General features: G+C 45.5%; 1 protein-coding gene across 2 annotated transcripts; it reads left to right on the forward strand.

Annotated features, from left to right (window-relative positions):
- Nucleotides 1-12,917: 12,917 nt before the first annotated feature.
- On the forward strand, nt 12,918-58,985 carry LOC126528446 (uncharacterized). 2 transcript variants are annotated; one of them, XM_050176330.3, is made up of 5 exons: nt 12,918-14,032; nt 32,030-32,164; nt 37,426-37,611; nt 39,411-39,872; nt 58,557-58,985. In XM_050176330.3, the coding sequence occupies exons 1-5, from the start codon at nt 13,906-13,908 to the stop codon at nt 58,838-58,840; spliced, it is 1,194 nt and encodes a 397-aa protein (XP_050032287.2). In that variant the 5' UTR covers nt 12,918-13,905; the 3' UTR covers nt 58,841-58,985. The 2 variants fall into 2 exon arrangements, with proteins under 2 accessions (XP_050032287.2, XP_054925310.2); XM_055069335.2 differs by having other exon boundaries at nt 39,411-39,868.
- The last annotated feature ends 13,104 nt before the right edge of the window (nt 58,986-72,089 follow it).

Consider the following 72,089-nt stretch of genomic DNA (forward strand, 5'->3'; position numbering starts at 1 on the left):
AAAAGTTCCTCCTTCACACCACGCATGAGTAGGCGAACTTTCTTTTCCTCGGCCATATCCGGGTCGGCGTGGCGGAACAGACGGGTCATTTCTTCCGTAAAGATGGCAACGTTCTCGTTTGGTAGCTGCACTCGGGCGTCCAGCATAGCTTCGGCCCTTTCCTTGCGCACGACACTTGTAAAGGTGCACAGGAAGCCGCTACGGAACAGGTCCCACGTAGTCAAGGTCGACTCCCTGTTCTCAAACCACGTTCTGGCGGCGTCTTCTAAGGCGAAGTAGACATGCCGCAGCTTGTCGTCGGAGTCCCAGTTGTTGAATGTCGCGATTCGCTCGTAGGTCTCCAGCCAAGATTCCGGGTCTTCAGTCGCTGCTCCATGGAAGGTCGGTGGGTCCCGGGGTTGTTGTAGGATAACGGGGGACGCTGGGGCAGCCATTGACGTTGTCTTGACCACAATCTTCTTTGTCGCCTCAGGTAGAAGTCCGTGCTCTGGGGGCAGGCCTTGCAGTCTGCGGCTAGCACGCTGGTCTTGGGCGGTGTCGGTTTTGTCCTCGGGCTTCGGGCTTGGATCGCGGCTTTGCGGGGGCGTTCGGTACATGAACGCACAAGCACCTCCACCAGATGTCACGTGGTGGTGACGTTGAAGAAAGAACACAGTAGCAATACTGTGAACAAGAAAACTAACTTTTATTGGGCGAACCTGTGCCCACAAAACAGGCTACACTTATAGCGCAACGATAGCGGCGAACACGCTCGGCGATCGTCGAAAATCTGCTCAGCGGGTCAAGCGCGTCGGCTTTTATAGAGCAGTCGTCGAATGTTCCAGACTAATCGTTCGGACCCGCGTGCTTTCCACAAAGTTCTACACCATTCGCGCTACGCGATGAAATCAGATAACACAAGGTTCGGCGACAACAGACAGCCGGGTAGAAGCATCGATAACTTTCCAGAAACGTCGGATACATGCAGGCGCGTCCCGCGCTGTGCGATTGCATTTGTTAAGCGGCGAAACGTGGTCGCCCGATAAAGATAAGTACACGTATCACTATTAAGAACACTTAAAGAAAACGAATATCTACCACAGGCTCCTAGGTGGCAGATTGACACAGCCGACTGGGAGAAATTCCGAACCATAACTAGCATATCATGGGATGACATGTCCTCGTTACAAATTGATGCTGCTGTGGATTACCTTACAGCTTTTATTATAGATGCTGCATCTAAATGCATACGTGAAGTAAGTGGCTCGGCATGCAAACGGCATGTCCCGTGGTAGAATGATGAATGTAGAGTCGCACGTAGGAATCAAAACAAAGCGTGGGGGTTGCTACGCGCTTCGCCCACTGCAGAGAATCTTGTTAACTTTAAGAAAGTTAAGTCTCAAGGCAGGAGAACCCGCCGACAGGCCAGAAGAGAGAGTTGGCAAAAGTTTGTATCGAACATCAACTCGTTTACAGATGAGGCGAAGGTCTGGAACCGCGTGTATAGAATTAGAGGGAGACAAACATATTCACTCCCTCTGGTAAACACACAGGGTGATACGCTGCAACATCAGGCAGACTCACTTGGGGAGCACTTTGAGAGTGTGTCAAGTTCAAAACATTATTCGAAATCCTTTCTGAAATATAAGCAAATAGAAGAATGTAAGCCACTCAAAAGAAAATGTCCACAGAATGAATCCTACAACTGCCCTTTCAGTATTGCTGAGTTGAGAGCTGCCTTGAGCTCATGCAAGAGCTCTGCACCCGGATCTGGCAGAATCATGTATGAAATGCTCAAAAACTTACACGATGACACGCAAGTTACACTACTCACACTTTTCAACACCATCTGGGATGCAGGGTACCTTCCAACCGCATGGAAGGAAGCTATTGTGGTCCCTGTTTTGAAACAAGGCAAAGACCCTTCCTCAGTGGCAAGTTACTGCCCAATAGCCCTCACAAGTTGCCTTTGTAAGGTATTTGAAAAAATGATTAATCGGCGACTCATCCATTTCCTTGAAATGAGCAAAATGCTTGATCCTTATCAGTGCGGCTTTCGAGAAGGGCGGTCCACAACCGATCATCTCGTACGTGTTGAAGCAAATATTCGGGAGGCATTCATACATAAACAGTTCTTCCTATCGATATTTCTCGATATGGAAAAGGCGTATGACACAACGTGGCGTTACGGAATCTTAAGAGACCTGTCAGAAATGGGCATCCACGGTAATATGCTTAACATAATGGAAAGCTATCTGTCAAATCGTACGTTCCGGGTAAAAGTTGGCAATGCACTCTCACGTCCTTTTAAGCAAGAAACGGGTGTACCCCAAGGAGGCGTGCTCAGCTGCACGCTCTTCATCGTGAAGATGAACACGCTTCGCGCTTCATTACCTCAGGCCATCTTTTACTCTGTCTACGTGGAGGACATTCAGATAGCTTTCAAATCCTGTAACTTCGCAGTGTGCTAGAGACAGGTACAGCATGGCCTGAACAAAGTCTCAATGTGGGCAGACAGGAATGGATTTAAGATCAATCCTAACAAAAGCTCTTGCGTTCTTTTTACAAGAAAGAGAGGAATCATCCCAGACCCTTGCTTAGAACTGGGTGGACAACAAATACCTGTAAACAAAGAACACAAATTTCTAGGTGTCATACTTGACTACAGACTCACTTTCATCCCCCACATTAAACATCTTAAAGAAAAATGTCTAAATACGATGAACATAATGAAACTTCTATCCCAGAGTACATGGGGTAGTGACAGGAAGTCTTTATTGAAACTCTATAAAAGCCTCATTCGTTCACGCCTAGACTATGGTGCCGTGATTTATCACTCTGCCGCCCCGAGTGCGCTAAAAATGCTAGACCCTATTCACCATCTAGGTATCCGTTTAGCCACGGGCGCTTTCAGGACAAGTCCCGTTGAAAGTTTATACGCCGAATCGAACGAGTGGTCACTTCATCTCCAGAGAACATACATCAGCCAAACATATTTTCTGAAAGTCCACTCTAATCCTCAACATCAGTGTTATACTACCGTTAACGATTTGACATATGCTACACTCTTTCATAATCGTCCCTCCGTAAGACAGCCTTTCTCGCTGGGTGTGAGGGAGCTTAGTCATGAAATGCATGTCCCACTCCTCGAGCTTCGCCTAATGCATCCAGCCAAGCTGCTACCTCCTTGGGAGTGGCAGCTGATACAATGCGATATATCTTTCATGCAAGTTACAAAACACGCTCCAGAGGCTGAAATTCAAATGCATTTCCGGGAACTCCAGCACAAATACTCCTGCACGGAGTTCTACACAGACGCATCGAAGTCATACGATGGGGTGTCCTATGCAGCCGTCGGTCCATCCTTCTCGGAATTTGACGTACTGCATCCGGAAACTAGTATCTTTACGGCTGAGGCCTACGCACTGCTGTCGGCCGTAAAGCATATAAATAAATCACAACTCTAGAAATCAGTTATATATACGAACTCCCTCAGTGTTGTGAAGGCCTTGATGTCTTTCTGTAATCACAAAAATCCAGTATTTAATGAACTCTACTCCGCACTGTGTAAAGCATATATATCTAACCAACATGTGATTATATGCTGGGTGCCTGGACATAGGGGCGTCGAGGGAAACATTCTTGCCGCCAAGATGGCCACATCAACTTCATTTCATGCAGTTAATCCTACTGCTTCGGTCCCTGTCACAGACCTGAAGCCTTTCTTAAGAAGGAAACTACGAAACCACTGGCAACGCATGTGGGACGAAGAAAAAAATAATAAACTGCATGTAATAAAGCCACAATTAGGTTTCTGGCCTCCTGTAACAAAATCCCGCCGGACAGATGTCCTATTCTGTCGCCTCAGAATAGGACACACGTTTGGCACGCATAACTTTCTTCTCACGGGAAACAAGCCTCCAACCTGTGGTAGATGCGGGGAGAGGCTGACCGTCCTCCACGTCCTGGAGTGTCGGGCAGCCGAATCTGAGAGAAGGAAACATTTTTCTCTAGCATACCGGCAGCAGATCCCCCTACATCCCGTAATGCTACTCGGCCCAGAACCTTTATTTGACGCCAACGCAGTTCTAGGTTTTCTGAAAGATGTTGTCTTGCATGTTGTTAGCCCCACATGTTCGTAGCGGGTCCTCTCTTTAGAGGATACCGCTGTGATAGCTCTTTCGTATAGCACGCGCCTCTAGGCCCTTGTGTTTCAAGGGCTCTGGCGAGGCAGCAGTGCTCCAAGTAATTTTACTATGTTATACATTTTCCATTTTGCATCATTCTCCTACGATGGATTTTAGTGGTCATAGTATTCGTCATTATTCATTGCCATAATTTTATAGCACGTACATTTTACGCACTTTACAACGACTATTTTTAGGCCACTTTACAGCCAAATCACATCTTCCATAATACATCTTCAACATTAACACTTGTCATGGCACTCTTTGGCCAAACCTGGCCCTTGCGCCACTAAACACAACACATCATCATCATCATCGTGCCTACAAAATTTGTCTGAACCGTTTCAGAGGCCCTTTAAGTGTGAAAAGGGGCAATTGTGATGAGACACAGTATGTATTCCTTAATTATACACACATGCTCCCGCCATCTCCTGTCACAGCATAAGCACCGATATGCCTAATAAGTGTACTGGCAGTCCTTCAGAGCTTTTTCGGACGTGTCTGGCGATTTGAACCCTTAAGGGCAGTAAAAGACATGCATTCATTTTTTCGGGTGTTTTCGCGGCCCCTAGGGAGTCCAAAAAATCGGATGTTGACTACAACTGACCAAGAGGATGCTACATAAATAAGGTCCATGGGGTGAATGTGCAGTGGAAGGAGGATGAGAACAGAAAGGACCGACACTGTCAGGAATAAACGGGAGAGGGAGTGTGCCTCCCCTTCTTTGAAGGAGCTTGAGATCGAAAAATGGAAGTGTTGGCTGATGCCGAGATGCAAGTGTCCCTTATCCAAACCAAAATAAACTCCTTAAAACAGTGAAATGCAACACTGAGGCGTTGTGCGCAGGCTGAGTATGTCAGGACAGTTAAGGTTGACTTTCCAGCAGCTTATAAAGAATCTTACTTGTAACAAAGTTCGGGCTTCATACCGGTGAGCTTGCTATCACTTGATAAAAAAAGCTTACATTCGAAAACATTTGCTTCAGTCTGCATCTCTTTTTATTCATATTTGAAAAATTTAGACTAGATTTGCAATGGGCCTTACCATTTTTTTAAGGTATTCACTGTGCATTTTATTAACCCCTCCCTTCTGTTTTCTTTTTCAATAAAATAAACACTACTGCTTACTCTTCAAACTGGATTGTTGTTTTCTTATATTTTAACATGCTTACTAGAGAGTGACAACATTGGGTGACATGGTGTTAGCTTGTCTTGACATAAAGCAAAGTTCTGTGTCACTCAAGGTATTTTGCAAATGCACTTGGGGAAAACCTGGAAAACTCGATGAATTCGGAAATGTCACCTTGGTAGACACCCTAGACTGCCTCCTTGCACATGTGCATATGTTTCAGATTCTACCTGACCTGCCTCTAAACCAACAGCAGAACCCCTACATGCTGCCTTTCTCTAACAACTAGACATGCACCCTTTTTTATTTTGACCTCCCTTCCCCTTTTTTTGGACATTTTGACTTCCCTTATGGCAGTCTCTGCACTGAGTTATTTTTCTCTTTCTCCATAGAAGCAATGGGGGAGGGGAGGAGAGTGAGCTATGCATACATAGATAAAAAATGTGCTAAGGAAAGCAGTTGCTGCCCTGACGAAGGCAAGTCTCCTTGCTAAACATTGTCTTCAGCAACATTGCTTGTTCACCACTGTTGACTCTTCAACCCGCCATCGTCTTGTGAACACCTCTCTTGTTTTGGATGCAGTATTTGCAGCGTGATGTGTGGAAAATATGTGGATGCTCATATGTGTGCGGGCCGCTAAAGAAATTGCTGTGAGTTAACTTCCATGAGTGGTGACGCTTTTGCATTTTTTGTGCAGTAGCTTTGCTTGTCATGCAGTTGGAATATTACAGGAGCTTTGGAAACTTTACATACCTTTACTGACATTGTTTGTATATGTGTGACTTTGTACTTGTCTTGTTGGAGCAGCCCTTGTCAACTATTTGAAAAGATTGAATAAGCATAATAGTGTGCTTAACTTCAGTACAGTGACAATGCTTGCTATGGGTGCCAAATTTAAGGCACTTCTAAAAACTTTAAAAGAAAATAAAGAAAATAAAGCTGGACATTGAAGCGTCACTTTTGTGGCTTGCTTCTGACAGGGCGTACATTCTTTTTTAGGAGCTTCATTGGGATGAGTTCCTACATTAAAATGAATATTTGTTTCTTTTACCAGTGAAGGCAGAAGAACACTAAAGACTCTTTGCAATGGCATCTTTGCATTTGTACACTGCTTTCTGTTCTTTTTTTATTGTATTGTGCTGAAAAATATTGGATGCTTCTGTTAATCATCGCTGCAGTAGCTGTCCTTGTATCTGCCTTTGATATTTAAAAGCACTCAAGCCGCAATGTTTGTTGCAGAAAAGTATAAAAGTGAGGCACTTAAAGGCCAACTGCAACCAAATTTTACTATGCTAAATTGGTTATATGCAGTATGGGGTCATTCCATGCTAAACAAGCTTGTTTTTCTTGCTTCAATTTCAGCTGAAAACACTCTCATGCATTTATGGCACTGTGAAACACCATATAACTGTTTATTTTCGTTAAAAAATTATCTTATTTTGGTGTACTTTTAGAAATGTATTTAATGTTATTTATTTTTAAGGGGGAAATGTCAGTTATATTACTAATACGAATCATTTAGTTCTATTTTATAAGTGTTTCTAGCATCTGGCTCATTCGACACGAGACGTCCCAGACCTCAAAAGTGACCATTGCGAATTATTTTGGGAAACATCAGGCTAGTCTGTGACTGTGAATGAGGATTCACTGAAGTAATTTACACACACAAAAAAAAAATTTGGGGGGTGACCTTTTTGGGGACACATTTACCAGCTATACTGCTCATGAGCATTATTTTTGGGTGTATGCCAGAAAATAAATATTCCAACAGTTTTTACTAGAGGCGTGACGTGCTGCCAGCTGAGTTGAAGAGCTAATGACAAGGGCAGTAGCAAAGGGTGCTTATGTCTGCAAAAACATTTAATGAAGAATACTTTGGTGAAACCTCTTTCACACGATAGCCAAGTAGCCCAATTTTTTCCAAAAGAATAGGTGATGGTCACTTTTAGAATCTGGGATGTTTCACGTGAAATGACCCATCTTGGAGTCAATCTGGTCACCTAGGTAAGTTGTGTTTGAAGATTGAAATACATTCGAGCCCTGCAATAACGAAAGCTTGAGACAAAGAAATTCTTGCAACGACGATCCCCATAGGATTCATTGCATTTCGTGTATACCACAAAAAAAGCCACTAATCTGTAAAACTATGCTTCTCTCTAAACTGGAACCTCTTATTTAATGCAGCCAGAAAAAATGTGCACAGCAACCTTGTTGAGTTGTTTTATTTTATCAATCACCCCCAACGTACCAGCCTTATCACTGCAGTGTCATAAAATTTTGCTGCCTTGTGGTGTCTCGATAATGTCGATTACACTAAGTCTGGCATTTTGACACCAACCTTATGACGGAACTAAATAAAATGACTTACGTTTCGCAAACCTCATACTTAGCGTCATACTATTTATGCGCAAGAAGCATTTGGCAGAGTTTCTACAAATTTTATTTCTGTCAGTACTTCTCCCGAAGCAGTGTGCTTTTTGTTGTTTCTTTAATAACTGCATGGCCGATGAATGTGAGTTATTGAGTGTAGTGGTTGAACAAGGTATGTCTCAGCGTGTAGACAATGTTTCAGCAAGGAGGCTTGTAATTGTTAGATGGGTTCCTTTGTTCAAAACATGGCTGCAGCTCGAGACACTTCTGGTTCAACCACTGGTCATTATTTCAAGTTTTCATTTCCTTGTAAGCCTCTCCCTTTCAGCAATCGCAAACTGAGCCAAGAAGCAGTTCTTATGAACTTGTGTCTTGTTTGGAATTTCAATGAACCTTGTAATTGGCTGTTCTTTCAGTTGTAAGGCTAACTGCAAATGTTTGCTGTTGATATCTGAATTGGAAACAACCGCTGCTTCTTCCTGTGGACATTCAATACTGGCATGCACCAGAGGGCCACCGTGAGAAGTGAAACTGTGTTGCTTTTATTCGTAGGTGCTCCTCATCGGTTGTGTTGTACTGTTGCTCTTCAAGAAGCACTTTTTCCAAGCTCAATTATATGCTTGTTAGAAAGTATATGATTGAGAAGTGCCCACAATCCTTACTGCCAGTTACGTGAGATGTAGGGTTTGAGGGTGTTGCTAAATTTTGTTGACATCTATGCACTGGTGGACCCAAATCCTTGGCTGAGAATACTCAGCATGCAGCGAGCCCCCCCCCCCCCCCCTCCCCTGGCCTTGATTTTGTATGTTTCGATTAGGGCTCTCCCTTGGAGGTTATGTGGATAATCTCCTGCATTCATGCTGTTTTGCAGTGCAAAGCCAAGAACTACTAAGAGCGCTTATCAGCAGTGTTGCCATGCTTTTTTGACCTCATGTAGGACAAAAAGATTAAATGTTTAAACAAGAGACTGCAGAAACATGGCAACTACTATGTGTTTAATTGCTTCTCACTGTTAGCACCTTTCCACTGCAAACAACCCTAATGTAAACTGCTAGTGGAAGCAACAACTATCACTGACAGGTGCCCAGGGGAGATGTGAAAAACTGATCAAGGCAGGAGAAATAGTGAGACTATGTGACCTTGTCTGAGAATGAGCTCTGCTATCTTTCATGTGTGCGATACGTTGCAGTCACTGGGCATCCTGCATTGATCTGGTTGCTTACATTGCTGATTTTTTAGTTTCTTTTGTTTTGTCTCGATTCGTTTTATTGTGCGTGACATAAGATACTGCATACATGTATTGTGCTCAGTTATTAATAAAATTTAGCCGTTGTTCACCACAGGTCTGAGTGCACCTGTGGTTTTTCCATATTATTGCACATCTATTTACCTTAACCCGGAATTCAGGACCTTATTGATTAAAATCATTATTTTGTTAGTCTTGGCTGTTCAACCACTAAACTGTTAATTCCAGGTACTCGTAAAGGTAATCACAAAACTGTTCAATCTTTAATGGGCAAAGAATCAAGCTGATTAGCTCATTTCAAGATGTGCAGCTTACTTTAGGACTAATGAGTTGTTTTGTGGTTCTCATTGTCATTAGTATTGTTTGTTATATGATCAGATTGAGAACTATTTCTCTAAAAAAAATTCAAGAGGGTAAAAGCTAATGTTTCTAAATAGTGACACGGTGTAAAAATCTGGGGCACCAAATAACAGCTTTTCCATAAAGGAAAAGCTGACACTAACCTGCATACTAGCATAAAGCTGTAAAAGCAGCTTGTACAGGTTCCTAAAAAAAATTTACAACTGAAAAATGTACCTTTTTCCATTGATTGAACATAGTTCTGCTATATGATTCGTCTCCATCAGTAAGCTAATGAGACGTGGAAGGGGCTTCAAATGCAATGGTAAATTGATTGAAAAAATGTGCAGGAATAAATATTGATTAGGTTGTTGAGTTATGCAGTGTATCCAGGTGGGTGGCACTCTTACCTTTTGCGATTCCTGTGTAGTCTTTTAAAACCCATTTGGCAGTGAAAAAAATGTTCAGCATTTTTTATAGAAATCGCTTTGAAATCATTGTCAAAGAAAGTGTGCAGTTCACTTTCACTTATTCGGCACTGGTGGGACTGTGGAACTATAATTTTCTGTGAGTTCAAACGAAAGTTAATCAGTTTTAGAGCCCCTTTTGAGACTTTTGAATACAGTTGAATGAAATGGTGAGAGTCGTATTATCTGGCATCAAGTTAATGGAAGTCTACTGCATTTTTTTTCTTGCTTGTAGTGCATTTATTTTCTATTGAACGAAATTTTCATTTTTTGTTAATCAGGCTTTCCTTTAACTTATTTGCATTTTTTTTATTGCAGGAGCCCAAGGCATGTTTGTTGCTGAATGTGCGGTTGCCTTGTCGAATCTTGGACACGGTGCTGCATTGTGACAGGAGCCAAATGCCGAATGATTTACTTTGATTTAGATGCATGATAAAGGGCTTGAGGAGGCCAGAACTAGATTGGAACCTGCCACCCAAAGCATTCCTTTTAGCCCATTATGCAACTTTTGGATGTCAAACCTCACCTGTAATATACTCATAGTATGCTGGTGTAGGAAGCAAGCACCATCAAGGTATTACGGCCTGGCCTGCAAAGTGTAGAAGAAAATCTAAAGCATTGAAATTGCTCTTAGTTTGGTGTTCATCAGCTCTTTCTTACTAATGTATGCCATTTGATTTGTTGCTTACTTAACAGTATTGAGAAAACTTAGGACAAAAGGTGCTTGCTTTAGTTCCTCAGGGACATCTGTGGTGAAGAGGTTCTTTGGCGTCTCTTTTATGTGCTGTTTTTGAGGGATCGGGTCATACACCATATCACTGTTTTAGTGTGTTCACGTTTTCAGACTTTCTGAAGGTTGCCCAGTGCACGAACTCTTGGCATTCGTGTCGTGCACGGGCAACAAGTGTACGAGGCGTGTTCAATAAAGACAGAGACTGAATTATTGAAATTTATTTACCAGCACTTCTATCCATTTCTACATGCTCCCCAGAAAGCTAAATGCATGTGTCCCGCCATTTCTACCAAGCCTAGATAACATGAGTGAAGCCATCTTTTGACACCTTCAAAATTGCCTCCATTGTTTTAACTACACCTTGTTCCATGTCAAAGCCATTTATTTATTTATTTATTTACTTATTTATTTATTTATACATACTGCAGCCTGTTAGGGCTATGGCAGAAGTGGGTTTACATGCGAGGAAAACTGATTATGATATGCAGAAACAAGAACATAGAAATATAAAAATGTGAAGGAACTATACATCAGCAATAGCATTTAAAAATTGAGAAATAGGTAACAAACGAACTTCGGCAGGTAACAAATTCCACTGTTCAATCATGCGGGGGAAAAAACTGTATTTGAAAGTGTTAGTGCGTGGATGGAGTGGTCTGATATTAGAGGCATGATAAGCTCTAGGTGAAGTCCGGCAAACGGGCGTTAAAAGGGAGGGATCTGATAGGTGACAAAGAGAGTTCTTAAATGAATAGGAAATCTTCTATTCTATGTGCCGTCGTCCAGAAAGAAACTGGAGGTTTAATTCTGCAAGAGCAGCTGATGGTGAAAAGTCTCGATCGAAGCGACGGTAAACAAAACGAATAGCCTTCCTCAGCACCGATTCAATACAAATAATTTCACATTGTTTATATGGGTTCCATACGGAGGAAGCATATTTGAAAATTGGGCGAATCAGTGTTTTGTATGCTACTAATTTAGTGTCCCTCGGGGCAGCAGACAACGTCCGGTGGATGTAACCGAGTTTCTTTAACGCTTTACTACAAATGTAATCTACTATATGTTTAGACCAAGACAAGGTGGGTGTAAAAATGACGCCTAAATATTTGTATTGAAAAACTCGTGTTAGTAGTACACCGTTGCATATATAATCATTACATACGGGCATGTGTCTGTTAGCAAAAGACATTATAACAGTTCTATCAAAATTTATGCTCATTTTCCAAGTAGCACACCAGTCACAAAATGAAACAAAGACATCTTTAAGGCGTTGATGATCAGCGAGTGAGTCAACTGGGCCATACATAACACAATCATCTGCATAGAGGTGTATTTTTCAAGTAACATGGTCTGGAAGGCCGTTAATAAACAATAAGAATAGTAGAGGGCCAAGTACGAATCCCTGTGGGACTCCTGAGGTGACGTCGACTACAGACGAATCCGCAGAATCATAGCATACTAATTGGGAACGCAAAGAAAGGAAACTGGAAATCCGAGACACTAACTGAGGGTTATTTAGAATATTATGGAGTTTCAAAATCAATTTAGAGTAGTACTGTGTCGAAAGCTTTGCTAAAGTTAATGAAAATGGTGTCAGTCTGATTACCTAAGTCGATGTAATGGGAAAGGTCATGAGTGAACTCTGTAATTGGGAACGCAAAGAAAGGAAACTGGAAATCCGAGACACTAACTGAGGGTTATTTAGAATATTATGGAGTTTCAAAATCAATTTAGAGTAGTACTGTGTCGAAAGCTTTCCTAAGGTCAATGAAAATGGTGTCAGTCTGATTACCTAAGTCGATGTAATGGGAAAGGTCATGAGTGAACTCTGTAAGTTGGGTTACAGTACTAAAACCGCGCCTGAAGCCGTGCTGAAAGCTGTTCAATAGGTTATTATTTTCAAGGAACAGTATTATATGTTTATAGATTATGTGTTCTAGTATTTTACATGAGGTTGCAGTTAAAGAAATAGGCCTATAGTTAGTTAAAAGCTGTCTGTCACCAGATATATATAAAAGTAGTACTTTAGCTCTTTTCCAGGAAGAATGCACAACGCCATTATTAAGGGACTTCTGACATATAATGAACAGATATTTAGATGTCCATAGCGAGAATCGTACTAAAAAGGAATTTGGAATTCCATCAGGGCCAGCTGGTTTTTTAGTATCTGTTTTAGTAGTAGCCATGCCCCTTCTTACCCTGAGGTACATAAAGAAGCTGGAGTGTGCCGCTATAAACTGTAAAATGGGTAGCAGTATTGTTGCAATGCTTTGAAAAACAGTGAAAAAGAAAAGGGATATTGCTTTGACATGGAACAAGACATGGAAGCAGGGGTAGTTCACATATTGGAGGGGATGTTCAGAAGGTGTCAAAAGGTGTCTTCACTCATATTGTCTAGGCTTTGTTGAAATGGTGGGACATGTGCATTTAGCTTTCTGGGAAACACATAGAAATGTATAAAAGTGCCTATGTACAAATTTCAGTAATTAAGATTTCAGAGCACTAGTCTCAGTCTTGACTGAACAACCCTCATATTGTTTCTTTTCATGGCTTTGACGGGCATTTTTAAAGAAACCTCTGAATTGTTCTACACGGATTCTGGTTACACAAGCCTGAGAGCCGCCATTGTTTCTGTAAATATAGGGGATAAAGCAGTCTTACAATCACAGGCTCAGAAACATGTGCAAATGCCTTTTTTTATGAATGCACGTTTGCTCTTTGAATTTCTTTGAATTACATTCTCAATGGGCTGTTTTATCACTGAATATTCACATTGTGTTGTCGATGTCCTGCATATTCATTGTAATAAGTTGTGATATTTTTATAAATGCCAAGGTTTTTGCAAGAACATTGCAAAATTGGCATAGATATCAGTAAAATATTTCCAGTGTAAGTGAACTATCTAGCTTTAGTATGGCAAGTGTTTTTGAGTTACAGTGAATATAAATATTATTGTGAGCTACTTGATGCTTACTCCTTGTTGCTTCCTGCTTTGCTTTTTGCATGTCATTTCTCTCTCTTTATCATACCTGTGCTTTTTGGAAATGATGCAGTGAATGTTTTGGAATCAACGGGCCACCAGGTTTTAAAGCGAAGTGATCACTTTATGCACATGTGATTTTCTGTGACCCATTGAAGCAGTTGCTGCCACAAGGTGCCTAGGAAAGATGGTGCTCTGACGTTTGCTTTCTTGCTTTTAGGTGATCTATGCACTGAGTGCAGCAAGTGTTCCCTTCTCATGCCTGAAAGAATACCGTTCCAATACCAATAGGATTCCTATGGGCATAGGAATCCTGGTTTTTGTACCCTCTCCCTCAGCATTATGTTATTGCTAGAGCACTGCCATGTTTCACTGTGTGTGGATTGTGGCACTTTCAAATCTCCAGCTTGTGAATCGTTTGTGTAAAGAGTTCTGATATTGTAGTGGTTGCAAACCAGATCTTCAAGGTGATATTTATGGTTTGTTGTATGGTTGATGCAGTCAAGGCTGAATGTGAACTCACTGTGGACGTGAACGACGAATATCATGGCCTGTGCGAGATTGACTGCATGGAAGTTGAGCTTTCTGACTGCTCCGGGAATGGTATGCAATAATTTGTCTTTCTCTCTTTGTACAGTTAATCTGTTCAATTTTACCTGTGCCAGCAGTGTATCTGCACACCTTGCCTAATATGAATCGCGCCTGTGTAGGGAGCACTGCATCAATTGAACTTGTTCATCACAGGTAGCAGCAGTGTGCCATTGGTAGAATAATTCCGGAGAAAATATTGGCAGTACACTGCTGTTTCATGTTGTAGAACACTGGTGCAACATTGCAAACCATTGTGATCGATCTATTTAACATGCAGTAAAGAAGCTGTGCTTATGTGCATTGCTGCTCTAATAATAAATTGAAATTTAGCACTTGCCAGTCAAAAACCAAGCAACACTGTAGCAAAGAACAGTTCTTCTTTAATTATTTTATTCCTAAAACACTATTGTGTTTCATCACCTGTGGCTTGTAACCAGTGTTGGCTTAACTTGTTGCTAGTAATGGTATTACTCGTAATGTGTTACTTTTTTTTGGTAACTTAGTAACATATTTGTTACCTTTTCTGAACTGTAATAGGTAGCATATATTACCATTTGTTAGGGTGTTTCTTGGCCAGAACTGGCCCTCGTGCCATTAAAATCTAATAATCAATCAAGCAACCTTTTTAGTAATGTGAAGGGTCATATTACTGGCTACATGTTATTCCACTACTTTCCCCCACTCCTAACAAAGTACAGAAACGCTTAGAATTGTCTGCTAATGGGTAGGCATTCATTCGCTCGACTGTTACTTTGATTTCGCTTACTTGCTTTTTCTAGCTTATGCATGCCTACCCATCGCTTTTCCGGTGCCAAAGAAATGAAATCCGTGTACTGAAAAGTGTGGATATCAGTTGCCAGGAAGCTGCATGGCCCCTTGAGAGCACTTGTATCAAATGAGTCGGAACGCAGTCACAGCCGGTTTCACCACAGTGGTTTTCCCCCCTATATTAATTTTATTTTTTTTACCTTTTTTATTTGACCTTGACATGCCAATGTAACCAAAATTTAATTTTTTCTTTTTTGACGTTACTAATAATTTATTATTATTATTATCATCATCATCATCATCACATGTACCAATCGGTTATTTTTATACTCGGCAGCCCCACAGCAGGCTTTTCTGCACACACACCTATAATGCAGAAAGTAAGGCGGCCTGGCGGGAATGGTATTCTCTCTGATCAATATTTTTTGTTTCAATTGTTCCTTATTGCTTATAAAGCTACCAATCATCTACATTTACACTATCATATTGAATAAATGTCCTAACTTTGCAGATTATGCATCTTTGTGCAGATACAAGGTATAACACTTTTTGCTTGACAGGCAGGTTTTGCTGGGTTACTCGCCAAAGAATGCTTATGCATTAAAAAGTAGAACACATGGGAGTCATGTGGCATGAATGAAAAATGCATGAATCCTCTCGATAGCCTTTCTCTGGGCTCAGATGCGTTTCTCAAGACGTTTCCTTCACAATGCAAGCAGCAGTCCTTTAATTAAAGAAAACGTACAGAGTATCCATCAAACTTTAAGACATGCATGCCACTCCCGTACATTCACTCCCGCTTTATTTCTGTCTCACATGCACATGTGCAGGCACATCTATGAACCAAATACTGAATCAGCTCCAAAATTGGTGTGTGAATGTGTGAGAGGATCAGAAAGGTTGATAAGATTTGTGAGTGTCACTTCAGTACCAACTTCCAGCAACAAAGAAGATCTTTGAGTACCTAGACATATTAAGTAACCTCTTTAGGACAACTTTTTGAACTGTCACTTGTTGCCAACTCAGCTTTCTAGGTGCCTTTTGGTGCTATGTAACGTTGCTCTGAGTGAGCTCAAAGAAAATTGTTTACCAGTTCACCAGCTCTTTCTGGAACTGAACACAGCTGTTATATGCTGTCCATCTGCTGAGTGCTTATTTATTCAGTCTAGGCACAGACATACCATATTTGCACAATTCTACTGTGCCACCGATTGTAACGAGCAGGTGTATTACCACCCAAATATCCAACAAAATAACTTGGTGCCAATCAAATAGCAAAACCTGAGTCAGTGTATACCATGTTGAACCGATATTATAAAACATACAAAGGCACACAGACATGCACACAGCTGAATCTTAGCGGCTAGTGGGTGTCAGAGTCTGGCGACACCTCCTTTTTGCTGTCTACTGACCATAGAAAGTCATCTTCAGTTCCATTTAATGCATTGTCTGCAACCGCTGTCTGCGGGAGGGCATCCAATTCACCATGGACCCACCTCACGATGTCTTCGAGTGCCGCTTTCTTCAGACAATTCGTTCTATGGCACTGTGGCTAGCTACCTTGCATTGAGAATAAGTTACGATTGTAAGGCGCATGCAAATTTGGACACGCCTTTTATTAAAAAAAAGTGTGCATTATAATCGTCCAAATACAGTATTCACTAAAAAACAGGAAAGCTGTCTGATGCAAATATTGAAATGCAGCTATTGCTCGAGTTCAACAGCAGGTTGTATTTGTTGGAATGCTGTTCATTTAATACTTTAGGTACTTTTAATAAATGTTTATTCTGTCTACAACTGTGAGATGGCATTCCTAGTTAATCCTGAGTGAGGCAAGGCTGACTGTGAAGCACGTTAGAATAAGAATGAAATTCTATTATTATCACATGTGGTCATTACATGTGAAATACCAGAAGAGGCTTCAGAGTCAGACTGAATTGGGACCTCCTGTGGAAAGTCAACATTAAATTATGCATGCCTAGAAACACAAAACTATACAATGTACAGAAATACAAAGATGCATCTAATAATAAATTTTAATGCACAATAAAAAATAACATGTTTATAAATTATACACATGCAGGATCCTAAATAAATGAAAAATTCGCATTAGTTGAAGTTGAAGTTTATTTTCACCACCAACAGTACAGTGTGTTTTACAAAGAACAGTTGTGGTGTGGAAAGTGGGAAAAAAGCTGCGCTGATGCAGCTTGACTAGCCCCACCTCCAGAGTGCAGAGTTTAAGTGCATATTTGCATTGGTTGTACACCCCGCAGGGGCGTCTGCGTCAGCAGGCGTTTGGTGTGTTGCGATACCACGGACCCGAGCACACGAGGGTTGGACCCTCCCGCGTGTAGCTGTGCGCGGCTTAGCCGTGTCTGGGGAAAAGGGGATCCTGGGGGTTGAGCCGATGCTGGGTGTTTTGGACCTTTAAGGCCCCCCGGAGGAGGCAACGCACCTCTTCGGCCTCGGCTTCACATAGACGGCACCTCCAGGCTGACCCACCTGGAGGAAATCGGCAGTCGCCTTTTCCTGTCCTCCTCTCCATTCTTTGTCTTTCTCTCCCACTTTTCCATCTTTCCTGTCTTCTCTTCACTTCTAATTACTTCCGTATTTCCGGGCGGCAAGGGTTAACCTTGTGTAATATATCCAGTCTTGGGTATATATATATTAGGTTATAGTGCGAACGTACCGCTGGCGTACGCAGAATAGAATTTTTCTAATCCTGTGACGTCCCCAGGTTGGGCTCCGAGGTGGGCGGCGGGCATTCCTTCCGAATACAGTAATCCTATATATGGCTTCAAATTTCCCCACACTCCCTGATCGCTCCCTGAAGAGGGGGCGCACCGATGAAACCTTCAACTTTCTCTTCAAACCAAAAGAAATATTTCCCAAGTACCACGTAATACATAGTCAACACGAAACCAAGACAGTCCGCACAATATCCCCGTTTGTGGTCGCAAAATGCCTGACAGAAGCAATCGGTTCTGGTTACAAAGTAACGAAGATGGGAAGCGGCGACCTTCTTCTGGAAGTGCGTGACAAGCTCCAATACAGCAAACTGACGAAACTTGTTGCGTTTGGTGACATTCCTGTATCTGTGGGCCCCCACCGGTCTATGAACACTGTGCGTGGTGTCATTTCTGATGACGACCTCCTTGATCTTAGTGAGAGCGAGCTGTTGGAGGGATGGCAAGACCAAAACGTGGTAAAGGTGCAACGAATTAAGTTAAGGCGTGACGACAAGGAAATTCCAACAAAGCATCTAATAATAACATTTGGAACAAGCGAACTACCTGATTCATTAGAGACAGGATATTGTAAACTACGCGTACGACCGTACATTCCCAATCTGCGCCGATGCTTCAAGTGTCAGCGTTTTGGGCATGGGTCTCAGAGCTGCCGAGGGTGTGCCACTTGTGCAAGATGTGCATCTAAAGACCACTCTTCAGACAACTGTTCTTCTACAACCCACTGCGCTAACTGTGACGGAGACCACCCCGCCTATTCGCGATCGTGCCCGTCATGGAAGAAAGAAAAACAAATAATCGAACTGAAGGTAAAACTAAACATCTCTTTTCCAGAAGCGCGCAAGCGTTTTAGTGTCAACAACCAATCGAATCCGTCCTACAGTGATGTGACGCGCCGGGGGGCAGCGCCACATCTTCTGGCGGCCGCGCAAGTCACACGGAGTGTGACGGCGGTTACGCCATCAGCCCCCCTGGCGGGAGCAGTCACTGCTCTTCCGCCCCCTACCACGAAGGGCCAGCAGACCTCCAAGCCTGCTGGTCCCAGGGCCACTGCTCGTGCAGACAGGCCCGAAAAACCCCCGCGTGTGCCCGCTGAGCGGGCGTCATCCAGCGCCTCTGACGAGGCGATGGATGTCACAAAAACTTCTCCGGCGTCTCAGACGCCGAAGGAACGGCGTGGCTCCCTGGAGCGCGCCAAGAAAAAAGAAATACCCCGCATCAAGGGGCCTGAAAAGGTCCCTTGAGCCAACCTAATTGATCTCTTGACACACACCATAAAACACTTCCAATATGGACACACAGATAATGCATTGGAATGTGAGAGGTTTATTACATAATCTTGATGATATTAAGGAACTCCTGCGCAGGTTTAATCCAAGGGTGCTGTGTGTGCAAGAGACATACCTCAATCCTTCACATACTAACTTTCTCAAACAATATGCCGTTTACCGCAAAGATCGCAGTGACGCTCTCGCCTCGTCAGGCGGTGTTGCTATTATAGTTGCTATTATCGCCTGCCAACATTTACATCTGCAAACGTCCCTTGAGGCAGTGGCGATCAGAGCCGTGCTATTTGATAAGTTAGTAACAGTTAGCTCTCTGTACATCCCTCCATGCCATAAACTTTCCACAATAGAATTCCAGAGCTTTATCGCAGAACTCCCCGAACCTTACATTGTAGTAGGTGATTTAAACGCACATAACACCCTCTGGGGAGATTCTCGTTGTGATACGAGAGGGCGCTTATTAGAAAAGTTCCTTTTATCCTCCAATGCGTGCTTACTAAACAAAAAAGAACCCACATTCTACAGCGTGGCTAACAAAACGTTCTCATCCATTGACTTAAGTATAACATCAAGTACACTAGTTCCATACCTGGAGTGGGACGTGATTAAAAATCCATATGGGAGTGACCATTTCCCAATTATCCTAAGATTAACAAAAGGCGATAAGTGTTCCCCACATCTGCCACGTTGGAAGGTCGACTGTTCTGACTGGAAACGATACAGAGAGCTCACACATTTGACCTGGGATGAGATCTGTACTCTCTCAATCGATGATATAGTATCTTATTTGACGGCATTTATAACTGATGCTGCATCAATATGTATCCCTCAAACGAATCGATCACCCTCTAAACGGCGTATTCCTTGGTGGAATGAGCAGTGTAAGGAAGCCCGCAAAAATCAAAATAAGGCTTGGAGTCGCCTTCGCGACTGCCCAACTACGGAGAACTTGATTAGCTTCAAGAAAATAAAATCAGAAGGTAGAAGGACGCGCCGCCTTGCCAAAAGGGAAAGCTGGCAAAAATACATCTCTAGTATTAATTCTTATACAGACGAGGGAAAAGCCTGGGACAGGGTAAACAAAATAAAAGGCCGCGAAACTCATCCTCTACCATTGGTAAATACACAAGGAGACACACTCATTGACCAAGCCGACTCTCTAGGGGTACATTTTTAAAGGATTTCTAGCTCATCCCACTATTCAGACACATTTCTGAGATACCGGCAACAAGCGGAACGACTGCCTCTGAGTCGGAAAGGAAATAGCAACGAACCTTACAACCGCCCATTTAACATGGCGGAATTTCAGGCTGCGCTGAATGGCTGTAACAAGTCCGCTCCAGGAAGTGACAGAATATTGTATATAATGATCAAACACCTACACCCTGAGACCCACAAAACACTACTGACACTCTTCAACTCTGTGTTCTCTGCCGGGTACATTCCATCCGCCTGGAAGGAAGCATTAATTGTTCCAATACTAAAAGACGGCAAGGACCCAACTTCAGTCAACAGCTATAGGCCTATAGCGTTGACAAGTTGCCTATGTAAACTCTTTGAAAAAATGGTTAACCGGCGTCTCCTTCATTTTCTTGAAAGTAACAAACTATTAGATCCCCTACAGTGTGGTTTCAGAGAAGGTAGATCCACAACTGATCACCTTGTCCGCATCGAGACGAATATTCGCGATGCTTTTGTACATAAGCAGTTCTTTTTGTCAGTATTTATTGACATGGAGAAGGCTTACGACACCACGTGGCGGTTCGGAATTCTCCGTGATCTGGCCGAAATGGTAGTCCGAGGTAATTTGCTGAATGTCATCCAAAGTTACCTGTCTAACCGCACGTTCCGCGTCAGAGTTGGTAATGTGCTATCTTGTCTATTTACACAGGAAACAGGCGTACCACAAGGTGGCGTGCTTAGCTGCACTCTATTCGTTATAAAAATGAACTCACTTTATACTATCATGCCACGTACAATGTTTTATTCTGTGTATGTAGATGACGTACAAATAGGTTTTAAATCATGTAGTCTTTCCATCTGTGAGCGACATGTGCAGCTTGGGCTAAACAAATTGTCAATGTGGGCTGACGAGAATGGGTTTAAATTAAACCCGCAAAAAAGCACGTGTGTTCTCTTCTCGAACAAAGGAGGTATATTACCTGAACCCGCTATTTATCTTAATCGACAACAGCTCCCAGTGAGCCATGCACATAAATTTTTGCGCCTCATATTAGACACTAAATTAACATTTATCCCCCACTTGAAATATCTTAAGGCGAAGTGCATGAAGACAATGAATCTTCTGAAGCTCTTGTCCCGTACATCCTGGGGAAGTGACAGAAGATGCCTTTTGAGCCTGTATAAAAGTCTGATAAGGTCACGCCTTGACTATGGTGCTATAGTGTATAGTTCTGCTACGCCTAGTGCCTTAAAGATGTTAGATTCAATTCACCACTTGGGTATCCGTCTGGCTACAGGTGCCTTCAGGACTAGTCCTGTAGAGAGCCTGTACGTTGAATCCAACGAATGGTCTCTTCATCTACAAAGAGCATATTTATCTTTTTCTTACGCCTTGAAAGTTAAATCAGATATTCAGCATCCATGTCATTTTGCAATAAGCGACTTGTCCACTGCCAGGCTATTCCGTAACCGCCCAGCCATCAGGCCTCCTCTGTCCCTCCGAGTGGAAGCACTGTCAGAAGAAACAGGCGTCCATTTTGTAGAAAATATCCTAATGGCTCCTATTCGGTTCCCACCGCCTTGGGACTGGCAAACTATCCAATGTGACATATCTTTCCTAGAAATATCGAAACGCGCGCCTGAGGCTCACATAAAATCACATTTTCTTGAACTAAAAGAGAAGTATTCCTGTGCTGAATTCTACACGGATGCTTCAAAGTCTGCTGATGGTGTTGCTTACGCAGCTCTTGGACCATCATTTTCAATATCTGGGACACTAAACCCACACACAAGCATCTTTACAGTGGAAGCATACGCGATACTCACGGCTATTAAACACATCAGGCTCACAAACATCGCTAAGGCTGTTCTCTTCACAGACTCGTTAAGTGTCGTGAGAGCACTAATTAGTTTACAAAAACATAAGAATTCCGTTTTGAATGAGCTGTATAACTTATTGTGCGCCCTATATATGTGCAATCAAGTGACTGTCATATGCTGGGTACCCGGTCACAAAGGTATAAAAGGGAACGAAGCAGCTGACGAAAGCGCTACATCCGTAACTTTTAGCGACAGAGATGGAAATATTCCCATCCCTGCGACAGACCTAAAGCCTTTTCTACGCCGTAAATTAAGGAATCATTGGCAAGGCAAGTGGGATACACAAGTAATGAATAAGCTTCACATAATAAAACCAAAACTGGGGAACTGGATCAGTGGGAAAACAGCACGTTACAAGGAAGTAATTCTTTGCCGACTAAGGATAGGCCACACATACGGTACTCACTCTTATCTCTTGACTGGAGGCGATCCCCCGACTTGTGGTAAGTGCGGCAAGAGTCTCACAGTACTCCATGTTCTTATTCAATGCCCTGCAATAGAAACAGAGAGGAAAAAGTATTTTCCTTCTGCATATCGTGAAAATACACCTCTTCACCCTGCATTTTTTCTTAGTGATGAACCGCTTTTTAACATGAAATTAGTCTTACAGTTTTTATTGGAAACAGATACTCTCAAAATCATTTGGACAGGAAATGTTTAGCAGACGACTAACAGCCCTTCTAATAAAAGGGCTCTCTTGAGGTTCTACTATCACTGTTATGTGTTGCCTTGTTCCATCATGTTTTTTAACGAAACCCAATTGCCATCGTCCATGCCCTAATCAGTGTCATCATTTTAGTACCTATTTATTTTACGCCATTTACAGCGACAGTTTTTAGGCCTTTTTACAGCCATGTCACATTTACCATGATAATTCCACTATCCACTGCATTCACAATACATTGTTAAAATTACCTTTTGGCATGGCGCTCTTTGGTCATACTTGGCCCTTGCGCCATTAAACACCACATATCATCATCATGCATTGGTTGTACATATGTAAAAAAGAAAAGCTGCATGATGGAACAGAATAATAATTTGATTTAGGCACATAAAAGATGTTTTAGTTCTTGAATAAATCTGTGTGCTTATTGAAGCTTAACATGTTCACTGCGGCACAATTTACATGCGGTGTGACCCACCAGTGGGTCGCACTGCTGTGTGTCTTTCTCAGGCTCTAAAGAGATGGCGCTACCACCTTTGCTGCTTACATTTGGCGTCTCCACATGAAAGATGTGAAGTTATTTTTGGCCTTTATCCTGTGCTCCTGTGGTGAACCACAAAGTGTTAGCCATCAGAAAACAGAGGAAGTCAGCTTTCCTTTTATAAAAAGTTTCATTTGTTAAATAAGTAGATGAAGTAAAGGTAAGCAAAGCTTGGCAGCTTTATACGATGTCTGGAAGTTTATCTTAAGATGCTACTCAGGTTATTGTTGAAGTTTGCTCACTTCATGTTTCACTTTTGTGCAAAATTGACACACGACAAATGCATGAACATCTTGCCAGGGCATTCTCCACAGAAGTTGATCACTTTCCTCAATTTTACTCTTGCGTGATTTGGGCTAGTGCTGGTTCCGATGAACGCTAACAGCCAGTCTTGCGTGATGACCTATCATTTTTCTCCTGTGTGTGGGTACATTAATTGAGGTCATAGCACTGGATTCACATAGACAAAAAAGACGACAGAATGTGCGCTGTCCTTGTGAATCCAGCACTATGACCTCAATTAATGCAACGAACCAACTAGCCCAAAAATCCTACACGTGTGGGTACACTTTTTTCTATGAGTGCTGAATAGTGATTGAGCCACTTCCTCTCGAAATTTTTTAATTGGCTTCCTTTTGCATCCATAAACGCCGTAAAACCCAGATGCTTTAGTATGCCTTATCGCAACACAAGAACAGCATATACTAAGCCACCAGGTATTTTGAGACCTGCAGCAAAATTTGGAGCTCAACACACCTTCAAATACTGATGACACTCTGCCCCTTTGTTTCAACAATGCCACCCCCCCCCAATTAATGCAAAAAGATGGTTGCAATAGCAGCAGTTTCGAATCACAAGTGATAGCCCAGCGTACAAGAGCTTTTAGTGTGTGGGTCACCGATGGGTCATGCCACACACAAAACAAACATTTTCATTGAGTGCATTGTGGGTCACCTGCGGGTAACAGCATTTCAGCTCAGCCATATGTTCTCCTCGCTGTTTGTAACCTCATGCAACAAAAATTAACATTTGCATTCTACCTTTGTACACGTTTGTATGCTACCTCACCGCCTCGAACCGGCGTTCGCACACGCAGATCCGCTGGCAGTTGTAGACAACACTGCGGCAGCGCTAGGCCTAGCTATTTCGACGTTCGCTCTTAAGCTTCTTGCCATTTGGTGCCTTGTTTTTCATTGAAAGAATTCGCCGCTGTCAGCAATAGCACCAACACCGTCTTTATGGTCTTCACGATTGGCTTCGAAGCTCGGAAAGTGTGGCACGTTGTACAGTGCTGGCCCCTAAAAGTCTGCTTCGCCTCATTACAGAAATTGTCCTCGGTGAAGCATACGGGGAAGTACTGCAGTGAAGCATAACAAGTATGGGAAGGGGCAATTGTCACGGCACACAGTATGTATTCCTTAATTATACACGCGTGCGCCCGCATCTCCTGTCACAGCACGAGCACCGATTGCCCAAGTGTACTGGACGGCCTTCAGAGCTTTTCCGCATGCGCCTCTGGTGATTTGAGCCCTTAAGAACCGTAAAAGACACTCATTAATTTTTTTACAGAGATGCTGTTCAGGATTAGTTTCCCCGCGATCATGTCCATGTGTAGACACAAGATCCCGAAGATAGAGCAATGCTGGACCGACCCGCGGCAAAAGTGAAGGAAGCGTTAAGCACTCCCCATACATTCGCCGATCTCGAAGATAGTGCAATACCGGGCTGACTTGCTGCGGAGGTGAAGCAGGCATTAAGCACTCCCCATACGTGCGCCGATCTCGAAGATAGTGCAACAACGGGCCGACCTGCGGCGGAGGTGCAGTTCACCAAGGCCCACATATACAGCTTCGCTGGTCATCCTTCTTCACAGAGTAGAAGGGCACTGATTTTGCGAGCTGCCCAATTTTCTAACATTCTCGCGGCCCCTAGGGAGTCCGGAAAATCGGACGTTGATTGTACAACTGACCAAGAAGATGCTTCAAATGGTCCATGGGGCAAACACGTAGCAGAAGGACGACAAAAACAGAAAGGACCTACACATTGAGGAATGAATTGGAAAGGAGGTATGGCACCACTTCTTTGAAGAAGCTTGAGCTCAAAAAACTGTTGACTGATGCCAAGATGCAGGTGTCCCTCATCGAAACCAAAAACAACTCTTTCAAGCAGTGATGCAACGCAGGGGTTGTGCGGGGGCTGAGAGTACGTCAGGACAGTTGAGGTTGACTTTGCAGCTGCTGAGAAACAATCTCACTTTTGACAAAGTTCGGGCCTCATAATACCAGTGAGCTTGCTATACCTTCATAGAATGCTCATATTCGAAAATATTTGCTTCTCTATGCATCTCTTTCTGTCCATATTTGAAAATGTCCAACTTGATTTGCAATGGGCTTTACCATTTGTGTTGAAGTTATTTTATTCGCTGTGCATTTTACTAACCTCTCCCTTCCTTTTTCTTTTTTGAATAAAATAAACGCTATGTACTATTAAAACTGGATTAAGTCAGTTTTTATTTTTTAACTTACTAGAGAGTGACAACATCGGTCGATGTGTCAGCTCATCTTGACCTAAAGCAAAGTCCGGGTTCACTCAGGGAAAACCTGAAAAACTCGGGGAATTTGAAAATGTCAACTTGATAGACCTGCAGAGATGGTGCTGTATACCAGAGAAGGTTCTGTAAAAATTTGTGAAATTGGGACAAACTAGTACCGGAACTTATGGATGGAGTCACCAGCTGCCTTTTATTTTTGTAGCCTTTCTGGCTTTTTAAACCTCCTCTCATGGAGTGATTGGCTGCTTTGCTGTTGCAGAACTACTTTGTAGCATAACTCTAAATTGATGTGCCTAGTTAATGTTTCTTTATAGATTCTGAAGCACACAATTATTGAACACTCTAAGGAAACATTCTCGATCTGTAAGCAATGGTGAAGTACGCTTGCGAGCCAATTATTGTTTTGCTACATGCAAGTGATCTTGCATGCAAGCAACATCTCTTGCTCTTTTCAGTGGCTTTTGAGGCCCCAGCTTTTTTTTCACCCTATATAATATCAACGATCACGTTACAATGAGAGTGCTACAGTGACTTCATGGCACGAAAACAGCCAAATTTGAATCCTTTGCTACGCAATTAGACTAGCTTTGCAATTATATAACTTAGACACCACAGAAAAGAAGGGACAAGCACAGTGCTGATTTTCAGCTGGTTTATTCTTTTCAAAGTAAATGCTTTTATATGATTCATGGAAAAAGTACAAAAATATGTGTAACAACTGAAAAAAGAGAAAATGTAAATAAAGAAATGAAAAAATGACAAAGTCGCATTTTTCCCGGAAGGCTAAGCATCGATTGTGATAGCAAAGTAATAGACAGCCATACAAAGTAAAAATAGTAGTTTTATCCGCCGTGTAAACTTGCAAACATTCGCTTAATAAGTAAATTAACAAATATGGATTCAGCACGCACAGGCAAACATGAACACATCACACTCAATAAGCACAGACACTTGCTGTCTAAACGGTGGTGCGAGGAAGCGTGGCAGCAGCAGTGAGCAAAGTGACCTTTATGCTCTCTACCACTTCAGTATAAACTGAGTGGCAAGAACGCAGCACGAACAAGCGAGCGAGCGAAGTGGCTACACTCTGCCGTCAACACAAATTACTTTCTAGATAGGGTGCGTGCTGCCGCAGAATATACAGTGCAAAGCTGCTCCCCCTGCCTCCCCTCCCCCCAGAACCTAGCATGCCGCCTTCCGTTGCGTACTTCCTTCCCGCTTTCTGCCCTTGCACGTGTGAGATTGAGCCGCTATCATTGGCTCCTCCCGCATGCCTTCACTCGCATATAGAGCATACAGCGCGCGGCGATGGTATTATTGCCTGTGAACTTATTGGACTGTGGCCTCTATGTGTTATATGGCTGAATAGACCACTTAGTTCAATGATCCTAGATCCATTTATCAGTTATGAGAGTTAAGTCTGGCTGCTGGGTGCATGTGCTGAAAAAGTAATAATTGAAAAAAAAAATGCTCAAGCTGCCACGCCCACCTGCACATCTTTGCCAACCCCACTTCTATCCCGTGCATCCTGCACGACGTGCCTTTGTAATATTGCCCTACACACCACCTCACATCACGTGCCTCTTTCCTGTCTCCCCTACACCCCTCCAACATCATCAGCACAGTCAACTGGTGTATTGGAGGGGTGGTAGAAAGACAGGAAAGTGGGCACTGGAAGCCAGGGATGCATAGGGCGATACAACAATGGTGTATCATGCAGTATGTACAGCACACACATGGTTCAGTGGCTCGAATATTTTTTTCCTTGATATCGTCTTCCTTTTGTTTGAACCAGACACCCTTTATACACGGATTTGTTATAGCCAATAATGCAGCTTGAGAAAATTGTACTAAGTAATTTTACCATCGAACACAATAAAATTCACCGTGCCACATCTGCTAATTATTACATCCAAGTAATGTCAACACTGGTAATGCTATAAGTGGGTTCGACTGTACTTTTTTCTGTCTAAATAAATTCTTCGAATGTTTGTCTCTTCTGTTCTTTCATCCAACCCAGTTATAATAATTATCACATATAATGGGATTTTCTTAGCACTTGAACATTGTTATCAGTAAGTTTGACTGTATGAGGTGGTCACGATTATAATGTAAAGGTGCATTTGGGGAACCTGAGAAAAAGAACTTCAGTATGCACACTAATTAAGCTGATAAGAATAGTCAACAGATTATTCATGCTTGGTCATGATTGTTTAAAATATGTAATAATTGCAGCTCTTGTGAAAAATTTTTGCATTTTATAGTATGCGAATTTCATCTCGAGGCGTGACTTCATGATAGCTCAAAGTTCACCTTGAAGTGTGATCTTATGTAGGCGTGGTGGGCGCTGCCGTAAAGCACGCATAAGGCAAAATTCGCACTTCTGTGAAGTCGCACCTCAAGATGATATTCACATATAACTTGCGACATGCCTTAAATTTTTAAGTTCACTCCTAAATTTTTCAATTCTCGGTGCAGGTTATATGCACAAAAGTATGGTACTGCCTCATTTGCCAAAGCTTATTATAAGTTGCAAAAGGTTGTGCTACCATATAAAGTCTTGACAGCTGGAAACCTGGCACTGCTGCCATTATATTGAAATAGTAACTGGATCTATTAGCCTCCCATATAAGGCAGCGGTTGACCTTGAGACCAGCAGTGCAGCGGTGGCATAGAGGTAGAGTATCTGCCTCGTGTGCAAGAGGACCGTGGTTTGAATCCCGGTGCCACGCAATTTCCCACTGGATTAAAAAAAAATCCGCATGTTGATTAAATTGCATACACAGGCATGGAATGTGGCCTGATCCCAGTGACCAGAACCGGTAATGCACTGCCTCACCAGAGCAGGATTGGCCACCCTGGTGCAGTACTTGCCCACAACCTCCTATATGAATACAACATTCAAACCCCGTCCCTCGGTCCCCAACAGCTGCGAAACAACTGACCACGGCGGTGGTCAGACTTGTGACGCAGCAGAGGGTGCTAAGAATCCCTGGATCCGGACAGGCCGCCATTGGAATCTGAATGTTACGTTTAACACTAGAACGTTATCTAGTGAGGCGAGTCTAGCAGTGCTGTTGGCAGAATTAGAGAGCAGTAAATAAGATACAACAGGGCTCAGTGAAGTTGGGAGAACAAAAGAAGCATATATATATATTATACAGTGCTAAAAAGCGGGCACGTCCTGTGCTACCAGGGCTTAGCAGAGAGATGAGAACTAGGAGTCGGATTCCTGATTAATAAGGATATAGCTGGTAACATACAGGAATTCTATAGCATTAACGAGAGGGTGGCAGGTCTAATTGGAAAACTTAATAAAAGGTACAAATTGAAGGTCGTACAGGTCTACGCCCCTATATCCAGTTATGGTGACCAGGAAGTCGGAAGCTTCTATGAAGACGTGGAATCGGCGATGGGTAAAGTCAAAACAAAATACACCATACTGATGGGTGACTTCAATGCCAAGGTAGGCAAAAAGCAGGCTGGAGACAAGGCAGTGGGGGAATATGGCATAGGCACTAGGAATAGTGGGGGAGAGTTATTATAGAGTTTGCAGAACAGAATAATATGCGGATAATGAATACCTTCTTCCGCAAGTGGGATAGCCGAAAGTGGACATGGAGGAGCCCGAATGGCGAGACTAGAAATGAAATAGACTTCATACTCTGCGCTAACCCTGGCATCATACAAGATGTGGACGTGCTCAGCAAGGTGCGCTGCAGTGACCATAGGATGGTAAGAACTCGAATTAGCCTAGACCTGAGGAGGGCACGGAAGAAACTCAGTTTCTTCCGTGCTCAATGATCAATGAGTTAGCGGTAAGAGCGAAAATGGAGGAATTCCAGATCAAGCTACAGAACAGGTATTCGGCTTTAACTCAGGAAGAGGACCTTAGTGTTGAAGCAATGAACACCAATCTTGTGGGCATCATTAAGGAGTGTGCAATAGAAGTCGATGGTAACTCCGCTAGACAGGATACCAGTAAGCTATCGCAGGAGAAGAATGACCTGATCAAGAAACGCCAATGTATGAAAGCCTCTAACCCTACAGCTAGAATAGAACTGGCAGAACTTTCGAAGTTAATCAACAAGCGTGAGACAGCTGACATAAGGAAGTATAATATGGATAGAATTGAACATGCTCTCAGGAACGGAGGAAGCCTAAAAGCAGTGAAGAAGTAACTAGGAATGGGCAAGAATCAGATGTATGTGTTAAGAGACAAAGACAGCAATATCATTACTAATATAGATGAGATAGTTCAAGTGGCTGAGGAGTTCTATAGAGATTTATGCAGTACCAGTGGCACCCACGACGATAATGGAAGAGAAAATAATCTAGAGGAATTCGAAATCCCAAAGGTAACGCCGGAAGAAGTAAAGAAAGCCTTGGGAGATATTCAAAGGGGGAAGGCAGCTGGGGAGGATCAGGTAACAGCAGATTTGTTGAAGGCTGGTGGACAGATTGTTCTAGAGAAACTGGCCACCCTGTATACGCAATGCCTCATGACCTCGAGCGTACCGGAATCTTGGAAGAATGCTAACATAATCCTAATCCATAAGAAAGGGGACGCCAAAGACTTGAAAAATTATAGACCGATCAGCTTACTGTCCGTTGCCTATAAAGTGTTTACTAAGGTAATCGCAAATGGAATCAGGAACACCTTAGACTTCTGTCAACCAAAAGACCAGGCAGGATTCCGTAAAGGCTACTCAACAATAGACCATATTCACACGATCAATCAGGTAATAGAGAAATGCACGGAATATAACCAACCTTTATATATAGCTTTCATTGATTACGAGAAAGTGTTTAATTCAGTCGAAACCACAGCACTCATGGAGGCATTACGGAATCAGGATGTAGACGAGGTGTAAGTAAAAATAAGACTGCGGCGGCTCCACAGCCACCGTAGTCTTCCATAAAAAAAGCAACAAAATCCCATTAAAGAAAGGTATCAGGCAGGGAGATATGATCTCTCCAATGCTATTCACAGCGTGTTTACAGGAGGTATTCAGAGACCTGGATTGGGAAGAATTGGGGATAAGAGTTAATGGAGAATGCTTTTGGGAACTTGCGATTCGGTGATGATATTGCCTTGCTTAGTAACTCAGGGGACCGATTGCAATGCATGCTCACTAACCTGGAGAGGCAAAGTGGAAGGGTGGGTCTAAAAATTAATCTGCAGAAAACTAAAGTAATGTTTAACAGTCTCGGAAGAGAAGAGCAGTTTACAATAGGTAGCGAGGCACTGGAAGTGGTAAAGGAATACATCTACTTAGGGCAGGTAGTGACCGCGGATCCGAATCGTGAGATTGAAATAATCAGAAGAATAAGAATGGGCTGGGGTGCGTTTGGCAGGCATTCTCAGATAATGAACAGCAGGTTGCCATTATCCCTCAAAAGAGAAGTGTATAACAGCTGTCTTACCACTACTCGCGTACGGGTACAAACCTGGAGGCTTACAAAAAGGATCCTACTTAAATTGAGGACGATGCAACGAGCTATGGAAAGAAGAATGGTTGGTGTAACGTTAAGGGATAAGAAGAGAACAGATTGGGTGAGGGAACAAACGTGAGTTAATGCCATCTTAGTTGAAATCAAGAAAAGGAAATGGGCATGGGCAGGACATGTAATGAGGAGGGAAGATAACCGTTGGTCATTAAGGGTTACGGACTGTATTCCAAGGGAAGGGTAGCGTAGCAGGGGGCGGCAGAAAGTTAGGTGGGCGGATGAGATTAAGAAGTTTGCAGGAACAACATGGCCAGAATTAGTACATGACCGCGGTAGTTGGAGAAGCATGGGAGAGGCCTTTCCCCTGCAGTGGGCATAACCAGGCTGATGATGATGACCTTGAGGCTAAGGATTCTGAGAAAAAAGCCTTGCTTTTTATTTGAATAAATTTGGTACATGGTTGAGCCACTAGTGCAGACAATGCATGCATGAAAAGCTCCAGAGAATGTGGCAAACCTTAATTGAACACCATATTTTTTGTTTTCATAATAATGAAAACAAAAACAAGAAATTATAGTGAAATCAAGTGTTCGACGAAAACTCGTCTGGTTGGGATTGCTCATAGTCAAGGGTAAACTGATGTCAATCAATGCAACCAACCAGCTCAGCTAACTGATGTGAACAAGGCCCCCATATAGGAGCAGAAACATCTTGGTTTCGTATTCTTTTAATGTTTTTGGTTTGCATCTGTTTTACCCTTGACTAAAAAATCAGTTTTTAATGGGTCTAATTGTTTAAAAAAAATTTTTTCTGTTCAGTTTTAGTTTATGCACTGTTTCTACCACCTCATTAGCTGACGTAAATGTTCGGGGTCTGTAGGATCTCAGTATTGTGACTACTGTAGGTAAACTAGCATACTTCTAAAATTTTTGCAGTAAAAGTGGAGCCAGGACCTGAGACTCAGCTTGCAAACCATGCTCACCTCAAGTCTGAGCCTTCTGAGACTGACTATTCTGAGACGGCTAGTTCTCGGGACACAGTAGCTGCTAACACTGAATGGTTCAGGAACGGTAAGTATTTTTGAACACTAGCTCATGGCTTCTGTGCCAGCATAATTTGTCATTTGTGATTTGTACTGCTGAGTCTCATATTGAAATTTATAGAGTGACATGTGGTGCTAGTGAGATCATTCAGCAACCGTATGAGCCTTGTTTTCATAATGTTTTCCATGGCATTGTCAAGAAAGCACTTGTTCATTGGGGTCAAAATGCAAGATTGCTTGTACAGTTTAGATGCACGTTGAAGAGCTCCAGGTGGTCAAAATCAATCCAAAGCCTTTCACTAGAGCTTTCTTCATAAACTACTTTGGTAGTTTCAGGATGTTGAACCCCATAATTTAATTTAAACTTAATAAGCATTTTTAATTCACTTAAAGGTTTCATCACATTCTTTGCTTGCATTGTGGCACCTTCACTTCAGAACAGCAAGTTGTTTTATTATCGCAGACAATTATTCTTGCCATTTAATATTTAGCCAATATTTATTGTAACACTATGTCATATGTCAATCACAAGATCTAAGTGAAGTTTGCACAGCAGCATTCATGATGGACAAATAATTTCTCATGTTCAATGCCATTCTTTCTAATTATTTTTCTGATGTCTTGAAAACTGTTGAATGGTACTTATTAGAGCTTAATGATACAAATCATTGCAGTTGAGAAAATCAGGAAGGACATATTAATTTGTAAAAAGTGAATAACAATGATCTGCATGATAGTTTGCAGACAGAAGGGCATAGTTTAGGTAAATTCTATAGGCAAACTCTCATTACATGCAACTATTAGTCACATAGTTTTCATGATGTTCATAGTAGAAAGTTTTTACATGCTGTATCAGTTTATGATACTGTGCCTGTCTGCCATCGTTATACCGATTCTATTGATATGAGTGCTAACTGCGCATGTATTAGCCCACTGAAGTGCTTAGGAAAAGAGTAGTTTAAGGCTGCTAGCACCTTAGTGATGGAAATGGTTTTCCATCAATGCTTTCCAGTGACATTGTTTTTGCCGCTATGGAATATCGTATGACTGCTATGCCCGGGAAGCGCTGCATTGCAGATTGTGCCCTGGCGGCCACATTTCTGCGGGGGTGAAGTGCGAAAACACCCATGTGCTGAGATATAGGTGCATGTTAAGGAACCCCTGGTGGTCCAAATAATTCCGGAGTCCCCCACTATTGCATGCCTGATAATCAAATCGTGGTTTTGGCAGACAAGTTTTGTAGAGATTGTGCATTTGCCCCCATGGTCATGCAAACTAACATATTGCACAGAATCTGCAAACCGTTGGTGCATATAATTGCAGGAGCTAGCATGGATCACTAGTCTTAGTCATGGCTACGTCAGCATGCTTTTTGTATGATTTCAAATGAGGCAAAGCAAAAAGTTGACCTGCTTTTGCAGATGCGTGTTGTGTAAGTATGCTGAATAGTTGATATGCATCTGGGTGTCCTTGCTCTTATCATGTTCGTTTTTGTTTGATATCCATCTGCAGTTATGACCTGGCCACTATAGCATCCTTCCTTAAAACACATTTCTGTGCGGCCTCTATGTTGACAACTCATGTCGATGTCTATGCCGATGCATGTCCACATCTCGTGCCTCAACAATTCTCAGCAAATGAGCTCATCAGAACTTCCTGCCAAAAAGCTCCACGCAAAGAAGCAGCTGATTCAGGCCGTATTCAAGGAGTGCGAATGAGAGCTTGTCGAAAAAATAATGCATGTTTTGGGCAACTTGGATTCCGCCAGATCTGCCTGCATCGGTGTCTCATACTGCAGTGATTCATGCAGTACTTTGCATTACATAGCTTTCAGCTACAGTTGAGTCTGCCATACCTTTTAGTGACTTCAGATCATACAGTTTCCCGGTTAGTAAGTTCTTGTGCATTGTTTATGAAAAGGTATGTACAAGTTTCTACTGCATATCTTACTAATTGTCAATTACTGCATCATTCGCATAACAGGAAATGCAGCAGCACCTCTTTGGCTGCTCTACCCCACTCTGGTCTGTCTGTGTGACCTTGATATGAGGGCTGCAAAAAAAAAAAAAAAAATATAATCTCTAGCCCTGCATCTGCAGCTTTATAAGCGAGCACCTAATCTCGGTGTTATGCCAACAGTTGAGAAAGGGCACGGAATACGTAAGACAGTAGAGTGGAAAAGCACCACCACAATCATGCTGCTATGATATCGATGCGTGTACGCGGCTCGTGTGGAGGGTTGGAAAGTCTTCAGAGATGTTCAGTGCATGCAAAAGCAGCAAAGCCAGTTGGATAGACCATCAGCCCCACTCACTTGCCTGTAATGGAAGTTGAATAAAGTATATGTGCTGTGCGAATGGCTCTCGTATAACTTAGCGACAAGAAAAAAAAAACGCACAATGAAAAGCAAGAGAGCATGTACGTTGCCGAAACCCTCTCCACTTTTAACTTGAGCGTTGATCGTTAGCTCCACCAGCTTGATGACGAAGTGCTACAGTGACAATGTGCATGTTGCAGTTTGTACTGAACACAGTGGTACATCAATATTGTTGCCTTTACTCGTAGAGAAATTGGACAGCATTCTTGTTAAAAAAGGTAGACCATAATTTCTTTCTTTTTTTTATGTGAGTCTGTATGTGAGAACAAGTGCATGCATTCTCACTAATGCTAGTCATACAACTTTGTGGTGTTGTCTCTGATATATTTATACATATACAGTAACACCTCATTACCACAAACACTAAATTAACAAACTTTTCAGGAATGCCCTGCTAACGGCTTATAGTTTCAGCGTAAAACTATTTCAGTACTACAAACTTCAGAATACTGTACTTTTCAGAATAACGATCATTATACAGTTTCTGTGTCGTGTAAATGATGCCTCAATACTACGAATTAATATTTCGCAATCGGGGGGTTCTTAGATTTCCTAGGCTAGCAGACGACAAGGTGCAGAAAGGAGATTCTGCTGCGCATGAGTTCGGAAAACCCAAGATGGCGCCAGGAAAGAAAAATGCGGGAGGGGACTTCATTTTTGTTTTATTTTTATTGTGGAGGTGACTTCGCATCAGGTTTTGTGAGTGCGGGCTCCGGCCAGACAAAAGTCACGAACAATGGAGGCGTGTCTCTTCCTTCTTTTGCCCTTCTTTCTGTGCTCACCTCTTCTTTCTTTCGCATGGCCATACCAGCTACGCGCGCGGGGTAATGTAACTATATGCTTGCGGGGATGCCACGCAGTGGGTCGGCCCTTCTGGATGGTGTCGTTTACAGATGCTTGCACATTGGAATAGTTCAGGTGTTCGCCTCTTGCGAGACAGTTGTGTATACAGCAAGGAATGTGAAAAACAAACAGACAAAAGGAAACATTGTGATTTGGAGGTGACACGGAGGTTCCTTGTTGTCAGTTGTTTTTCTTGGCATCAGCGTCTCTTTTGCACATGCCACTTTTACTATAGGGTGCTTTGGTCGTGCACGGCGGTAGCGAAATCTATGAAGAAGAGAAACAGTGCAGGCCAAGAGCCAGCAGCAATGCTATTATGGATAGCTCATACGGCAATAACAGATAAACTGATGGATAGAAAGGCAGAATGGTTAATTTTAGGGCTTTCACTATAGCAACCTTTCAGAATAACAAACAATTTTCTGTGGTTGCCTGAAGTTCGTCATATCGAGATTTCAGTGTATTGCTTGTTTGGTCATGGTATAAAGTAGTAATGTGACTACTTTTGTGTCTCTATAACTGACATTAGCATTCCTTTATTTATAGGCTTTTCTAATACATTTGAATAATTTTATATGCTATATGCTATTTTCTGGATATATGTCATTTCTTTTCCTAGGCGCTGACTGTTATGCTGTTACAAAGGTCCTTCAAGCACTTTTAAAGCGTTTGCATACAGCAGTTAATGTGATTAGCATCGTTAAGGTGCATTACAGACTTTAGGGGTCTACGTGGCTGTTGGTCTGTCTGCCTGTCCATGTCTCTAACCTGTTTCCCTCTAACTTGTGTCACTAGGTACTCTATCGTCTAATGAGCAAAGTATCAGGCGAGCAGTGCTGAGGGAAAAGGGTTCAAAACCAATTGTGGTGTCAGCTTGGGTCAGTGCGTATGGCGCACTAGGTTTATGTTGCTCTTCAGTGGACCTCTTTGATGATGGATTGGGTCACTGCATATGTGCTGCTCTTCAGTTAAGCTCTTTCATGTAAACGTGGGTCTCTGGGCATGTGTCATGAACTTCTTTGACATCAACTTGGATTGCCAGGCAAGTGCCATGGGTATGTGCACACACTCTTGAGTTACATAAAAATCATTCAACATGTATCCGGGCTTGTGCAGAATCGAGCCCACATAATAAATAATTGGAAAATCTTGTCTGGATATGTATTCCTGCACACATCAGCTGTGAGCTACACGGTGCAGCTGCTAGATGGTGCAGCGTGTCCAGAGGAAAGCACGAGAGAAGAATCGGGCTGCACACACACCTGATACATGATGCATCTCTTCTTTTGGCAGTATGGTGTGTGGCTACATTGCCTCAGTACTAATCATATTAACATCAACATTCATCATGAGATGAATTCTGCAGGAAAATATTTTTGTGGGGGAAGAAATCCGGCAGGACCCATCTCGCAATGAGTGCCAACGTTGCTGTGATTAGCATTGAAGAAATGTAGCGACACAGGGGTGCTGCACTTCCAGCCGGATAGTTGAGATCACACATGCAAAGGTCTCAACGTAAGAGGCTCTTCCTGTGACACTGCCAATTATAGCATGTGACCTCAGTAAATAGAATGCTGAGCACGCAATACTGCAACTGTGAGTGCACTGTGCAGCTAAAATGGAAAAAGAATAAGAATAAAAGGAAGCACGTCTTGCGATGTCAGTGTCCTTCAGCTTCAGTATGGAAGCAGACAGGGAAGAGAAGTCACTTGTGGACGTTTGTCGAGGCAGAAGGAGAAATTGTTTGTGGAGGCTCTGAAGTTTGCCTTCTAGCATCAAAGCAACATGGTATTTTGATTTTTGCTATCTCCCCTAATAATGAACCGATTTGAAATCTTGTCGTGAGACGCCTCCGGCTTCTAGTGTATAAACAAAATTAGCAATTGGGCCTGGTGAGGGGCTTTAGTGTCCTATGCTTCAATTAAAATTTGGATTTATAAAAAATGAGTTTATGAATAATTTTACTTTGGGCATTGTGGCATTAAGCAGCTGAAGTGGACAAAGCTTGTGATAGCGCAACAAGCTACGGTTGCAAATCATTTGTCATTTCTTTTCTTATCCATTAAAAGAGGGAAGCGATCTTGATACGAGCACAGAGGAGGACAGTCCCATCAAGCCCGCTGCCATGCCACCTCCACCGGCTAAGCGTGGCACGAAACGCGGCAGAAAGGTCACAAGGTTCAGCTGCACCCTGTGTCACTTTGTCACAAAACGGAAAGCAGGAATGGTGCTTCACTTGAAGAAGCACAAGCGGGGTGAGTAACTTTTTTGGTGTCTCACTCCCGTGGCATATAACCCTTTCAGTGTCGGGTTTTTTCAGAGGGGATGCGCTCCCAGCATCGGGATTTTTTTCTCGGGCATTATATATAAAATGAATGGAGTGGTTTGTTTTCGATTGTGCAGACGAAAAAAGTTACATGGATAATAGCAAATGCAGTCTTAGCATGGTTGTCACATTCCTATCTTGGTTTTGTATCTCCGACTTAGTTTCATTCTAATGCTCACCTTTTCACACTAGCGCCCCCGTGTCAGGGTGACAAAAGAAAAAAAAGCTTATGGATCGTCAAAAAAAGCATACTCATTAAAGTGCACTTCCATTAATATAACTACGGGTAATTTGATTTTTAAGTTAATTCGATCCCAGCTGATGGTACAGGCCAGTGCTCATGCATTCTATGGACCCAACCTTGCAATATTTTGATGCTAAAAGTGCCCTTTGCTGGATAATTCAAACTTGACCAGTTAAAATGCACGTGCCTGATCCCTATGATGACCGATAGCAACCCCTTTAGGGGCAGCGTCTGTCTCGGCAGAGCTTAGGGAACAGTGAATGCCTTTAGTATACGTCATCTCTCGAAAAAAACGCCTATTTTCGGCCCGCCGAAGGCAGCTTTTCAAGCAATAACCATAGCTCACAATATTTCATTATAGTATTTATGTTATTCTAACGTGCGCCTATTTTTTTTAATGAAAATTGCCTGCGTGGTGCAATCGGACACGAAACGAAAACTGCATTCGCGATGCTTGCGTGCTTTGCAGCTTACCACGTATGTATTGCGGCAAAGCGGACTGTAACAACTGTGTGGCGAAGTTGACTTTAAGAAATCGGCCGCCACTGTGCAACAATGTTTCTCGCTAAAAAGTTGGTTGCTCGTTCAATATATACTTTGTTTTGGAGTTTTAATGACATTTCTACGTTAGTTTATAAAGTGGCCACGTGTTTGATTCGGGGGGAGAGTTAGAATCGGGCAAATACTTCCAAATGAATCAGCAGTGTGTTCTGGCATTTTTTTTTCCCATCCCGATGCCACCCGCCGGATAATTCGATCATTTTTGTCGGTCCCGTGAGGGTCGAATAAACGGAAGTTGAGTGTATAAAAAACATGTGAATAACTCATGTCCATTGCTGCCCAGGGTCATCGATGTATCGCTGATACAAATATACTGTTTCTTTCTGATGTAATAAGGCTTTATTAATCCGCATGCTAGGCGTCCTTGCTTTTGCCATGCGTGTTCTGGCTGAATTGCTTAAAAACATTTTTCCTCTACTCTTAATTGGGGGAATGCAAATATGTGTTTTTGGTATTTTATTTCTCTTGGCATTGCTACTCAACTTGGTCAGAGAATATGAAAATAGAACCAAATGCAGAAAAGATGCTTAAATGCTCTGGGTCGTTGTGCTTGGTTGAATTTGTTGAATACAAATAAAACTTACATGAACAAGTTTATAGCAAGAATTGTATATGAAAAAATTTAATGTGAGTGGGAGTTGTGTCGTATTCAGCTCACTGGCAAGAATGAAAGATAAAAAAAAAACTGCACTGAATGTACTCTTCACTGAACCAGTCAGGCATGAAAGGACTGTTTTTGGTTTTATCATCACTGTCCAATACACATGCATAGTTGTCCTCCACCTTGCTGTGTAACCCAATGCCTGGTCTTCTTGCATATAGTTTTCATGTCTTCTACATTTTCCTGCCTCATTATATGTTATCAGTGCGACTAAATGTTTAGTGGTGGTAACTGGTAGTGCATATTATAATGCCTTTTCCAGCTGCATCTTTGCCACAAGCTGCACCAAGCCAGACAGAGGAAAGAAACGAGAGTGGGAATGATTCCAGTGAAGATGAAATGGCAAGCAAAGATGTGGATGCCAGTCCAAATGCTACAGCCACTCCAGAGAAGAATTTAGAGAAAAGCAATGGCCAACGTGACCTGAGTGAAAACAGAACAACTGTGGACTCTGAAACATCGAAGGAAACTGCACCATTCCAAAGCCAGAAAGAAGACTGGAGTGATGAAGACACTGGCTCATTAACATCTGCCTGTGGCAGCAATGAATCCCTGCACAAAGACGAGGATAGGAAGTCACCTCAATCTGCACGACACAGTTACAAGTCGCGTGGGGATCTATGCACTGTCACTATCAAAGAGCCGCTTCTGCTGAGATGCCACGTGTGCCCATTTACGACCAAGTACCAGGCAACGCTGTTTCTCCACATCAAAGCACATGCAAGTGAGACACTTCTTAACTTTCTTGTTGCATTGAGTTATCTCTGGTTTAGTTGCTAAGATGTGACAAAGGTTGCCTACACGAACTGGACAGCACAACTTTTTCCAGAGTCCTAGCTAGGTTTAAGTTAGACAGCTTGAGCCTCTTGTTGCACAGCGTTGGTATGATAGAAGTGATTGGTTGCCACAGTGAAGTGATACACTACAACCTCGTTAAAAAAAAAGTTATATAAGGGTACCTAAAGTTACTTGGTTATATCTATTATATTGTTACACACGAGGTGTTTAACGCAGAACCAGATGAATCTGGTTGATAGGCGCGGTTGTTGAAGAGCGGTCTCGCGGCAGCTTGGCCAACGTCGTTCTCTTCTTTCTTCTCATTGTCTCCGCGGCAGGCGTGGTTCATGACAGCTTGTGACATTTCCCCGCTGGCAGACGAAGCCCGCCGGGCGAGTCAGTCATCTCGTGGGTTGTAACGCCTCAGACGCGCGACGTGCGTCACTTCAGCCTTGGCCGAGCGTCGTCCACTGCTCGTGAGACGCGCAATGCGGTAGTTTACTTCGCTGAGGCGCTCCAGAATAACGTAAGGGCCGACGTAGTGGGCGAGAAACTTCTGGCACAAGCCACGCTTCCGCAACGGCGTCCAGAGCCACACAAGGTCCCCAGGATCGAAGGAAACGTGGCGGTGACGCCTGTCATAGCGGATCTTGGACCGGTCCTGCGATGCTAGGGTGCGTAGCCTAGCGAGGCGTCGCGCTTCTTCTGCTCGACATAGGATCTCATCAATTGATTCGTTGTCATGAGCGAAGTAGGGAAATATGGTGTCGAGGGTGTAGCGCGGCGGACGAGCATACAGAAGGAAAAATGGTGAGTAACCAGTGGTCTCGTGTCTCGCGGTATTGAAGGCATAGGTAATGAAAGGCAAGATACTGTCCCAATTCTTGTGTGCTGAATCGACGTACATAGATAGCATGTTGGCAAGCGTTCTGTTTGTGCGCTCGACCAGACCATTAGTTTGTGGATGGTAGGGCGTAGAATGGCGGAAGCTACATGAACACAGACGAAGGGTTTCTTCAACCACGTCCGCGGTAAACTGTCGCCCACGATCGCTGATTACTATGCGAGGAGGTCCATGTCGGAGTATAACGTTAGCCAGCAAGAAGATAGAAACTTCTGTAGCTGTGGCCGATGGCAATGCGGCGGTCTCACAATAGCGGGTAAGGTGATCTACGCAAACGATAACCCAACGATTACCCTTGGAGGATCGCGGGAAAGGGCCCAGAAGATCTATACCAACTTGCTCAAAGGGGACGCTAGAAGGGGGAACTGGTTGAAGCAGGCCATGTGGCGCTTGTGGCGGACGCTTGTAGCGCTGGCATTGAGAGCAGCTGGCGACGTACCGTTCGATATCTTTCCGCATCTTAGGCCAGTAAAAACGTTCTTGAGCCCGGTAGAGTGTACGTGTGGAACCAAGATGACCGGAAGTTGGGTCATCGTGCATGGCGTGTAATACTTGGTGGTGAAGGTTCTTGGGGACAACTAAAAGGTAGCGTGCACCGGTGGTCGAGTAGCTCTTCTTATACAGCGCGCCACCATCACGTAGGCGAAAGCGACTGCCTGCAGGTGACTCCTGTGCTGCCGCGAAGAGCGGTTGTAAGCTCTCGTCCTTGTGCTGCTCGGATATGACGGTACCCATATCCGGAAATTCCGGGGACACAAAAGCGATGTATTCATCAAAATTGTCCGCATCACATTCAGTTGTTTGAAGTGGCATCCGAGAGAGACAATCAGCGTCAGCATGTCGCCGGCCACTTTTGTAGCAAATAACGAAATCGTATTCCTGTAGACGGAGGGCCCAGCGCGCTAGTCGTCCTGAGGGATCCCGCAGATTCACAAGCCAGCATAGCGAATGATGATCTGTTATCACAGTGAAGGGGTGCCCATAGAGATACGAACGAAACCGTTGCACGGCGAAGATGACCGCCAGACACTCTTGTTCGGTGACTGTGTAGTTGCGCTCGGAGCGGCTCAAGGACCGGCTAGCGTAAGAGATCACGTGCTCACTGTCGTCAACACGCTGAACTAGCACAGCACCGATGCCTACGCCGCTGGCATCGGTGTGAATTTCAGTTGGTGATGAAGGATCAAAGTGCCGAAGAATTGGTTGGGATGTCAACAGGAACTTGAGCTGGCGAAACGATGAGTCGCAATCTGCAGTCCACTCAAAGGGAACGCCTTTTTGGAGAAGGCGTGTAAGGGGATGAGCCATGTCAGCAAACCGGGGAATGAATCGGCGAAAATAGGAGCACAAGCCCAAGAAACTTCTTAACTGCTTGACAGAGTTGGGTACTCTAAATGCTTCTACGGCCGCAGTCTTTTGTGGATCTGGTCGGATGCCTTCTTTAGCGACGAAATGGCCTAGCACAAGAGTTTGTCGTTCCCCAAAACGGCATTTTTTTGAATTGAGCACAAGGCCCGCTTTCTCCAAGCAGTTCAAGACCAAATCCAAACGTTTGTTGTGCTCACTAAACGTTCGCCCGAAGATCACAACGTCGTCTAAGTAGTACATGCAAACTTCCCATTTTAAGCCGCGTAATATCGTGTCCATGAACCTTTCGAACGTTGCAGGTGCGTTACACAACCCGAAAGGCATCACGTTAAACTCGAATAGTCCGTCGGGTGTTACAAATGCTGTCTTTTCTCTGTCGTCCTTGTGTATAGGAATTTGCCAGTAACCTGACCGTAAATCGATTGAGGAAAAGTAAGATGCCGCAAAGAGACAGTCGATGGCGTCGTCAATTCGTGGGTGCGGATATACATCTTTCTTAGTGACGGCGTTTAGGCGACGGTAATCAACACAGAACCGCCACGTACAGTCTTTCTTCTTCACCAATATCACGGGTGCTGCCCAAGGACTAGATGATTCTCAAATGACGCCTTTGCATAGCATTTCTTGGACCTGATCACTGATTATCTTGCGTTCTGACGGAGATACACGATAGGGTTTTTGTCGGATTGGCTGGGCGGCTCCTGTGTTGATGCGGTGACGAGTTCTGGACGCAGGAATTGATGGCGGGCCATCGTGCTGCACAAAGTCGAATACCGAGGTATGTTTCGTAAGCAGGGCCATCAAAACTCGACGCTCGTGATCGCTGAGTGACTTGTCAATCATGGAAAGTATCTTCGAGCTCCCGGGGCTCGAGACACTGGTTGCTCCTCCATCGGGGAGCTCTGTAAGTACTGCCACCGATACGGGCGAGTCTTCCTGAAACGTGGCAATCTTTAGGCCTTGAGGTAGCACTGCCGCTTCAGTGGAACAGTTTAGCGCCCACAGCCCCGCGCATCCATTGGTCACTGAGACTACGCAGTGTGGAACTAACACGTTTTTCTTGAGGCAGTTCCGATGTACAGGTTCCACTGCAGCGTCGAACGAGATAGGAGCCGGAGATGAACAGGCGACGGCAACACGCATCGCGGATAAGGCGGGCACAACTGTATCCTCAGACACGCACAGCACACTCTCCGGGCAAGCTTCACCTTCAAAGAGCACAGGTGAAACACTGGTGTCGACACTGAGTTCTCCCGTCCGGCAGTCAACATTCGCACCACACAATTGCAAAAAGTCAATCCTCAGAATCACGTCATGCGAGGAGCGAGGAAGAACAGTAAACTCTGCATTAAAAACTTTCCCACCCAATGACACATCCACGTTACACACACCAACCGGGTATAATGATTCACCACTGACTCCACGGAAACTTGTGCACTGGTCCCAACGAAACATAACCTTGCATCTCAGAAGGCCTTTAAACCCCACACTCATGACCGAGACAGTTGCTCCCGTGTCGACTAAAGCCATTGTAGAGACCCCATCAATCAGTACATGAACCTTATTCTTTAGCATGAAAATAGTTGGAGGCAGTTGAGTCGGCAGCACACATTTTCCAGCGACCTCACCTCCATCAGCCGCGCTGGCTAGTTTCCCGGCGGGGGCGACACGAAACAGCGCCGAGGCGATAGTGACGTGAATCGCGGCCGAGGGGATGGTGATCGGGAGGCTCGGAAGGCTGGTGGTGGCGTCAGAGTACGGTCGGAGGCAGGGGAGCGGTAGCGGTTCCGGGTTCTTTCTTCTCCAAGGTAGGTCTCCTGGGCGCTGCATCGGTCCTCTCGAAAGTGGCTTCCTGAAGTGGAGTCTCCTGGCCACTGAGTGCGCAGTGTACGACCGCTAGACCGCATAGTCGGCGCTGACGATCCGTAGTTCGATGCTCGGCGTCGGCTACAGTACCTAGCTATATGGCCAGGCATGCCGCAGCAGTAACACACTGGCGAAGGGCGAACTTCAGAATGCGGGTTGAAGTATTCTGCCGAAGACATCGGTTGAGGGTAACGAGGCTCTTCCCCTTGAAAGTCGTAGGTAGCGGCGAGTCTTCGTGGACGAAAGTTGCGTGGGCGTGGATCAAAACGTTGAGGGGGCAAATCATTGCGTGGTGGTTCGGTCGTAATGTAATGCGGTTCGTCTCTGGAGCCGTTAAGATCCGCGACGTTCACCGAGTGGTTCCAAGTAGCCGAAGGGGGTTCCCAAAGAGTGTCTCGGAGAACGGAGGAGCTGTAACGTGGCGCCGCATAACGTGCCTGTTCGTCATGTCGCTGTAGCTCCTCGCGGACTATCTGGCGGATGGCGGACGATAGGTCTGGGAGCGGAGGACTCGTGTCAACACTTGCTACAGTTGTTACATTGGCCAGCCGTCCAAACTTTGGTGTAATTCGGCGAGTCTTCAGCGCCTCGAACGTACGGCAGTGCCGTATCAGTTCTGATACAGTGTGCAAGTTCTCTTTACCAATGAGGAAGTTGTACATGTCTTCCGCTATTCCTTTTACCACGTGTCCCACTTTATCTTCCTCTGTCATGTGAGGGTTCACGGTTCGGCACAGCTTCAAAATTTCTTCGATATAGGTAGTGCAAGTCTCGCCGGGTACCTGAGCTCTCTGGGCTAATGTGAGTTCCGCACGTTTCCTCTTTGCGTCCGAGTCACCGAAACACTTTTTGATCTCCTCAACGAAGCGTGTCCATGTAGTTAGCATGTCCGCGTGGTTGTCATACCATACCAGCGCCGTGCCGGCCAAGAAGAAAACAACGTTCCTAAGCTGACTGGCAGCATTCCAGTTATTGTATTGGCTTACCCTTTCGTAATGGGTTAGCCACTCATCCACATCTTCCTCTGCCTTCGCCGAGAACATGCGTGGCTCTCGGTAGTGCTGGATAGGGACTGGGCTTGCCGAGGCACTGCTGGTGAGGGTATTTTGCTCTGTAGCCATGATTGAGCGCGACGGCGAAAGTCCGGCGAGGCGACGGCTTCGGCGTAGCTCTAGTGCTGGTGGTTCCGTTGTAAGTCGTGGGAGTTACCCCGCACAGCTCCACCAAATGTTACACACGAGGTGTTTAACGCAGAACCAGATGAATCTGGTTGATAGGCGCGGTTGTTGAAGAGCGGTCTCGCGGCAGCTTGGCCAACGTCGTTCTCTTCTTTCTTCTCGTTGTCTCCGCGGCAGGCGTGGTTCATGACAGCTTGTGACAATATTATTATATTCATAACTGCCCTTTACAGTAGAATCTTATGAATTTCATGAGAAGTGGGAAATGAAATATAATACATTCTCACATAGTAGTGACGGTGAAGAAAGCAGCAAGACTGTGAATGAGTAAACTAGTGTTTTATTGGGTGAACGGTTGCCCTCAAAAACAGGCTACACTCAAAGAACGATAGCAGCGAACACAGTCGGCGATCAGCAAAAATCTGATCTGTGGGGCAAGCGCATTGGCTTTTATACATGAGTCATTGAAGCTTCCAGAATAATCACTGATTCCCACGTGTCTTACGGAAAGTATTATACAATTCGCATTGTGCATACAGTCAGATTACACAAGGTTCGGTGACAACAGACAATGGATAGAGCCATCGATAACATTTGAGAAACTTCCGATATATGCAGATGCGTCCTGTGCTGAGAAAGAATATTTAACATCTGTTATTCGGTGCAAAGCTGTCACTCGAGAAAGATTGAAAACTAGACGTGTCAATGCCCCCCTCTCAAGATGTATGGTCACAATGCTACAAACATTACAGGAAAGCAAAAAACGAAAGCACACTTAATAAAGAAAAAGTAACAAAACAACAAAGAAACAAAGTCCAAAAAAAAGAAAGTCTGAAGTTCAGCTACGCAGAGTCCCAAAGTTCGCTAGCGCTGGCGGAAAGGCTTAAGTTGCATAACATGAACTATTTCAGGTCATGAGTGGCACTGCTGTGATAGCAAAATGCTGTCTAGCACGACCTCATAGTCCAGTTTGTTTCCAGGTGTTGATGTCAGAAAGGGCCCCAGCAAATCCATCCCAATCTGCTGAAACAGTCGGCAAAGAGACTTGATCGGCTGTAGTAATCCCAGCAGCCTTGTCGGTAGTATCTTGTGTCTCCGACAGTCTCAACATGTCTTGATGTAATGGGCGACGTCAGTGGTCAGGCTCAGCCAATAGTTTTTCTCTTGCATTCTTGCGAGCGTACTGGAAAACCAGAGGTGCCCCGCTGGCTTATCATCGTGCAGGACTTCTGATCGGAGTGCTGCGGGCACAATGAGAAGGTAGTTTTGTGCAGGCTGGCAAAAAGTTCTTCACCAGCACATCATTTCTTAAGAAACACGAAGACAATCTATGCCTAAATGCCTTCGGGACAATTCGGTCTTGCCTTGCAAGTACTCGGCAAGTCTTCTGAGCTCCGAGTTTGCTCACCTGCAGCTTGGCAAAGTTGTCTGCACTTATTGTGCTTAAAAGGCGTCCTCATCTTGGTCGTCTTGGTACGGCGGGTCCACAGGAGCGTGAGACAGGCAGCCAGCATCAGAATGTTTTCGCACAGCCTTGTAGATTAAAGCGATGTCATAATCTTGCAGTCTGAGGCTCCACTGCACCGGGCATCCTGAAGGGCCTTTTAATTTCGCCAGCCAACACAACGGTTGATAGTCGCTGACGACTTAGCTATATTACCTATATGGCCTGCCATATAGGTAATGGCGAAATTTTGCTGTTGCCCAAATGATGGCGAGGCATTTCTTTTCGATCGTAGAATAATTGCCTTCCGCTTTTGACAACAAATGGCAAGCATAAGCTATAACGCGTTCAAGTCCATTTTTACATTGGATTAGGATGGCACCCAGGCTTAGGGTATTCGTGTCAGTGTGAATTTCTGTATTGGCGCCCTCATCGAAGTGTGCAAGTACTGATGGCGACTGCGTGCATCATTTGAGTTCTTGAAATGCGTCGGCCTATTGCCTTTCCCACTTAAACTTGACCTCACATTGAGTTATATGTGTCAGCGGCTCAGTGATGCGTGAAAAGTCATTGACAAAGCACCTGTAGTAGGCACACATGCCAAGGAATCTACGCACTGCCTTTTTGTTGATGGGCTGTTGGAACTTTGCGATGGCAGCTGTCTTCTGCGGGTTGGGGCAGACTCCAGATTTACTGCTGACACAGCCCAGGAACAGAAGCTCATTGTAAGCAAAGCGACACTTTACCGGCTTCAGAGGTAGCCCTGATGACTTGATGGCCTCTAGCACTGCCACAAGCCGCCTGAGGTGATCATCAAAATTTCTGATGAAGACGACGTCTTCCAAGTAAACAACATAGGTCTGCAACTTCACTCCTGCTAACACTATATCCATCATGCCCTGGAACGTCGCAGACACCTAGCACAGTCCAAATGGCATGACCTTGAATTCATAGAGTCCCTCTGGCATGATGAAGCAGTCTTTTCTGGATCCCTCTTGACTTCTATTTGCCAGTAGCCAGTCTTGAAATCCATTGACAACAGGGGCGTAGCCAGGGGGGGCTTATGGGGTTTCAGCCCCCCCCCTGAAATTTTTTCGTGCTGTACATGCGCCGCTGGCCAAAACAACCCCCGACGCCAGAAATCATGCTCAATTTTGTCTAGAATGTCCTTTTCACGCTCAAAAAAACATTTTAGTGCGAACATTGCGAAATCGGGCTGGATTTCGCGGCAACACCCATGCACCGGGAGTCACATAACGTAACGCAAGGAGCTCCATCCGAGCACAAAGTTCCAACGACGTGGCAGGCGGGCTCATCGCGGCTTCTCGCTGAGGCCGCGGAATAGGGAGCTCTTGGATTTCAATTCTGACACTTTATGGGTATAATGTTCTAATAAATTTTTGATGCGAAAGGTACATTGATATTTCCAAGGTCGTCCTTTAGATTTTCAATTCCGGATCTTTATGGGCTTAATGTTGTTATAAACATTTGACGCCTAAAGTGCATTAACTTTTCTAAAGTCTTAGATCGGAACATGCAAAAGACAAGCCAAATCAACACACTGTCAGACAAGTTGACAAAACACGCAGCAAGATACGATGAGACGAAGCGTTGTGGTGGTTCATTTGTGCCGGCATGTTGCATAAAAATATCAACATTTTTTTTCACCTACGCCAAAGCGTTCATGTCAATACACTAAAGCCAGCCAGGGTAACTACGTTCTTATTTTTTCTACTTTGACTTTTGTTCGTAAGGACACATTGAGCCTCCTAAATTTTTTTATTCTCACTACCCTACCCGCGGGCTGCCAGAGCCAGCCAGAGCGCATGCGTTTTTCTTGTGTTGCCCCAAAACCACCGCGCGGCGTACTTCGGTACGCGTGTGGTTTTCTCTGGCCGAGTGAATTTTCGCCTGGCAGAGTTTTGGACGCCGTCTGGCTAGCACACGAGAAAAAGAAACTATGGTTGCTCACCGCCATCACTGTGAAGAGTTGACGAATTACACCGTGTTCGCTTGAGCGCAACCTCACCGGAAAGTCTTGTCTCGCCAGTGTAAAATACCGAGCACTATGCGTATGTTTCTTGGTGGACCAAGCGTCTCACGTTTTCTTCGATATTCATTCGGTAGCCACATTAGGTGCCCAAAGTAGGCATTGAATTGTGTAGATACTTTCCTTTATGTTTTCATTTTTTTTTCATTTCGGTGCCCCTGCCCAACAAAAGGGGAAAAAAAGATACACTGTTGTGGCGCAGCAAATTGTCGCATGGTGACATTTGGTTACTTCTTTTGCGAAAAGAAGGCATGCTTCGGTTGCCGGATACTATTATTATATTACTGTAATAGCAATAATATGAAGACTCCAGGCGCATTCCTGCTGTCGCCGTCGCCCTCATGTTTCTTATGAAGTTTCAGAGCAATAACGTCGTGAATGCGCACCGCATGCTGGATGTGCGAATGAAAGCGAAGGGGGTGGAGGGTGGAATGGGTGAGCCGACGATGGTGCCTCAGTTTCGCGTGCGCAGAGGAGAAAAGCGGGGAGCAAACGCGCCGACTTCCGTCGCACGCAATACATCGGATGGAGTAGATGGAATGGGGGCGGGATCTAGGATTCTGTGAATCTGTGGTTGCGCTACATGTTTATTTGCCTTGTTTGACGCATTATTTACAGTGACTCTTTCTTAGATACGTAGATTTATTGGAGACTTATACGTGTATTTCAATATCTTGTTGCGAGGTTTTGTGTATACGTGCAGTGAACTTTCTTTCCAGTGACACTTTTTTGCCCTTTATCAAGCATTTGTGTATTCCATTGTATCTTCGCATTTCTAGTGAACGAGGGAGAGTTAAATGAAAGTGACCCTGCCCACCCCGCGCAATAATGGTTCGGTTCATTATCTGCGAGGCATGCGCGTAGCACACAGGCATCTTTCATTTACAAAAGTGACACGCAGATGTGAGGGTAAATGTTCTTTAATGCTCTCATACACTGGATTGAACATAGTTGTGTGACGTAATGGACTCTTCAGAAGTTGAGCAACGGGGCGCCATGAATGTTTTGACAGCTGAAGGTGTTTCCCAAAAGGAAATTATTCACCGTATGGCTGCCGTGTACATTGAACATTGCACTTCATTGGCCACTCTGAAGCATTCGAGCAAACGGTTGAAAAAGGACATGAAAGTTGCAAAGACGATCCAAGACCGGGCCAAAGCCATCATGCAATTACCTCCACACAAGTGCAAAAGTTAATGAGCTGATGAGACAAGAATGGAGGATAAACATCGATGAACTGGCAGAGCGTGTGAACATCAGTCGCGGTTCAGTTCACACCATAATTCATTAACCTCTCAGTCATCGGCTCTTGTGTGCGCAGTGGATGCCCAAGATTTTGAACCACCGCCAGAAGAAGGTTCTGCGCTGCCTTGACTCATCTGATCCGGTATCACAATGAGGGTGACGACTTCTTGTCTGCAATTGTGATCGGGGACAAACCATGGTGCCACTACTAAGAGCCTGAAACACGACGGCAAAGCTTACAGTGGAAACATTCGAATTCACCGCCCCCAAAGAAAGCAAAGGCCGTCATTTCTCCCGGAAAGGTGTTGTTTACTAATTTTTTTTCGATCGTCAGGGGCAATTACTGATATAATTTTCTAAAGCCAGAGAGACTATCAATCGTTTCCGATATTGTGAAACGCCTGATCGGCTGCGTGTCACAATCAAGAACAAACGACGTGGAAAATTGACGAATGGGATCATCTTGTTCAACGACCTGGCTATGGTGTTGGGCTGCTGAGCACGAGATCGCGGAATCGAATCCTGGCCACGGCGGCCTCATTTCAATGGGGGCGAAATGCGAAAACAACCGTGTACTTAGATTTAGGTGCACGTTAAAGAACCCCAGGTGCTCGAAATTTCCAGAGTCCTCCACTACAGCGTGCCTCATAATCAGAAAGTAGTTTTGATATGTAAAACCCCATTTTTTAATTTTTCCACAATGCCCATCCCCACATCGCTGATATGGTTAATGCAAAACTGGCAAAGTTCAAGTGGGAAATGCTGCAGCATCCGCCATACAGCTAAGACCTGTTGCCTTGCGACTTCCACCTTTTGGGGCAAATGAAAAAAACAGCTTAAGGGAAACAGATTCGTTTCGGACGATGACATGAAAGAGTCAGTTGCAGATTCGTTGAAGCAGCAACCTAAGGAATTTTATGAGACGGGAATCATCTGACTCGTTAGTCAATGGGATAAATGTCTAAATGCTCATGGAGACTACTTTAAAATAAATACTCCGTTTGTCATATATTTGCATTGGCTCACTTTCGTTTGACTCGCCCTCATATATTTTGCAGAACAGCTTTATATAGGTGCTCTCTGTTGGGACAATAATTTCGGTGCATTTACTCACCATACACGACCGGTGACAGCTGCTCCTGCGTAATACATTGGAATAAATAACAGCATCATTGAGATTTTTCACTGGCCATTGCATATGTACAAATATGTGAACAAGGTTGTTGAATGGCAAAATTTTATTAACATATTTGCCCTCAACTTGTTCATTTCATGGCCTTTACATTTTTCATATCAGTGGCACGCACTGCTTTGCTGGTTTCGAATCGATATAGTTCTAAGGATCGTGTGATATTTTCTTTACTTACTAAATCGACAAAAACATGGAAGCATTGATATCAGTTATTTTGAGCACAATTTCTTGCACATACGAGTATATCTTTTTATTAAAAAATGCACATACTTGTTTTGACAGTGCATAGCGTTGAAGAATTTGTTTGCAGCATCTCTGGCAATGGCAATGCAGTTATTATTAATGTATTTGATCTCTCGACAAATTGTTTAAGAGGGAGCATTAGCTCGGACCCAACTCTGACGCGGCCTATTCAAATAAATGTAAAACTCATAAACGCTTTTCTGAGATAACCCCTTGTTACGTTTCGCCTACAACGCGCGGTATAGCCGGCGCGGATGCAACGGACGCCGGGGCTTCGTTCAAAGCGGCGGACATTTTGGCCCGTTCGGAGCTGCCGCAAAGCCTCCCCGCCAAGCGTGTCCAGGCGTGTTTCAGTGCCACGTGTCTTCGTGTGTGCGTGTGTGTGTGTGTGCCCACGCTTGTCAAAGCGCGGCAGCCGGGGAGAGGAGCTCCCCAAGTGTGAAGCGAGGAGGTCTGATCGGCGCCTGCTCGGCGGTTGAGTCACTACACTCGTCTCAACATGTCTCTCAGCTCGTCCGTGCTCCGCCGTCACGTGGTCTCATCCCGTGACCTTCCTTCTTGCCCGCGACGCCGAGAGTATAAGAGCAGCTGCCCCCGGACGCCAGGAGAGAGGCTCCGATTTCTTCCGTTGAGTTACGTGCTCTCCCGTCTCTCCACTTCGGTCGACCTGACCGCCCGCTCTTTTGCGATGTTAGAATAAACCAGTTGTTCTGTTACCAGTCGACTCATGCTTTGCCGGGACCTTCGGATGCTTCCAGTTGTGCCCCAGGCTGCCAGGCCAACGCTACCCTTGGGGCTTGCGACCCATTTGCAACAACTCGTGCCAGCGGTGCGATTACTACAACTGGCTGGTAGCGGTGAGATCGCGACAACGGAGGCCAGCAGCGAAGAGATGCGGTTGACTGTATGCTGAGCAGCACAACGACCATCCGGGAGCAGTGCAACGAGCCCTGTGTGATGACTGGTTGCCTGCAGCGGAACGACTGCGCTGAATTCTTGGCTGCGAGGTTTGGTGAGTGCGGGACTTTCTTCTTCTGAGTTTTGCCAGGCTTTTGTTAGTGTCAGAAACAGAGCTGGTAATTGTGGTTGTCGTTGCTGCCGGGTTAGTTTGCGGCAAGACAATAGTAGGCAGTAGAGAAAGCAGCATTCAGAGCAGCCATGGATTTGAAGTCGTTGCGCAAACCGATATTGCTGGAGCTTGCAAGAGAGTTGGGTCTGGATGTCTCAGACAAACTCAGAAAACCAGAACTGCTAAGGGCTATTCTTGAGTTAGAAGCTGAGGATGACGAGCTGTCGGAATGCCTTGAGACCATTGAGGAGCGGGCAAAAAGACAGGAGCGCGAACGAAAAGAGCAGAAAGAAAAAGAAGAGCGCGAACACGCTTTGGAAATGAAGCGTCTCGAGGTAGAGATGGAACGCGCTCGTAATGGAAGTCAGGCACACGGTGCAGGAGAACGAGTATTGTTCAAAATGACTGACCTGATGCGGCCGTTTAAGCTTGGAGAGGACATTGGTTTGTTCCTGGTTAACTTTGAGCGAACGTGCGAGAAGCAGGGGTTCTCTCGGGAAACGTGGCCACAGCGCTTGCTCACTTTGTTACCCGGCGAGGCGGCCGACGTAGTCGCTCGCTTGAATAGAGAGGAGGCAGAGGATTTCGACAAAGTGAAATCGAGTCTGCTAAAAAAGTACAGGCTGTCAGCGGAGGCGTTCCGTCGGATGTTTCGGGAAAATGAGAAAGGTAAAAGTGAGTCATATACAGAGTTTGCCTACAGGCTTATGTCAAACATGCAGGAGTGGCTCAAAGAAGAGAAAGCGTTGGGTGATCACGAGAAAGTTCTGCAGTGTTTCGGGCTGGAACAGTTTTATAGTCGGTTACCTGAGAACGTGCGGTACTGGGTCTTGGATAGGCCAGACGTTAGTACGGTGGCTAGAGCCGCCGAGCTAGCCGAGGAGTTTGTGACGCGTCGGGCTCACAGAGCTAAGGACGGTCAAAAGGGTGAATTTGGCTCCAAGTCTGAGAGGCCAAAGTTCACGCCCATGAGAGCAAAGGGGGACACACGTAGTGCGGATGCGAGTGAAAGCAGTCCGACCGAACGTAAGGAGACGGCGGCAACCGAAGCCGAACGCAGAAAGCGGTTCGAGACGAGGCAAGCGCGCGTTTGTTATACGTGCCAGAAGCCGGGTCACTTTTCGGCGCAGTGTCCGGAAACAAAAACAAAAGTCGTGTTTTTGTCATTATGCAGCACTGACGAGAACATGAAGCTTCTCGAGCCTTACATGCGAGACCTCCTCGTGAACGGGAAAGAGTGCCGAGTGCTTCGCGATTCCGCAGCTACAATGGATGTAGTTCACCCCTCTTACGTAGAACCCGATATGTTCACGGGCGAGTGTGCATGGATCAAGCAAGCCGTGGAAGCTCATAGCGTGTGTCTGCCCGTAGCAAAAGTGCTTATTGAAGGACCTTTCGGAGCGCTTGAGACGGAGGCCGCAGTGTCATCTATGCTGCCCCCCCAGTACCCGTACCTATTTTCGAACAGGTCCGATCACCTCCTGCGCGAGAAAGGGCTTTTGTTTGGTGAGGCTAGCGTTCAGGCCTTAACCAGATCGAAGGTTCGGGAGCTCGCTGCAAAGGCGGTAGTTGCGGGGCCAACGTTGTCGAACAATGAAAAAGGGTCAGAGGCGCAGCAAGCTGATATTCAGAGCACGTCCGAACTGAATAAAATTGAGCCTGTAGCGTTGAAGGCACCAGATACTGGAGAGGAAATGCCCGACACGGGAAAGTTAGAAGAGCTATCTGCAGATTTGCTCATCGCGCCTACGTCAGATGGACTTAACAGGTTGCTAAAAGTCAGCCGGTCGGCTTTGATAGCCGAGCAAAAGAAGGATGGCAGCCTAGAAAACATCCGCTGCATTGTCAAGGAAGGTATCGCCAAGAAAAATGCTCGTTTTGTGGAAAGAGGTGGGGTCCTGTACCGGAAGTATCTAGACCGCAGGGGAGTGGAGTTCGATCAGCTGATCGTGCCTCAGTGCTACCGTCAGGATCTGTTGCGCTTGTCGCATGGGGGTTCGTGGTCCGGACACCTAGGAGTTAAGAAAACTAAGGACCGTCTCTTGCAAGAGTACTATTGGCCAGGGTGTTTTCGGGACGCAGACCACTTTGTGAAGACATGTGACACCTGTCAGCGGGTGGGCAAACCAGGGGACAAATCGAGGGCACCGTTGAAGTTGGTACCTATCATTACGGAGCCTTTTAGACGGCTCGTTATTGATACAGTGGGACCTCTGCCGGTAACAACCACGGGGTACAGACACATTTTGACTGTGATCTGCCCAGCGACAAAGTTCCCTGAAGCAGTACCGCTTAAGGAACTCAGCTCAGTTGAGATAGTCAATGCACTACTGTCCATATTTGCGCGAGTTGGTTTTCCTGCGGAAATCCAGTCAGATCAGGGCACGGTGTTTACGAGCGCTTTGACGACAGCCTTTCTCGAAAGGTGCGGGGTAAGGCTGTTACACAGCTCAGTGCACCACCCCCAGTCGAATTCCGTTGAGAAGCTCCACTCCGTCATGAAGCGCGTGTTGAGAGCACTGTTGTTTGAACAACAAACTGACTGGGAGCTGTGTCTGCCTGGGGTGACGTTGGCATTAAAGACTGCGCCGCATGCGGTTACGGGGTTTTCGCCAGCTGAGCTAGTGTACGGTCGCTCGCTGCGATCTCCGCTTCGCATGCTTCGAGACGGATCACTGCCCTCTCCAATGGCTGCAGACCATCTCTTCCACAAATGGCCGCCTCCTGCGCTGGAGCCTCGCTTTGCAACAACATTCCTTTGAGGTGCGTTACAAAAAGGGGAGTCTCAACGGTAACGCCGATGGCTTAAGTCGAAGCCCCTAACGTGGGAATCAGCCTCAAAATTGTTTGTTACTGATGTTTTTCTTCCTGAGGCAGGATTTTTAACATATTGCTTTTGTGTAGTGTTTCAAAGTGATGATGTGCTTTCTAGTGCAATTTTCCGATTTGTGGACGCGTTCTGAGTGCTGCTAAACTACTGTAAGGAACTAGGCAGTAGTATAAAAGGGGAAAGAGCCTGGCAGGGCTTAGTGAGGGTTGTGCCGTGCTTGCTGACTGAGCGGTTGACTTTCGGCGTAGTTCTAACGCTTGCCGGAAACGAGAACAAAATTGTCAACTCTCCCGAAGTCACTTTGCAGTGTCCTGTGTGAACCTGAACGAGAGAACGAGGCCTTCTCTGTGCGCTGCGCTCAAGAAACGCCGAAGGACGACCGACTTCGGTTATGAGCATCATCAAGCGACATCCCTCCGGACAGCGGATGCAGTCCCCTGACCATCGGGATCTCCTTCCCCCGGCGGGGCGGTCTGTTACGTTTCGCCTACAACGCGCGGTATAGCCGGCGCGGATGCAACGGACGCCGGGGCTTCGTTCAAAGCGGCGGACATTTTGGCCCGTTCGGAGCTGCCGCAAAGCCTCCCCGCCAAGCGCGTCCAGGCGTGTTTCAGTGCCACGTGTCTTCGTGTGTGCGTGTGTGTGTGTGTGCCAACGCTTGTCAAAGCGCGGCAGCCGGGGAGAGGAGCTCCCCAAGTGTGAAGCGAGGAGGTCTGATCAGCGCCTGCTCGGCGGTTGAGTCACTACACTCGTCTCAACATGTCTCTCAGCTCGTCCGTGCTCCGCCGTCACGTGGTCTCATCCCGTGACCTTCCTTCTTGCCCGCGACGCCGAGAGTATAAGAGCAGCTGCCCCCGGACGCCAGGAGAGAGGCTCCGATTTCTTCCGTTGAGTTACGTGCTCTCCCGTCTCTCCACTTCGGTCGACCTGACCGCCCGCTCTTTTGCGATGTTAGAATAAACCAGTTGTTCTGTTACCAGTCGACTCATGCTTTGCCGGGACCTTCGGATGCTTCCAGTTGTGCCCCAGGCCGCCAGGCCAACGCTACCCTTGGGGCTTGCGACCCATTTGCAACAACTCGTGCCAGCGGTGCGATTTCTTACACCCTGGATCACTTTTAATGGAATTTGTTAAATTTGAGAAAGGTAACTTCTATATCTGTTGGAAGCGGAAGTTCGATTTAGGGCCTGAATTTTGTTTAAAATATATTGAAAATTTTGAAAGTGCGAAAAAAATAGAAGCACGACGTTTACAATGTAAAAGCTCTTCATCAGAAACAGATATTGTGGTTCTTCAAACGGCATCTATTATAAGAGTCAAAGCGGACAAATTCGGTATGTCAATTTGTACCTTACGTGAATTATTCACATGGTGCACAAGGGTTCTGCAAAAGCCGTATTTCGATAACACTAAATTGTTTGAGATTCATTTGTAACATATCATTTTTGTCCGCTGTACATGTACTATTAGATGTGATTCACAAAATTGTCATATTTTTTTTCATTGTTGAGTTACAGAGTTTTAAGCGAGATAGTTTCGTTTTCTAAAAATTTGAGATTTGTACCAATTTTTAATAAAAAATTGGCAACCTAAATAAAACATTCGAAACCAGAAGACAGTAGAATTTAAGTTTTTCTTTTAAATGCAACAAACATCATCAAATTTTGTGCAGTGGTTGCCGAGAAAAACTAATTCACCTTCTACATGCATTTAAATGGGAGCATCCGAGATAAAGCCTCCTCTTAAGCAGGAGGCCAAGCTGCGTTAGCCCCCCCCCCCCCCGAACGAAATTTCTGGCTACGCCACTGATTGACGAGAAGTATTTAGCATTGCAGATCTGATCCACTGCGTTCTCTCTCTGGGGAGAGGGTTACGTCCTTCTTCATGATCTTGTTCAGTCGACGATAATTGACGCAAAAACATAGGACTCCGTCCTTTTGTCTTTTTCTTCACCAGGACTACAGGAGATGCCCACGGGCTTTTCTACAGTTGGAATATGTCTTCATGCAGCATTTTGCCGACTTGTCGCCCTATAGCTTCATGTTCGCTTTTCGAAACTTGGTAAGGGCTGTGGTGGAGAGGTCAAGCACACTTTTCGGTTGAAATGCGATGCTTTGCAACTGGTATTTGTCAAATCCTCGATGAAAAACTTGCCAAAGTCAAGATTGTGGGGTAAAAGTCAGCAAAGGTTGTAAAAATGTGCTTGTATCTACTAAGAAAAAATGTATAACAGATTGAGATATACAAACTGTCTTGCCGTCTACCAGGCGCTATCTCCGAAAAAAATCAAACAATTCTTTTGAACAGTTATTGCACTACAAAAATTTAAGTGCAAGCACAACAGTTTGGCGTGCCGGGCTGCGGCCACCGATGTTTCGGGCTGGCTTGCATCGTCGTCTCTCTCACAGTCAAAGTCTGACAAAAAGGCAGCATCCTCAGACTTGCTGCTGCTCGATCCATTGATGAAATGAGCCGCAGATGCGTCAGGATTGCGAGATCTGCGTTATTTCGAAGCGCATGTGCCGCTCCCGGAGGCAGCTATTTTTGCTTTCTACTTTGATGATCGCGAAAACTTTGGAGCACATTCAAACATCACCGCCTGGGGGGGAAAAAGAGAACAGCTTAGAAAACTAAAACATTGTTCTCCTCCTTCATGTCCGATAGCGCAGCGTGTTTGTGACCAGTGCAGAAGTCTCGAAAGGGGCGTTTCAAACCATCGTTGGTGGGCTAACGATGCCCAGTGGGCGCAATACGGAAGGAGTTAATAGACTCATGGTTATCATTTCCAGGTTTGGCTACATAACACCAAATTGGCTACATTTGAAAGCTTGTGTCAGACAATATTCTGGTTGGCAGCTTTTTAAACCATTATTTGTTTATCATAGCATAGTCTTTCATTTATCCTATATTTTCCCTGTAAAAATGCTTTAATACCATGTGTTTAAGTTGCCTCATACAATAAGTACGCTGTTGTTCTTACGTCTGTTTCGTTATTGAACCTCAACCTAGCTGCGAAGGCTGTGGGTTCAAACGGTATTGTATATTGTGTGTATGCAATGAATCAAATAAAGAAGAAATAGAGCAACGATACTGTTGATGCTGGACTGCTCTCTAATTAAGTTTAGGAACATACCTAACCTTTATAATATTGCTTTAAACTTTTCAAGAAGATTACATCGAAATGAGATAGAGGCTCACGTGCGTGTTCATTTTGCTGAAACCTTGTTTCTTTTGTTTTGCAGACAATAAGGAGAAAACGCTTTTGAGTTGCCAGTTCTGCTCCTACACAACCAGATTCAAGAATGACCTGGTTAGCCACGCCAGGTCACACACGAGCAAAAGGCCATCTACTGTGGGCACACGTGCATATGGCGATAAGGGCAATATTGTTGCTCATGTGCGTATACGCGCTGCTGATATACCGTTAAAGTGCGATATCTGTCCACGTGAATTCAAGCAGAAGCCACTGCTGAGGCAGCATATGCACAGCAAGCACGCTGGTTCTGAGAAAGTACAAACCCCCTGAACTCTGCAATTTCATACTATTTCATGTTTCTTTTATAATGCTAATAGTCAGTTTGTCTTACTGTGCTCATATTGTGCTTCATTATGTGTATATGCTCCATTACATATTGACACAAAGATAAGGGGCTCCCGCACCGCAGAACGGCGCGCGCAAAGGTCGGTGCCATGAAAGACGATGAAGGGTGTAAGCTGCACGCTCTTTTCGAACAACAAGCCTAATGAGCTCCCGCAAGGCGTTGGTATTGTCCAAGGGCATAGCGAGAGGGTCATGTGATAGGGTCGACACGTCGCGATTGTAGTACTGCCGTGTTCACTGCTGCAGTGCCTTTTCCATCGATATGGCTTCCGCAAGAAACTCTGCAACGGTCTTTGGTAGATTGCGTATTAGGCCACCGAATAACTCTTGCTTGACACCACGCATCAAACTCCTGAGCTTCTTTTCTTCCGGCATGGAGGGACCCGCGCATCGGAAAAGTCGGCACATATCTTTAACAAACATTGCGGCGCTTTTGTTCGGCCGCTGTACTCTCGCCTGAATTGCAGATTCAGCTCACTCCTTGCGATCAAGGCTGGCATATGTGCTGATTAGCTGCCGTCGGAATTCGTCCCATGTCGATAGGGCCACCTCATGGTTCTCGAACCATGTCTGCGCATAGTCCTCGAGGGCAAAGTAGGCGTTGCGTAGCTTGCGCTCTGGAGTCCAGCCGTTGTATTCTGCGACACGCTCAAAGTGATCGAGCCAGTCCTCTACATCCTCGAAGGTGTCCCCATGGAAGGACATGGGGATTCGCGGCTGGTTGAGGACGAGCTCGGTTGAGGAAGATGATGAAACCGACGTACTCATCCTTCTGATTTGGTTGGGTAGCGGCTCGTGCTCAGGTGGCAGTCCTTGAAGTCGGCGGCTTGTCTGTACGTGCACAGGAGTCAGCTCGACCGGACTTTGTACTGGGCTTTTAGATGGTGCTCGATCTGGGAGTGGTAGCATGTACCCCGCACCTCCACCAGAAAAAATGTAACGTAGGTTGGAGACGGAGTTTTACAAAAGAGACGTTTCTCTTTAATGGCGGGCCAGAAGAAAAGCGTGCAGCTGACGCCCTTCATTGTCTTTCATGGCGCCGACCTATGCGCGCGCCGTTCTGTGGTGCGGGAGTCCCACATCTTTGTGTCAATATACATTATTGTGCTTCATTATAGTGCTCCACCATATTTTGCTCCATTTCTCTGAATCTATTGTGCAACTTGCTAAATTTGCAGTTGCTGTATGTGAAGTTTTCAGTTTCCCTTTGCACTTCAATCTCCATTTGCCACGACAAAATTCATCAGAGAATCACTGAACCATGTGCTCAGTCAGTAAGCCGAAAATAAATTCAAGACCAGAGCTGCTATGAATTGGCTGACAGACTAAAACAGTGCCTGAAGGTAGGTTGCTTCTCAAAAAGTGAAAAACAAAGTATTGCTATTTTGTAACTACATATTGTTATCACTAAGTTTATATTTAATGTGACAGTGCCATACGATATTTTATTTGTCCTTGCAGTTTACATGTAAAGGAGAGCTCGATGGAAGCCCGTCCGATTGGGATGAAACATGACAAAGAAAGACGTGCACCAACCAAATAAAACTCAAGAATAACATGTTGTGAACAAGGCTTCTGTATGGAAGCCAGAATGTCTTGTCTTTTAAAGTTTTATTTGGTTGGTGTATGCCTTTCTCTGTCATTAAATTTATGTGTGCCTTTATGCATGTTAGTACTTTTTATCTTTCCTCCTTCACTTCACTGTTTTCAAACATAGGCTGTGTGTATCGTTTTCTGCACATAAGTTGCTGTGTATACTGGCTTAGGTTTGGTCCCAGGTACCGTGTGTATTGAGTATTGGCCTCAAGCACCCTCCCTATCTTCAAGCTATCTTTGGCCATTTTTCACACTAGTGTCTCTAAAGAGTCATGTGGAAAATATAAATTTTTATTGATGAATTGATTGATTGAAATTTTAATGCACACTGACGTGCTTGTGTCACCCAGCAATCATTCCATGCTATGATGGCAGAAAATTTTACGTAAACAGAGTACTTGATCACTAATCAAAAATGCATCTATCTTGAAAACTTAAGACAGCGTGAGGAAGTCTGTTTATTTGAGATATATAAATGTTATCCTAAAGGTAAACCCGCCGTGGTTGCTCAGTGGCTATGGTGTTGGGCGGCTGAGCACGAGGTCGCGGGATCGAATCCAGGCCACGGCGGCCGCATTTCGATGGGGGCGAAATGCGGTGAAATTTAGGTGCACGTTAAAGAACCCCAGGTGGTCGAAATTTGTGGAGTCCTCCGCTATGGTGTGCCTCATAATCAGAAAGTGGTTTTGGCACGTAAAACCCCATAATTAAAAAATATTATTATTAATCTTAAAGGTAAAAACAAGTTGAAGAAAAAGATCACTTACATCTCCGCAATAGACGATATGCGAAATGCACGACGCCATCTCATGCACGAGTTGAGAGCTAGGTCTGCCATCTTGGCTGTGGCCAGGAAGCGGCATAACTATATCATAACTCGATCAGAAGTGGGGAATGTATGCGCAAGCCCGGCACGGATTTGCAAGCCGCAGATCGACCCACATCGTATAGCTAAAATGCCGACGCACTGCTGTGTCCCTCGGTGAAAAAGCGAGGACCCAAGGATCCAGGCAGGAACAAGGTGCGTGGTTTTTACTTTCACACCCGTGTAATCCGTGCCCGAGAGGCATGGTAAACATCGGATGTACCCTTATTAATAGTCGTTTCACTGAAAAAAAGCAAAATAACCTTGAGTGACCCGCAAATCACAATACCTGTTAGAGAAGTAATGTGTTGTACCTTACCCGATGTTAGTGAAAGTTTCAAAAGGCTTCCTTTTCACGTCAACCCTGTGGTGTTCATCTGCGTATACAGCAGCATGACCTTTTTCTTTTTATCCAGCGGCCATGACAGCAGCCTTGTCGTTAGAGCAAATACAGATGGTCTGCACATGCAAAGGCTGTAATTATTAGGGTACATGGCGCTCGCTCTTGTAAGCCCGTGGTCACAAGGACATTAATGCTTAGCTTAGGCACATGCCAACCTTCGCGCTGCGATATAGATGCCGGATAGTGCGGATAAAGCGATGGGCGCACATGCTCGTGCCAGTGTCGCACGAGCACCTACGATCGTGATCGATTATCATTCTTACATGGTACAACTAACCGCATTGAGTTTGGTGTGCTCTAGCGCCCCACACGACCGCCTACAATTGCGGCTGATCGCAATTTGTTTAATCAGTATTGAGAAGAATCACGATCAAAAGTGGCCTCGTGACAGATGTGCATATCAACCACAACAGCCCGGTAACAAATGCTTGCACGATTGTGGAATAACTACGTTTATTATCAGGCGAAGTATTTTGAAATATCACCCACAGGTCACACTTTTCATGTATTGCACTTCAGGTTATTGATGAATGATTTGATGATGCAGGTTTTAACTACGTGTATGAGGGATCGACATTGGGCTAGTTGGTGTTGCATAATTGGACAGGGTAACAGCGAATAAGACGAGGACATGTGAAAGAATGGCAGCTGAAGCACTAACATTGTCTTTATTGCAACAAGGCAATATACAGAAACCAGGTACAGCTTCCCCGCATGGGCCGAGCATATCCTCAAGGATATCGGTAAACTTTAATCCATGCCTTTTATCCTTGGCGATATGCTCGGCACATATGGGGGTTAGCTGTGCCTGGTTTCTATATGTTGCGTTGTTGCAATAAAGACAACGTTGTTAGTGCTGCGTTGTTATTTCACGTGTCTTCGTCTTACGCAGTGTTTTCCCCATCCACTTAACTACATGTATATCTGTTGAAACTTGCAGGTTTTGTATGATCGCTTCCCAAGAGACGGCACATTATACAAAAGGTGGATTATCGCCATCAAGCACGACAAAGAGAAATACTTCAAGGTGACAAAAAGCACAAGGGGGAGTTCAAGGCACTTCCTGCCTTCAGACTTTATTGCCGGTGTATCCTGCGACAACAACTTACTGTGACAAATAGCCTGCCCTAGTGCATTCAGCTTTGGAAAAACGCAACAGCTTCGCAAGCCACCCAAGAAGCGAGCATTGAGTGCCTGTTTGCAAGCACATCAGATTTCCGATCAAGTTGCTGCTCTATCATTGACTGTAGAAGACAGTGAAGATTTTTCGATTACCACTCCACTGATCGATCGTCTGCAGCAGCTCTAGAGTCTAATGCACCTGAAACAGGAGACACCATTAGCAGTTCACCTGCTGCCGGTACAACCGCTTTATTATGTGTTGGCAAGCCTGTAGTGAAGTGGAACATCTCGAGGGTGTGGTTGCCACACAGGGCAATAAAATAGACAGACTTAAATATGAATGTGAAGTCCTCCATGAGCAGCTGCTCCAGACGAGGACAGAGATCCACCTTTCTCCAAGGAAATCGCCATCTCACTGCAAGTCTAGAAGCAAAAGATATTAGAATCAGCTTTTATTGAGCATTTTAAACACTCAAATGAGGATTTGCTTACCTACTGAGGAATGCCAACATACCAGCACTTTCTGGCGTTTATGGTTTACATCAGCCCCGGAAAGAATGGGAATAGCGTGTTGAGGAATGCTGGCATCAAAGCAAGTGGAGGCCGATGGCGGAAGCTGACAGCAGACAATGAGCTATTCCTCGTACTTGTGAGGCTTCGTGTCGGCCTCTTCGAGCATGGCCGGGCTCACTCAGTCAACATTGCGCATGTGTGTGTCATGGATTAACTTCATGTACATAAGACTGCAAACTACCACCCTGGGTATCAAGAGCTATAATAGACGCAACAATGCCTGCAGCATTAACAAGGGTTCGTTTTGGAAGCAACAGAGATAAAGTGTGAGGTGCCTTCCTGTCTCTCCAGTCGAGCTCCTACTCTGCTTACAAGTCTCCAAATACCATTAAAGTCCTCATTGGTGTTTCACCAAACGGCTTAGTAAGCTCTGTGTTAGAACTCTGCAAAGGTTCTATCTCAGGCAGGAAGGCTGTATTCAATCAAAAGTGGATTTCTAAACCTCAAGTTTGACAGATGATTTCATCATGGCAGACAAGGGGGTGCTTGACTGAGGACCTTTTGGCAAGCAGAAACGTCAAGCTGAACATTCCACCAATTCTACACAGGAGTGCCCTCACTGAACAAGTCAGGAAAACTAAGAAGATTGCTTCATTGAGAATCCATGTGAAAGGAGAATAAGAAGGGTCAAATTATTTCATATATTTGATCGGCCGATCCCACTCACATTGGCTCCCAGAATCAATCAGATCTGGACTGTGGCTGCTATTCTCACAAGCTTTCAAAGCCCTTTGAGCAAATCACTACCAAGCAGGCAACAGCTGGCACCTCCGACAGAGCTAATGGATGAATAACTTAGAGGATGACCACTATTCATTGGCTCAAAGCATGGAGCAAGATAACACAGGAGCAGAAACTTACCTCATCCCTACAATCAGATAGTCATGATTAGGCCACGCCACGCACTCTGCGAACTGCCATAACTAACGAGTCATCTGTCGCCATACGCGTAACGCTAAGTCACTACTTGCCTGCGCTGGCTTGTATCGGATCATTCCCGTCTTGCTAGGTGGCTCTAACTTCGAGACAAGATTTATGCTTAGCAGTGAACTGGACTGCTGGGCTTCCATGCAAAGTGCATAAGTGAAAATGTCTTCATAGTAGGGATGGTGAAGAAAGCAGCAAAACTAGGAATGACGAAACTAGTGTTTTATTGGGCGAACCTGTGTCCTCAAAAATAGGTTACGTTCAAAGAGGGGCAAAAGTGGCAAACACAGTCGGCGATCATCGAAAAATCTGATCTGCCGGTCAAGCGCGACGGTTTTTATACATGAATCATCAAAGGTACCAGAGTAATCGCTGGTGCCCATGTGTCTTCCAGAAAATTCTGCAAAATTCATGTCGCACATGCAATCAGGTTACACAAGCTTCGGTGACAACAGACAGCGGGTAGAAACATAGATAATATTGGAGAGAGAGAGAGAAAACATTTATTTAGACCATCAAGGCCGTTGCTCTTGAGGTCTAGTGGGTGGTGTCCTCATTCCAGGACTCCACTGGCCATGGCTGCAAGACGTACTTGCTGAACGAGAGCTTCTTGTCCCGCCAGGGTATTGCCAGTCAGCTGTACCTCCCATTGCTCGAATGACGTGCTAGGCGTCTTTAAGTGCTGAGGTTTGCCCCCGCACCCCCACGAGATGTGAAAGAGTGTAGGGCGTGTGTCGCCACACCAGGGGCAGATGCCGCGATATGTATGTGGGTACTTTTTGCTGTATCTGTGTAGGTTTGGGAATGTGTTGGTCTGAATAAGTCTGATAGCTGCTGCTCCTTCAGTGCTGAGCTTTCTGGGAGGGGGAGGGTAAATCCTGTGGTTGAGCTGCTGAATCTCGAGTTAGTCGCAGTGATTGAATGGCAGGGGCGCAAAGGTAAAGGGTGGGAATTGATGAGACGATTGATTTTGCCCCACTCGGTTGATTAGTGCTCAAGCTAAGGCTTTCGCCCTTTTATTCCCCTCTAGTCCCGCGTGGTCCGGCATCCACGTGATTTAATGGGATTCCTGCAGCCTCGGGCCTAGAATCTGAGCCGCCCGCAGCGGTGTTCGTCCGTTGGTAAAGTTACGGCAGGCCTGTTGCGAGTCAGTAACGACATGACGGAGGCCGCGAGGGTCAAGTTGCCTCCCGTTCACGGTGGCTACTGCGAAAAGGCCCCCTACAGGGTATGCCGCCACGTCCATGTACGTTACGTATGGGTCACCTTTGAATTGTCGGCGCTGTCTGTCGATGCGAGCCTTGCGTCATCCTTTATGGAGTTCATGACTAACGTGCTTCGGTATGGGGTTCGCCTTGATCTTGCCTCTGACCTCAGGCGGGAGTGATAGTTGCCCATCAAGGGCACGGAGTTCCATTGCCGTTCCGGTCCGGTGGAAGATGGCTCTGCCCGCCTCCGTGTTCTGTAGTCTGGCTTTTTGGAAAGCGATAACCGCGTCCGTCAGCTCAGCGAAGGTGTTGTGGATCCCGAGGGCCGCTAACTTCTCATTTGAGGTGGTGACGGAGACCCAGGGTTGTTTTGTGCACGCCTCTGATAATGGCATCGACTTGTTCTTGGTCGCGTTTGTTTAGCGAATGGTAGTGGTATGGAATGCTATACGTTACTCTGCTGATTACGAGAGCCTGGATGAGGCGAAGCGTGTCCTCTTCTCACATGCCCTTGCGGCTTCTTGTTATTCGTTTGATAATCTGCAAGATCTGGTTGGTGGCAGACCTTAGGGTTTGGATGGAGTGGAAGGCTTTCAGGTTGCTCTGGATCCAAAAACCCATAATCCTAGTCTTATTGCTTTCCGTGATCTTCTGGCCCTCTAGGTCGATGGGGCTGGGGGACTTTTAGATTCCTCCTCCGTACACCCGGATCACCTCGGACTTCTCGGACGCGCAACGCATCCCGCTCGCTGCCGCAAATCTCTTCACGGCCGTCGCGGCCTCCTGAAGGGTCACCTCTTTTCACACGAGAGAGGCCTAGCTGCAAGCTTGGTGGCCCAGAGCGTGATGTCGTCTGCGTACAGGGCGTAACCTAGGTCCGGGATCTTCCGCAGCTCTTTGGTCAACCCTAGCATCGCGACGTTGAAGAGAATCGGGGAGACTATCGCCCCTTGCGGCGTTCCTTTGTTCGGCACGTCGATCGTATCCGATCGAGTCTGGCCTATTCCGATGGTTGCCGTCCGGCCCGTCAGGAACTATTTGACGTAATTAAAGATGCGCTCCCCGCAGCTGATGTCGTTCAGTCCCTTGAAAATAGCCTCGTGAGAGATGTTATCGAAGGCCCCTTTCAGGTCGAGTGCGAGCAGGAGGTGTTCTCCTCCCTTCGGGATGCCCTTGAGAACTTCTTCCCTTAGGATTAGGAAAGCATCTTGCGCAGAAAGTCGCGGCCTGAAGCCAAGCATGGTGTGCGGGAAGAGGTCACCGTCCTCTATGTAATCTTGTAGACGAGTTTCGATGACTCTCGTACAGCTTGCCGAGGCACGAAGTCAGCAAGATGGGGCACAGGGCGTCGATCGCGGGCTTGCCGGGTTTGGGAATGGTCACGATTTGCGCGTGTTTCCACTCGTTCGGTACGTGGCCCTTGCTCTAGAGTTCCTCGTTTAGGTATTTGGTCAAGTCCTGGATGTGCATCAGGCTCAGGTTGCTAATCATGGCATTGGTGATTTTGTCAACCCCGGGAGCAGTGTTGCGCTGTGAGGCGCTCGTGCCGCCGCATACACCTCTTCCTCCGTGATCGGAGCGTCCAGTTCTCGTTTTGATACTCCTTCGTATTTTAGGAGGCTGGGTTGTATGGGGTCACTACCCAGGTATCTGGTTTTTAGGGTGTCAATCAGATCCGGGTCGTTTCCGGGGAACTTGTGAGCGATTTCTAGAAGTGCCCGACCGGTTTTCGAGTTCGCCTTGTCTGGATCGATCAGGCAACGTAGGACGGCCCACGTCTGCGCCGTACTCAGGGTACCCTTGAGCGAGGTGCAAAACTGTACGCAATTTTGCTTCGTCAGCTCGTCTGCGTAATTTAATTCTGGCTTCGTCTGTTATATGCTCGATTCGTAGCCGTAGTTTCCGGTTTAACCGCTGTCGCTTCCACTGTTTGAGGAGGCCCTCACGGGCTTCCCACAAGTGTAAGAGCCGGCCTTCGACTTCGAGCGTCTCGACCGTGTGCTTGGTGGTTTGGTCGTTTGGATGTGGGCGTCCCGAAGGTGCTGCATCCATTCCGCTATGTCCGTTATACAGTTTTCTGGCGGGGAGGTATTGCCTCGTACGTGAGCCTAATTTCGCCATTTGTTCTCTTGAGTTTTGGGGTGGATACCTAGATGCTGAGGATGTAGTGATCGCTGCCCAGTGTTTCGCCCAGGTGCGTCCATGAGTATTCCCTAATGTTTTTGATAAATGACAGGTCCGGAAACGTCTCTCGACCTACACTGTTGCCTACTCCGGTTGGTTGGAGGAGGTTCGTCATTGATTCGAGGCCCGTTTGGTCCACCGTATCGAGGAGCGACCTCCCCTTTTGTGTGTTGTTGGTAGCCCCAAGTCGTGTGTCTAGCGTTCATGTCTCCCACCACTACAAGCTGGTTGCAGCCAGCGCTTCTCGCGCTGTCGTAAATGTTGCGGAAGTCGTCCTTCTGAGCCCTCGGCGGACTGTACAAATTCAGGATAAAAATGCTACGTCTACTCCTCTTCTGCGGGAGGACTTCCACTAGCACGTGATTAATGTCGTGATGTTGATAATGTCCCACGGCCGTCACCATTCTGTGAACTCCCGATACATGCGGGCGCGCCCCGCGCTGAGCGATAACATTTGTTAGACGGTGAAAATCGCTCACCCGAAAAAGATAAACGAGCCCACGTGTCAATGCCCTCCTCTCAAAAAGCGTCGTCCCGATGCTACAAACATGACAGGAGAGCGAAGCACAAAAGGACACTTATCAAGGAAACAGTCCAGTGTAACACAGTCCAGAAAGAAAGTCCAAAGGTGAGCTACGCAAAGTCCCAAAGTTCATTAGTGCTGGTATGGAACGGCTTAAATCGCAGAACGTGGACTATTTCAGGTCGTGAGCAGCGCCGCTGTGATAGCGAAATGTCATCTGGTATGACCTCATAGTCGAGTGCGCCAATTAATGCGTCGGATGATGATATAAGGTCCGAAATAGCGGCATAAAAGCTTCTCCCTAAGTCCTCGTCGGCATATTGGGGTCCGAACCCAAACGGTCGCCGGGCTGGTACTCGACGTAGCGGCGTCGAAGGTTGTGTCGGCTGTCAGTCCTCTGCTGGTTCTTGATCCGCAGGCGGGCGAACTGTTGTGCTTCTTCAGCGCATTGGAAAGAGGCGGTGACGTCAACATTTTCTTCATCGGTGACGTGCGGCAGCATGGCGTCGAGAGACGTCATCGGGGTCCCTCCGTAAACCAGTTTGAGCGGCGTGATCTGTGTTTCTTGCACTGCCGTGTTGTAAGCAAAAGTGACGTACAGAAGCTCGGCATCCCGCGTCTTGTGTTCGACGTCGACGTACATCGCTAACATGTCGGCGAGCGTCTTGTTCACTCGTTTCGTTAGGCCATTCGTTGCGAGTGGTAGGCAATAGTCCTCCGGTGACTTTTCTAGCACCAGCCAGACAAGTCACCGGACACTGCCTACCACCTGCAGACGAATGTACTTGAGGATGGCTTCAGTAAGCTCAGCAGTAAAAGCCGTTCCTCTGTCAGTAATGAGGACTTCTGGCGCACCGTGTAGCAGCAGGATGTTCTCGAAGAAAAATTTGGCTCGTACTACGTTTAAGCAGAGCTTTCGTTTCGGCGTAGCGGGTAACGTAGTCTGTGGCCACCACGATCCACTTGTTTCCAGATGTTGACGTCGGAAATAACGGTCCCAGCAAATCCATCCCCATCTGCTAAAATGGTCTGCAAGGACGCTGGATCGGCTGTAGTAATGCCGCCGGCCTTGTCGGTGGTGAGTTGCGTCGCTGGCAGTCTCGACATGTCTTGACGTGACGGGCGACGTCTGCGGCCAGGTGCGGCCAGTAGTACATCTCTTGTATTCTTGCAAGCGTACGGGAAAGCCCGAGGTGCCCTGCTCTCTTATCATAGTGCAGGGCGTGCAGGACTTCTGATTGGAATGCTGTGGGCGCGACGAGAAGGTAGTTTGCGTGGGCTGGCAAAAAGTTTCTTTGTTCACCAGGACGTCGTTTTGTAAGAAAAACGAAAGCAATCTGTGCATAGGTAACCTCAGGACAACGTCTGTGTTGCGTTGCAGGTCAGCTTGCTACTGCTCAGCAGTCATCTGCACTTATTCTACCTAAAAGGACGTCGTCGCGTCTTGGTCATCTTGGGGCGGCGGGTCCACCGGAGCGCGAGACAGGCAGTAGACATCAGAGTATTTTAGTCCTGACTTGTAGATTAAATTGATGTCATATCTTTTTCAGCCTGAGGCTCTACCGCGCCAGGCGTGCTGAAGGGTCCTTTAAATTCGCCAGCCAACACAATAGGTGATGGTCGCTGACGACAATAAACGGCCTGTCATATACGTAAGGGTGGAACTTTGCTGTAGCCCAAACGATGGTGACGCATTCCTTATCGGTCGTAGAATAATTGCTTTCGGCTTTTGACAGCGGCTGGCTAGCGTAAGCTATCACTCGTTCAAGTCATTATAACGGCACTGAGGCGTACGCTACTGGCGTCAGTGTGGATTTCTGTGTCGGCGTCTTCGTCGAAGTACGCATGTACTGGTGGCGACTGCATGCTTCGTTTGAGTTCTTGAAATGCGTCGGCCTGCGGCGTTTCACATTTCACTCGACATCACATTTCACTCGACATCACATTTCGTTAGATGTGTCAGCGGCCCCGCGATGCGTAAAAAGTCCTTGACAAAGCTCGTGTAGTAGGCACACATGCCAAGGATCGAGTATACGCACTGCCTTCTTGTCCATAGGTTGCTGGAACTTTGCGATGACAGCTGTCTTCTGCAAGTCGGGGCGGACTCCAGTTTTGCTGATGGCGTGGCCCAGGAACAGAAGCTCATCCAAGTGAAGCGGCACTTTTACGGCTACAGAGTGAGCCCTGATTACTTGATGGCCTCTAGTACTGTCGCAATCCGCCTAAGGTGATCATCGAAATTTCTGGCGAGGACGACGTCATACAAGTAGACAAGGCAGGTCTGCTACTTCAACTCTGGTAACACCGCCTCCAGCACGCGCTGAAACGTTGCAAGCGCCGAGCACAGTCCAAGTGGCATGACCTTGAACTCGCAGAGCCCGTCTGGCGTGATGAAGGCGGTCTTTTCTCGATCCCTCTCGTCAATTTCTGTTTGCCAGTAGCCAGTCTTGAGATTCATGGACGACAAGTATTTAGCGTTGCAGAGCCGATGCAATGCGTCGTCTATCCTTGGGGGGGTATACGCCCTTTGTGATATCGTTCAGTCTGCGATAATCGGTGTAGAAACGCAGGGTTCCATCCTTTTATTGCGATAGCCATTATGTGGACACTCCAGGCGCGTTTCTGCCGTGGGCGTCGCCGTGAGGTTCCGTAGGAATGAAGGCGTGTAAGGGTGACCCAGCGAACGCGATTCAATCTCGCGTGCGCGAGCGAGGAACGCGGTTAGGATGCGTGCCTTCTGTCGCGCGTGAGCCAGGGGTGTCAGGCGAGGGAGGAGGGGAATTCTCAGGCGGCTGTCAGAGTGTCTTGATGTCCTCGCCTGCTGCTCTGTACAGAGCGGAGACAACCGCAGCGTCTACAACAGCGTTGGCCACGCGAATCGCGGACGCCATGGTAGACGCCTTTCGCTGACGCCGTAGGGACATGTTGCCGGCGCTCGTGTGTCATGAAAGCGATCTGCGATGTGGCCAAAGTGCGCGCCCGCGCGCACCTCATCTTCAAAGTGACCTGCGATGTTTGCATAGTGCACGTAGTGCCAGTAGCTTCTTATGCGCTGTGCTTTCAACGTTTCGTTCGCGTTGAAGGGAGAGATGCATGAAGGTCAATTCGCTTGCTGCTGCCGTGATTCCTCACTCCACAATTTTGACAGTGAGTTTCCGCTCCCATTGAGCAAGATGCGTTCATGTTTACCTGTGGGAGCCTGACGCCGTGCTGGTTAATTTAGTTAAAACACGTTGGCGGGCTTATTGGCTTCAATCTATGATAGAATGGGTAAGCGCGACTGAAGAAGGACGTAGAAAGAAGCAGACACTCAAAGACAGCGCTATCTCTGTGTCTGTTTCTTCCTACGTCCTCTTCAGTCATGCTTACACATTCTATCATTGTTACTTTAGTTAATAAGCGAATGTTTACAAGGTTATACGGCAAAAGCACTCCCCTGACTTCGTACAGCTATCCACTCATTTGCCATCGCAATCGCTGCTTCGTCTTTCGGGCGAAACTGCGACATTTTATTGCGATAACAATTATATGGATACCCTAGGTGCGTTTCTGCCGTCGGCGTCGCCGTGAGGTTCTGCATAAAGTCCATGGGCGATAAAACCGTCGCCGGGCGCCGTATGCTGTGTCTTTTTCCTCGGCGCAACTTACCACCGCGCGAGATTTAAAAAAGATAAAGATTGCACGACACGTGATGGCGCCGGCTCGAAATAAACGCCGATGTCCGTAAAAGCTGGTTCTGAGCTGTTCACTAATTTGCTATTGCATTCGATGCT

This window comes from Dermacentor andersoni, chromosome 9 (assembly GCF_023375885.2).
Source record: "Dermacentor andersoni chromosome 9, qqDerAnde1_hic_scaffold, whole genome shotgun sequence".
NCBI classification, from domain to species: domain Eukaryota; kingdom Metazoa; phylum Arthropoda; class Arachnida; order Ixodida; family Ixodidae; genus Dermacentor; species Dermacentor andersoni.

Coding starts and splice junctions, on each gene's coding strand:
- LOC126528446 (XM_050176330.3), top strand. CDS start 13,906: ATGGTTTGTTGTATGGTTGATGCAGTCAAGGCTGAATGTGAACTCACT. Junction 32,165..37,425: donor CACTGAATGGTTCAGGAACG/GTAAGTATTTTT, acceptor ATCCATTAAAAG/AGGGAAGCGATCTTGATACG. Junction 37,612..39,410: donor CTTGAAGAAGCACAAGCGGG/GTGAGTAACTTT, acceptor TGCCTTTTCCAG/CTGCATCTTTGCCACAAGCT.